The sequence below is a fragment of the Lotus japonicus genome, chromosome 5, assembly GCF_012489685.1.
Source record: "Lotus japonicus ecotype B-129 chromosome 5, LjGifu_v1.2".
NCBI lineage: Eukaryota > Viridiplantae > Streptophyta > Magnoliopsida > Fabales > Fabaceae > Lotus > Lotus japonicus.
The window spans coordinates 19,416,481-19,477,536 of record NC_080045.1 but is presented as its reverse complement, the minus strand read 5'-3'; the positions used below and the strand labels follow the sequence as shown (position 1 = coordinate 19,477,536).

The 61,056-nt window shown below is 42.3% G+C and overlaps 3 protein-coding genes across 3 annotated transcripts; all 3 read left to right on the top strand.

Annotated features, from left to right (window-relative positions):
• The first annotated feature begins 9,575 nt into the window (after window positions 1-9,575).
• LOC130719253 (uncharacterized) lies at window positions 9,576-10,415 on the top strand. Its single transcript, XM_057569886.1, has one exon. It carries the CDS (start codon window positions 9,576-9,578, stop codon window positions 10,413-10,415), a length of 840 nt encoding a protein of 279 aa, XP_057425869.1.
• Window positions 10,416-16,179: 5,764 nt separating this feature from the next.
• Window positions 16,180-16,818, top strand: LOC130719252 (uncharacterized). The gene has a single exon (XM_057569885.1). The coding sequence runs from the start codon at window positions 16,180-16,182 to the stop codon at window positions 16,816-16,818; it is 639 nt and encodes a 212-aa protein (XP_057425868.1).
• A 21,418-nt stretch (window positions 16,819-38,236) lies between these two features.
• Window positions 38,237-39,469, top strand: LOC130718523 (NDR1/HIN1-like protein 1). The gene has a single exon (XM_057569122.1). It carries the CDS (start codon window positions 38,574-38,576, stop codon window positions 39,204-39,206), a length of 633 nt encoding a protein of 210 aa, XP_057425105.1. The 5' UTR covers window positions 38,237-38,573; the 3' UTR covers window positions 39,207-39,469.
• The last annotated feature ends 21,587 nt before the right edge of the window (window positions 39,470-61,056 follow it).

Genomic DNA, 61,056 nt, shown 5'->3' with positions numbered 1-61,056 from the left:
TAGAAAAAGTATTCATCCATTGCTCGAAAATAGGGTTTCGAAGCAAAGAAATTAGCGTCGGCGGACATCCGAAAAGTGAAACCTATCGTGCGTACAGTCCAGAGTTCCGAAATGAAACGCTGGTCGATGGAAAAATAAAAAGAATCTTTAAATTTTCCGAGAGTTCGAAATCTCACTCAAAACGTTGCTTTAAGAGCGAAATAGCCTATTCTGGACACGCTTGCCATAAGGCAGGTGTGCAGACGACTCGCACTAACTCCGAAAACAGCTACGCAACATTCCTCAAGCAATTCCTGAACTTTCTTCTTCATTAATCTTTCTCAAATGTCAAACTCCTGTCACGCTTACACTATTTCTACGTGTGAGTCGGAAACTTAACTTGTTCTGAAAATCCAGGTCTTACAATACTCCCCTCCAAAAAGAAAGTTTCGTCCTCGAAACTCAGAGCTCTGCAAAAAGTTCGGAATACAGTTCCTTGATCTTATCTTCCAATTCCCATGTAGTAGTGCCTGTGTCATTGTTCCTCAAAATCTTTACTTAAGCAATCTGCCTTCCCCTTAACTGTTTCACTCTTCTATCCCCACTGCTAACTATCGGCGTCTCAAAAGACAAAACATCATTCAACCTCATGTCGTCTGACTCGATTACTTGCGTCGGACCTCTGCTTGAAATGATACCGGTTGGCATTCCGTGCAGTCGCACAACCTTAGCCACTTACTTCTTTACTTTCGGTCGTCCGGAATTCTTCTTAAACTCAGTGCCTCTCTGTCATCTCAAAGTAGATACTCAACTTGTCCTCGTGATCTTCATCTACAGTCCATCACTTGTTCGTTCGATAACTCTTAGACGAAACATTGCGTTGGAATCTAATAGTCCATTAACGTCACATCCAACTTCGTAACTATCATCACTCGCACAATGAAATCAATCTCCTACTTAGTCACCATTCGAATTAAAAATCGACTTATGTCCTTATTTCTTGTCCTTCACTAATCTTATCCCCTTCAACATCAAGTTACCAACAACTTATAAGATAATCCTCTTCTTAATATCTAACAATCCATTATTATCGTCTTCTTCCTTAGAACTTCCCTCACTCAAACCTATTTACACTTACTGAAATCCCTAACACTTCGCATAAATCGAGACTTATCCTCTAGTAGATTACATCATAACTATACCTCAAGGGACTTAACTAGCCATCTTATCATCCGATCCTTCAACATTCTGGGATTTAACTCTATCGTAACCGCTAACACCACTAAATCTCGTATGTGTACATGAATCTCAGCTCACTAGGTCAACCTTAGCCCTAGGATTCTCATTCAACCTTAGTAAAATTCACTTGTTAACCGTAATATGCATCATCAAAATCCATAACAAAGTTTCATCCACTCTTAAGCTCTAAGAAACTTGTCCAAACATAACAACTTCAAGTATTCATCTTAACACCAACACCCTCCTTTTGGGACTCAACCACCATCTCGTCAATCAACTTCTTAATCTCCCAATCAAATTCTGACAAACTTTGAGTCCTTCACACCTTAGACAGACATTCATAGATTTAAAACCTAAACCTTCTCCAAGTTTGGTCCTCTAATGTCCTTTAATCCTTCAATACTTCTTAAATGAATATCCGTTTCTTAAAAACTATAACTCCTTCACTTACCCAAACGACCTGACCAGTGTCGTCATGCTTTCACATCCACAACTTATTATGCTAACATCATTCAAATCATATCACATGGCTCATTATGTCTGCAACCTCATGATCAACATCAATCGATCACCAACTTATAACCAACCTTATGACCCTACACAACCCAAGATTCATTTACTTCAAGATCACTCTTATATTATACCTCAATGGTCTTAACCCGAAACCCATCTCCAGGTCTTCATTCTTCTAAGATTCAACTCCTATTGTCACAGCTACAACTGTAAGATCTCTTACTCGTATGCGATTCTCGACTCTCAAGATTCAATCTTAACCCTAAGATTTCAATCCAACTTAGTAAATCTCACTTAGTAATCTCAGCATATTTCCTTGGAATCCATATCACCAACCTCAAGTATTCAACTTATGCTAAAACTTTCTTTCTCCAACTTAATCATTAATTCAACACTTTTCAAGCGAAAATTCATCTCTTAAGACTATAATGTCTCCACATATTAATCCAACGCTTAGCAAAACTTATTCCTCGAACTCGACTATAACAATCTAGTTCAGAGTTAATTCTTCTCAATCTCGCTACCATCAAACAATCATCTATAACCGGATATTAAATCCAACCTATCTAATCTCTAATAATCCCACGTCAGAAATCACATAACCTATGACTTCATAACTTCCGAGAAAATACTTAAAGATTTTCCAACATCAATTCTATTGGCTTAGTCTACCTCTACTTGGAGTAATCACACGAACTAACCAATCAATGTCTATACGAAAATCATCAACTTCCAAAGGTTCAAATCTTAATCTTGTACAATCAAATGCTTAACACGAACTTTCCTCCCAAATCCGACTAATCCTCAATCAATTCAAATTCATCTTACACATCCTTCTATCAAGGTCCATTATCAGCTGTGATTCCGAATATCACCCCCTCAATATTAGGTTGATCAGGCCTAATACATCGAAGGTGGAAATTTAGAAAAACCCACTGGAACAGACAATGAGTTCCTGACATCCAGTAACCACAAATATCCTGATATCAAGTTCCTAACGATTCTGCTACGGAACCACACACCCTCAATCCATGTAAAAGATTAATCCTTCCTCGTCAATTGAGTCAAAGGTCCAACAATCTTGGCAAATCCCTCAATGAAGCGTCTATAATATCCAGCTAAATCCACAGAACTTCTGATCTCTGTCACCATCTTCGGTTGCTCCCAAGCCAAAACAGTCTCCACTTTCGCCGGATCCACAGCTATGCCCTCCTTCGAGATAGCATGGCCTAAGAAATTGACTTCCTCCAACCAGAATTCACACTTGGAAGGGTTCTCATACAGCTTTTTCTCTCTCAACAATTGTAAAACTTGGCGCAAATGTCCTTCATGTTTATTCGCGTCCTTCGAATAGATCAATATGTCCTCAATAAACACCACCACACGCCGATCTAAGAACTCCTGAAAGATGCGGTTCATGTAATCCATGAAAACAGCAGGTACATTCGTCACTCCAAACGGCATCACTAGGTACTCGTAGTGTCCTTAACGTGTCCTGAAAGCAGTCTTCGGTATATCCTCAATCTTCACTCTGATCCGACGATAGCCTGACCTCAAATCTATCCTGGAAAATACGGTAGCCCCTCGTAGTTGGTCCATCAAATCATCTATCCTTGGCAACGGGTATCTGTTCTTGATCGTCGCCTTGTTCAATTGTCGATAATCCACCCACGATCTCGACCTTCCGTCCTTCTTCTTGACTAACAACACTGGCGCTCCCCACGGTGAAACACTCGGTCGAATGAATCCCTTTTGCCGAAAGATCCTCTAACGACTCCGCTTCAAAACTAAACGCCCTAAAATCCTACGATTCGTACCCATAAGGAATTTCCCTGAGATCCTAGCTTCCTTATCAACGCCTCGGTAAAACAACTCCCTAGCTCCGCGTGCTATTCTAGATCTCGTGTAACCTCTATAGTTAAATCACGAGCAACTTCGAATAAGGTCCTACTAGGGATAATAATCATAGGATCATAGTCTAAGTAGTAAATACAAGTTAGGCGCGTCACACTCGCTTGAATATAAAAGAGTAAGTTATTCTAGAATACGAGAACAGTTAAAATATTACCATCGTTCCCACGTTCTTCCTCGTTCGACTCCTCAACTCTTGCTCCTCCCTTGATATGAATCCTTTCCTCTGTAGCAAGTTGTTTTCCTTTCCCAACATTCCCTGATGATTCGCCCCTGAGTGCCTTGCAATCTTGGGAGAAATGTCCCGGTTGGTTGCAATTGAAGCATAGACTTTCTTTGGTCTTGCAGTTCACAGCTAGATGCCCCTCTCGGTTACACTTGAAGCATCTCCGTCCAATCACTGAGCATTTGTTAGCAAAATGCCCAAACTTTCTGCAACGAGTACATGTCACTCCTTTGTCACCAACTGGCTTCCCCCCCAGTATCAGCAGTCGTCGGTTTGTACTCTCTTGAGATAAGATTTCTTCCCTCGGAACGCTGATATGGTCCCCACTTATGGTAACTCTTCCTTCCGTTGTAGCCTTGGGAACCTGACCTCATTGGTCCCCCAGCTCCAATTCGGTTCATTCCTCTTTATTGATACATTGTTGTCGCCATCAGTCGTTGATGATGCTCACATGTAGCCTCCGCCATCCGGTTAAGATCCACCATCCTATATCCCATCGAACGTCCGATTAGTACTAACCATACGGTAGCACTAGACAAACCACTCAATCCGATTGAGTAGTAACGCAAGCAATTAGAGCGAAAATCGCTCTGCAGACAATCAATTTTCACTCTTTGCAGAGTCACACAACCTAGCACAGAAGACCTATTCCCCAAAGACTCCCGAAAGACTCGACTAAGCTCTGATACCACAATGTAACACCCCGATTTCCAGGTGTCACTTTAGTAACCAAAAATAGACTTTACGCTGAAAACAGGTAATTTTTTTTTGTTTGATACCTTTTAAATCAAGCAATAGAAAATAAAGACAAAACCCAACCAACACACAAATATATACACATGTACAGCCTCAGCTGCACTCCCATGTCACGCGCACTCGCAGTGACTCCAAAGTAGTGTGCCCGTAGGCAAATAGTTACAGATCCAGAAGTGTGAGTGAAAAGGTTATAATTACAATCCACTGGGAGAAAGTCGGCCTCAAAATGGCCTAAGCAAAGACTCCTATAGTCCGACTGACTCACTGTGATCCCTCAATAAGAGAACCACACAAAAGCCATGCGTCGGGAACCTACCCCGTCCCAAAAGCAAAACGAATCAGAGCTCTACACAAATATGACGCCTGCCTAACTCTACCAACCCATAACTGCTCACACATCCGAGTCCTCGGCGAACTGAAGACGGCAAGTTGAAGCTCAGCTCCATGCGTCGTAGAACTTCTTTCGTCAGATGTTCACACTCGTCAGTCCGGTCCTCCATGACCCTTCCCCGGTACGTCGCTCGATGACCCACAACATCGATCACCCAAGCGGTGGGGGCATCCCGATCCACAAGCTCATATCTGATCCCCCCCGAGGGAGAGACCATCGAACACCAGTCGGCCATCGACATCTGGCAGCAGGCCGACCGCCCAAACACAAACATACAAACAAAGCCAAGGCGCTAGGGTCAACTCACAGCAATAAGTAGATATACACTCAACATGTGATATGGGGTATAGATATATGTTGATATATATACATATAAACAATCCTAGCATGTTATGGCTCTAACATTGCTTCAATAAACAAACAACACACAATCTCAGTCAGCATGAATGTATGCGTGAAATGCACAATATGTATCCGGATTTGTGACGCGTTCCCGTTCGCCACAAGTGAAGCATTTTCACTATGGATGGACCATTCCCGTTATCCATCCTGGATGAAATCCATCCTGGATGAACCATTCCCGTTATTCATCCTTGGTGAACCATTCCCGTTATTCACCGAATGATGAACCATTCCCGTTATTCATCATTAATGCAAGGTGAACCATTCCCGTTATTCACCATGATATGCACAGGTGAACCATTCCCGTTATTCACCCGATTGAATGCAACGTGGTTAGCCAAACAACGAATCGTCCTTACCACGAAAGTGTTTAGCTCACAACCCAATCTCAACAAACCCATGAGTTAGTGTCGGTCAATACAACACAACTCGGAGTAAGTGTCGGTCAATACAACACAACTCCATCCACAGAATACACAAGGGTCTAGTGTCGGTCAATACAACACAGCCCAAACAACAAGAGCACTAGGTGTCGGTCAATACAACACGGCTCCACAACAATCCCCAAGAGTACTAGAGTACTCAGTGACTTTCAATCATCACCATAGCTCACCTTAGTGGCTTCCCCCAATTCCGATAACTCTCCAAACCCACAACAAAGTCGACTTTTCCCCGTCTTTCGTAAATATTTTCCCCTTCAGTTCTCCTATGCTTAAACGTTAATAAAAATTGTTTCAATTCGAATTAGTCAAGTTATGAGTTTATTTCTCAAAGTCTAAGTTTCCCAAGTCTTTAGTTTTTCAAAGCTCTATCATTCTAAGTTTTCAAAGATCAACCACCCAAAATACATTTCCCGGGGAAAGTCTAAGAATTCCAACATATGGCTAAGTCTCAAACCCCACATTTGGACTTGCCTAGGGTTGTTCATCCAACCCGAAATATCAAAGATCACCAGATCAATGAATCTCCACTCCGAAATTGCGTCAAAACGCTCAATCCAACAAAAGCACAACATCACAAGTATGGAAAAGCATCATAACATCAACTCATCATCAAAAACAACATCAGATAAAACATAAGTCGAATTTATCGACGCCTATCATGCAGTCATAGCTAATATATAGTAAGTTGCCCTAACCTCGAGCTGATCCAGCTTCGCAAATCAAATCTCCTTCACAGGAATGCCTTGAAACTTCCAAAGTTCCTTCAACTGAACCTCGGAGGAAAAACAAAGCAGAATCCACACAAAATCGATTAGTTCGATCGCAATACAATACATAAACGATAGACAAAGCATCAAAGCTTCAGAATACGACAAACAGGTACGAAAGGACAAGTTTTCGAAAACGAAAAACTCCCCTCCCCTTAGGAAAAACCCACGGCCAAAAGGAGAAAAGGGCTTCGGCTCTTTTTCTTCGATCAAATCAGTTTACAAGGTAGTTTTAGGGTAAAACTAAGGCAAAGAAACTGTCAGAACAATTTTCGGACAATCGGGCCGAAATACGACTACGCAGGGGCATTTTGGTCCAAAATAAAGGCTCAAAACTTCAAAGTTATCAGTTCTGAAAACAAATTTGACAGCAACGATCCTCATGATATCCGTGACAACAAATCCTAAAGGCACGAAGTCATATTAAGTCTTTTCGACAATAAAGTTTCGAAATGTGAGACAAAAAGAGTTTTGAGTCAATTTTTCAGATCCTGGACAACTGAATCGCAATCAGAGTTTACTGACAGAGGTTTTAGACTCAGGGGAACATAAGGAACATAACCCAAGCGAGAAATCAGAGAAATCGGACAATTTTAGAAAAAGCTCAAAACTTAGAGCACAGAAACGACTTCAGAAACTCAGCAGAAACAGAAATCAGAGGCAGGATTCATGATAGTTACCTCGATACCTAGAAGTAGGGACGAACTGCACGAAGATTGGTCAAGTTTTCGCGGAAATCCCCTCCCCCCTTGCTCCCCACGAAATCAGCCACAAATGGAAAGAAAATGAGAGGATTTTGCTTTTTCGCGCTATTTATAGGCGGGTGAAATCGCGGGAAAATGAAAATTTCGCGATTCCGATTTTTGCAGCACGATCACCGAGAAATTCTAAGAGAGATTCTGGCGTCGGAATTCCAGAACTCAAAACAAATATCTAGGATTTGGGAAAAACGATATCGAAAAACTCAAAAGCGGTGTCGGTTAATCTGCCCCGAAAAACTACTTTTTGCTGTGATGCTCAAACGACAAAACTTCCAACTGAAGAAAGATTGGAAACGTCGAAACAAGTCTGGCAACGCGAACGGAATCTTCGTTAGAAGTCCCGAATAGAAAAAGTATTCATCCATTGCTCGAAAATAGGGTTTCGAAGCAAAGAAATTAGCGTCGGCGGACATCCGAAAAGTGAAACCTATCGTGCGTACAGTCCAGAGTTCCGAAATGAAACGCTGGTCGATGGAAAAATAAAAAGAATCTTTAAATTTTCCGAGAGTTCGAAATCTCACTCAAAACGTTGCTTTAAGAGCGAAATAGCCTATTCTGGACACGCTTGCCATAAGGCAGGTGTGCAGACGACTCGCACTAACTCCGAAAACAGCTACGCAACATTCCTCAAGCAATTCCTGAACTTTCTTCTTCATTAATCTTTCTCAAATGTCAAACTCCTGTCACGCTTACACTATTTCTACGTGTGAGTCGGAAACTTAACTTGTTCTGAAAATCCAGGTCTTACACTGGAGTTTCTTTGCGGAATAGTGATTGCATGAGGCACTCATTTGCCAATAGTCTACTAAATTTACCATTTTTTTCTTTATGCTTTCTTTGCATCTCCTAACTTATAACTTATAAATAGCCTTCGGCATTTACAGATACTCGCATTAGACATGGTGGCTCCAAAACAACTCATATTAAGATTAACTTCTTTAATATATATTGTTGGATGGTTATTTTTTGTGCCTTATATCTGGTGCTAAATGTATATATGCTTTCACTTTTTATTTAACTTTTTTAACTTTGTTTTACACGTTTACTGTTTCCAATTCCTCTTTTACCACAAAAAAAAATAAAAGGTATTAGTCAGTTAAAAAAATATTACAAAAAATTGTAATTGATATAAATTATTGTGCAAATTATTTCATTAAATTATAACGTAGGGAAGTTAGCAAAATCATGGAATCCCAATGGAATTTTAGTGAAGCTTACAATTGAACAATAAAGGTGCATAAATTACTAAATTAATTTTTTAAAGAAATATTGTTAGGAGAGTTAAAAAGTGATGGAATCCCAAGGGAATTTTAGTGAAGGTTGCAATTGAATATTAAACACTATTAAGCCTATTAAAAATGAAACTGATGTCAATTAACCACCCAGTACACAGCTAAGAAAAAACTAGAAGGAAAATAAGAATGATCCAGCTTCCTACGCGAAATAGATTGACAAAAAATTCTAATTTTAATCAACCACTTAACTCACGTTTTAAGTCCAATACTATACATTATGTGATAAATTAGTATTTACTAGTCTATTTAAAAATAATATTAATCTTTCATTCAAAACAACAAGTCAAAAGATAAAAACAAAGTAACAACACAAAAAAAAGAAAAAAATATTAAAAAGAAAACATAAGAATTCATAGTCTAATATTTTTTATAATTTTTTAATCAATAAAATATATTTAAATAAAAACATATTTAACAAAAAACACACAAAAAAACCCAAAAATGAATATCCCGTGCATCGCACGCGTAAAAAGTACTAGTAATATTTAAAATAGGTGAGCTAGAAATTTCACTTATCTTATTATTAATTCACTTAGGATTACAATAACTTAACCTTAATTTTTTCGTGAGGCATATTTAGATAAAGCTTCTCGAACATTTTTGTTACATATAGACACAACCAAACCTACGGTCATCATGCAAACCTGTCAATCTAATTTTGTTTCTTTCCTAACTTCCATCACCATGAAACGTCTTCCTCTCGTGTTTCTTTCTTGGGTGACAGATTTCAAATATCTCAATGAAACCAAACTAATATATACATATATACATTCACCTCATTACCTCCCTCCCTCTTTGTCTCGTTGTTCTCTCTCCCTATCCCAAGACTTCATCAACATCACCGGGAGAGAGAGGGAGAGATTGAGAGAGAGAGGGAAATATATATAAAATCATGAGTTCATCAAGCCAAGGAGGAAACTCACAACCACCACCACCGCCAAACAAACATCCTGACAGCCCATCACCCCCACCGCCAACAACCACCACTTACCCCACCTATCCTCCGCCGCACCCGGCGGCGTGTTACCCACCGTCAGGGTACCCACCTGTCCCCGGCGGCCACCCTTATTACCATTACCCTCACAACACCACCACCTACCCATACGTCTACCCTCCTCCAGCCACCTACCACCATGTCAATGACACCGCCACCGGGAGATTCTTCCGGAGCTTCATATTTTGCTCCTGCATGATTCTAACTGTTTTCTTCCTCATGAGCCTCGTGATGGCAATGATGCTACACCCTCAGCTCCCTATCTACAAGGTTGTCTCCATGTCGGTAACAAATCTCACAACAACCCCCGCACTTTCCGGCGAGTGGGGCACCAAGGTTTCCATTGAAAACCCCAACGAAAAGCTCGCCGCGCATTTCTCCGGCTTCCGGGTCGACGTCATGTACAAGGACGGCGTCATTGGGGTGAGCTACTCTCCCGGGTTCGTTCTCAGCGTGAAGGAGATGAAGGAGACAGAAGCGAGGGGCGCCGCCACCGGGAACGCAAACCTCGAAACGGCGACGTTGGAGGACATGGTGAAGGAGAAAAACGCCACGGGGAGCATCACGTTTGCTCTGAGGGTTTCTTCCGTGAATGGTTTCAAGTCTGGTTCGTTTTCCTCGAGGGAAGCGGGGGTGGTGGCGTTTTGTGAAGGGTTGAGGGTTGTGTTTCCGAATAACGGTGGCCATGGGGCGTTTGATAGCGGGGGGAAACCTGTTGAATGTCAGCTTTATGTGTGATTAATGTTTGTGTTTGTGTTTGGGTTTTGGAGGATTGTTGAACTTGATGATTTTTTCTTATTTGGTGTTTCAGGATCCAGATAAGAATAAGATTTGAGCCTTGTAGATACATAGAAAATTAATTTTTGTTTGTGACTTCATACTAGCTTTACATCTCTTTACTCATTTCTTATTCCAGATAGCCTTGTCCAAGGAGAAATACTTAATTTTTCTGACAGCTTCATAAACGAAAAGTAAGAACAAGTTCGTGGCCTCTAAATCTCTAATCATTACAATATACCAAGTACCAACCATCCTGTTAATCGTTATAAATCCTGAAAGCATGGAGAAAATTATCGTAAATATTCATATATAGTCTTCATATATAAGTAAGGATGGTTATAGAGTATTAGCATCTATGTGTGTACTAACCTCTTTGATGATTTTCTTGTAGATTGTTATTTTTTATGGAGAAACTCTTCTATCTCCTTCTTATTTCTTTTACGCTCATTTTTATTGATGACAAATATAGATACACACTTTTATGAAAAGAGGTAAGGACAATGTTCAAGTCCTTCAACATCATTATACTCTTTTTCAAGAGTCACATCATTTCACAAAAAAATATTGTCACATCCTTTTATTTAATAAGAATCATGTCTCTTTACTTAGCAATATATCACTTCATTAATTATTAGATCAATTATTTAATATATCACATGAGATTTTCTTACATTGTTTAACTTGGCTCATGAGATAAAACTAGGATAAGCAATCACAACATGGGAAATACATCTTTTCATAAACTTTCTTGTTGCATTTACATGCAGTATACCATCATTTATTTCCATTGAGAACTTGTTTAATGATAGCTAACACCACACCCACAAAATTTTGGGTATAGAATAGCTAGTTAAAATACGTGAAATTATATTCATAAATTAAATTAGGAAATCCTATAATTAAATGATTACCTCCTCGCATTCTTTTAGTTTCTTAATAGTCCTTCGAGGAGTTAAAACCAGAAAATCATCATCATTTGAAATATTTGACGTATCTTGCAATTGACAAGGAACTATTATCATAGTCCCACGAACCATCGGCTCTGATACTATTTGTTGGGAAACAACACAGCTGAAGAAAAATTAAAACACAATCACAACACAAGAAAATAACGTAGAAACTCCAAAACAGGAGAAAACAACCACGACCATTGCCTAAACCGACAACTGGAGAATTATCACTATGTGAAAATTGCTACAACACATAGACTACTATCACTTTCACCCCAATACCCCAGTATAACCAGACTCTTATAAAGTAAATATTTAAACTAAGTCAGATATAAGCTTAAAGTGTTACAGACTGGTACATATAAAAAAAAAGAACCTAGGTCCAATATATAGCCTTGGTCTCCCCCTTGCTTCACCACACTAAGCAATGTGAGATTTCTCCAATAGCTAATTTTTAACCTCCTTCTTTATTTTAGAAACTTGACAATCAACCCCAACAGCTAGATATCTTGATTGTAAGAGTTACACATCTTCCGCTTATATTATCTATATCGACAATCACACTCCACCATAAAGAGTACACTTCTCTTGGAAATAAACCATCCCAAGAATTTTTTTCACTTGGAACTAAACCATTCCAAGAATTTTCAGATGTCGAAACGTTGCTGAAATTGTATGGTGCAACTCCAATGTTGGCTTCCAGGAAGTTCTTCAGCCATAGACACCTCTGACCACACACCTTGCATCAATGTCAACCAATGCTCGTGTGCCGTTTTTGAATCCTCTAGCAATAACTTGTCATTTTCCATGGTATAGGAGAAATACCATAAGGACAAATCTTATCTTGTAGATGAGATCACAATCATCTCCCAGAAGAAGGGATACATTTCTAGCACTTACCTCGGAGTCTTTTTCAGATATTGCTCCACCTGGACATTTTCTCTTAACATGCCCAAACTTTCCACACTTTCAGCACACAAGATTCATTGCATGAATCTTCTTCCCATTAGCCTCACCTCTAGTTAGCAATATTGAGTTTGATGAAGTTCTTTCATCACTTTTCATTCTCCGTTCTTCAGAAATAATTTTAGTTGCAACTTCTTCATAATTCAAACTTTCCTTCCCATACATCAAAATAGGTTTCAGATGAACATAGGAATAAGGAAGGGACAAAATGAGCCTTAACACTTTATCTTTATCATCAATCTAAACTTTAATAGATTCCAGCTCGGAGATAATATTCATCAAAGTACTAAGATGATTCGAGATTTTTGTACCTTCATCCATGCGCAGATTGTGGAATTGCTCCTTTAGCAACAACCTATTTGAGATGCCCTTTGCCTGATATAACCCTTCAAGCTTCTCCCAAAGTTTCTTGGCTGATGACAACTTCTGCATATTTGCAAGAACATTCTTTTCTAAACACAGACGAATTGCACTTGCAACTCTCAAATCTAGTTCCTCCTACTTGTCGGCCTCCATATTGGAAGTGTTTCCTTTCAGTGCCTTGTGTAATCCTGATTGTATCAGCACATCCGATCCTTGACCTGTATGTTCCACAAGTCAAAGTTGATTCTTCGATCAAACTTCTCTATATCAAACTTCATAGCGCTTGAATAAGACATAGCAAAACTTCACAGTATCAACCTTCTTCAGCACCTTCACAATATCACAAAAGTGTGATATCTCCTCAAACTGAAGCTCTTGATACCACTTGTTCGGGGAGAAAAGGTAGCTCATGGGTCGAGGAGCTAGACACCAAGAGATATCGATGTCACATCTTAACCCAAACCCTTAAGGCATTAGGTTTATGAGTCACATCTTTTTATAAAGTATTGTCCTCATCCATACTTAACGAATGTGGGACTCCAAACTCACAACTTGAATTCTCAACAATCTTCCCCTCAAGTGCGAGTCATCACCAAATTATTATGGGCCCCCTCCGGATAAGCTATTCATCCTCGTACCGCCTTTCGTTAATGAAACACACCGCCTAGCAATATTGCTAGGAAGACTTTCAATACAAGGAGTTGTTACCATGGTCCCACGAACCATCGGCTCTGATACCACTTGTTGGTAAACAACACAGTTGAAGAAAAATTAAAACACTATCACAACACAAGAAAATAACGTGGAAACTCCAAAACCGGAGAAAAAACCACGACCGCTGCCTAAACTGACAACCAGAGAATTATCACTATATGAAATTTGTTACAACACATAGACTTCTCACACTCTCACTCCAATACCTAGTACAACCACACTCTCACAAAGCAAATATCTAACCTAAGTCAGATATAAGCTTAAAATGCTATTGACTGGTACATCTAAAATCAAAGAACCTAGGTCCAATATATTTAGCCTTGGTCTCCCCCTTGCTTCACCACACTAAGTAATATGGAACTTCTCCAATAACTAATTTTTAACCTCCTTCTTTATCTTAGAATCTTGACAATGTGGAACTTGACAATCTATCCCAACATATCTTAATCTGATAATCAAACATGAACTCTTCTAACTGTCATATTGCTTGATAGTTTAGTGTTTGTTGAATGTCAACCAAAACACATATTTTCTCTTCTTTCTCCACAAGTTCGAAGCATTAACCTATCATCCCTTCGACCTCTTTATAGGCCTTCTGAAAGTCTTGATCAGCTTCATTGAACTTCTGAATTTCATTAGATTAGGTCAAAATCCTACTTAAACATCTTGGCTTTAAGGACATTAAACCTTCAAACTTAATTAGAACCTCTAAAGGGTACTATTTAGCAAATTTTAGGATTGAACAGGCCTCGCGTTTCTTCCTAATTAATTTAGGACGAAGAATTCAACTAAGATAATTCAAGTTTGGATTTTATAAATGATACCAACTTATCAAATTACAGTCCGAATATTCCCTATATATTTAGAGTTCATGTCAAACTCTTTGATCTCAATTATAGCACTTTAAATTTCACTCTATGCGAAATTTTATATTAATAACGTGCTTGAATTCATTGTGATTAAGACTTAGGTTGATAACTTGATATACACATGTATAAATGTTGTTTTAATGAAGCATATATATATTGGTTATTGTTGGTTTATAAATAAGAGACTAGGGGATGTATAGACCGACGGATGAAAACGAATGTAACGATTTTTTAATCAAGTGATTATTTAAGAAAGGGACTCTATTTCTCAACGCAGGTTTCTAAGACACTTCAAAAATCTCTCAATGATCATTATTAAAGCAGAGCAGAAGCACTTCAGAATGTTGAGTCCACTATTCATGAGCTGAGCAAGGATTAATGAAAACATGGATGATACATTGGCAAACGTGGAGGGGGCACAAGGTGCTTTGTTGAAGTATCTGAACAGCATATCTTCTAATAGGTGGCTCATGATCAAGATTTTCTTTGTATTAATATTTTTCCTTATGGTTTTCTTATTTTTTGTGGCATAGTCATTCCAATGACAGAAATGAAAACGAGCTTTCTTACTTGTGTCAAACCTCTTCTTCCGTATTTCATTCATATTTAGTTTTCCAAAAAAAAATCGGTGACAAAGGTTATTGTTCCGGGAACCCTGACCGGGGACGGTCAGGGGACCTAGGACAGGGCCGGACCCACCAAAAGCCCCAGATAAGGGGCCGTTTGGGGGAAGTCGAGAACCCCCTACTTCCGAGCCCCACCACTAAGGGTGAGGACAAGGAACCCGGGGCCCACTACATAGGGGTTGACCTAGGCCAACTACCCTAGGAGTAGGTTGGCTGGTGCAGGTCCGTAGGGCCCCCCAGACCGTTGGATCACTGTTCCTCTGCAGGGGATCCAACGGTGATACATGCTCTCATGTACGAGCCATGCATGACGTTGCATGGCTCCAACCCTAATCCTGCCTCTCCTATATAAAGGGAACACTCCTTCTATCTAAAGGTAACGTATTCTTCCCGACTTCACCATTCTTACAACTTCCCTCACTAACTTTAGCATCGGAGTGTCTTGCAGGAGCCCCTCCCGGGACCTTGCCTACCGGAGCATCTCCAACCCGTCCAGATCCCTCTTCCCCTACCCCTTGTCAACGGGTAGCTTGATCTCTCCCAGATCAATTGGCGCCGTCTGTGGGGATCTGGTAAAACTCTTCCTTGCACCGCGTGCCTTCGCCTCAAGTCATCAACCAGCAAGCTATGGTAGAGACACGTCAGACATCACGCCGTCCTGCACCAACTCCTGAGGGCCATGTGGAGACCATCAACGAAACTACGGATCGCAGAACCCCCCTCCTCCTCCCCAACACCCTCCTCCCCCGACTCCTCAACCACAACCACCCCGCTCACCGGAACCCGCAGCCATTACCCCGCATGCGGCCCACGAGGCACTCTGCCGCTTGGAGGCTCGCATCCGGGCAATGGAAGAGGACAACGGGGCTGGGCGAGAGCAAGCCCGTAGTATGCGGATCCGAGACGCTCAGGAAGAGATTCACATGCTCCGCGCCCGCCTCCGACAACTGGAGGAGCAGGAAACTCGATCGCGCCCCCCGCCGGCGTTTTCACAAGAAGAGGAGACGACCGGGGGCCCGACCCAACCCCCTATTACCAGGAAGCCCGTCGCAGGGCACCCGCGGCCGAACGGGTGGCTAGCCATACACCACGGAGACGTTACTCTCCCCGCCGGAGCCCCTCTAGGCGCCGGAGCCCCACCCCGACCCGGGACCAGACGCACAACCGCCCCAGGTCCAGCAACGCGCTTGTCACTTACCCAGCGCCGATCGGAGGCCCCCTATCCCCTGAGATTATGGCGTTTCCTTTCCCTCAGGGGTGGGCACGACCCAAAGTGAAGCTCTACGAGGGAGACACCGACCCGCAGGAACACGTGAACTTCTTCGTGGGCGCGATGCAGTACGCTGGGGCCAGCGACCCTTTATACTGCCGCTGTTTCCCCATGAGCCTTGGAAAAGGACCCATGAACTGGTTCCAGAATTTACCGAGCAACTCACTGCACGACTGGAACGGAGTTGTGTCATGCTTTTTAGCCCAGTATTCCTCGGTGCGCAGCATACCGAAGACTGCGCAGACTTTGGCCTTGGTTAAGCAGAAGGAGAAGGAGTCTCTGAAGGCATTTCTCAATCGTTTCAACAAGGAGGCCGGTGATATCACCGGACTCCTCCCCGACACAAGGTTGGTCCTGGCTACCGCAGCCCTTGCGCCAGGACCGTTCCTGACCTCTCTGGACGGCAAGCCCGCCAACACTCTGGAGGAATTCCTAGCTCGAGTAGAAAAATTCATAAACATGGAAGATGCCGCGACCCTAAGAGCCGCGAGTCAGACGCTCGCGATCAAAGGACCGCCGAAGTTGAAGGAAAATAAGGACCAACCTTCGACCCGAGAGTCCCGACGGAAGGGTCAGGACGAACGGAAGTCGAAGCGAAAGTAGTACGATAGTTATACCCCACTGAATTCCTCCCTTTCACGCATCCTGAGGGAGAAAGCCTCCACCGACCTCAGAGACCGTCCCCCCCCCACTCCTGACGAGAGGGGACAAGCTGGATTCCAAGAGATTCTGTGAGTTCCACGATAGCCCGGGTCACAACACTGACGAGTGCCTGAACCTCAAGGACAAGGTGGAAGAACTAATCCGAGCAGGAAGACTGTCCAGGTATGTGGCTGTGTCGACGGGGGCCCTCCAGCGCCCACGCTCGCCACCCCCAAGACGGTCACCGACCCCTCCAAGACACCGAGACCGTTCCCCTCCCAAATGCTGATCGGTGGAACGTCGCGACAGGTCTCCTCCGCGTCGCCAGCCGGAGCCCCGAGCGTCGCGGACGCAGCCGGGAACGGCGAAGAAGCCCCGACCGCCACGGCCGGGATGAAGTCAGAAGACAACACGGGAACAATCTAGTCAGCGTCGGCTCGATAGCAGGAGGATGGGCCGCAGGCGGTCCCACCAACAACAGTCGGAAAAGGAGTACCCGCGTCATCATGTCAGCGGCTGGACGGCCCCGACCAGGGTCCCTCCACCCCCCAAGGCAGAAGGTGGCCATCACCTTCACGGAGGACGATTACGGCGCGGACACCGGTGAAGAAGATGACCCCATCGTCATTGAAGCTCTGATCGACAACGGTAAGATCCGAAGGACGCTTATCGATACAGGTAGTTCCGCGGACATTATGTTTTATGATGCTTATAAGAGCTTAGGGCTATCGGTGAAAGACCTGCTCCCCTACGACCATGATTTGGTTGGGTTCACAGGGGACAGAGTCCTACCCTTAGGATATTTTGATACTTGCCTTTCCTTGGGAGATTACAGAATTTGCAGGACTATAAAAGCCCTCTTTCTGGTGGTGGAGTGTCCGACGGCGTACAACGCCATTCTTGGCAGGCCAAGCCTCAACACTTTCAGGGCGATCATATCCACCCACCACCTGATGCTGAAGTACCCCTGGGCAGGAAGGGCGGTACCAGTACGCGGCAATCTAGAAATGGCGAGGAGCTGCTACAACTCCAGCTGCAGGCTGGCTAGGGAGGAAAGGAAGAAGAAGAAGTCCAAAGTGCACGACCAGCAGAACAACTTTCACGTTCAACACACCAGTTTCATGACCGACCTTGACCCCCGCGTGGACCAGTCTAGAGACAACCAACGCCTCAAACCCGACGGGGAGTACCACCCCATCCAGGTCGGTCCCCTTCCAGAGAACACCACCAACATAGCTCGGGGCCTTCCCCGAGACCTCTGCAAACGAATGGAAAATTTGCTACTTTCCAATGGGAAGCTGTTTGCCTGGTCGTCAGCCGACATGCCCGGCGTTGACCCCGCCTTCTGTAGCCACAGACTTTCCGTCGACCGGAAGTTCAAACCGGTTGCTCAGAAGAAGAGGCAGATGAGCTCTGAGAAGCAGCAGGTTATCCAGCAACAGACCACAGAGCTGCTTCAGGCCGGAATCATTCGGGAGGTCAAGTACACGACCTGGCTCTCCAATGTGGTCTTAGTCAAGAAGGCAAATGGGAAGTGGCGCATGTGCGTCGACTACACGGACCTCAACAAGGCTTGCCCCAAGGACCCGTTTCCCCTACCGAGCATTGATGCGCTGGTCGACAATTCCTCGGGATACGAATACCTCTCTCTTATGGATGCCTATTCAGGCTACAACCAGATCCCCATGCATAGGGACGATGAAGAGAAAACTGCCTTCATCACCGACCGGGGCACCTACTGTTACACGATGCTGCCCTTCGGCCTCAAGAACGCAGTGGCGACCTACCAACGGATGATGACCCGAATCTTCGGGGACCTAATGGGGAAATCGGTCGAAGTCTACATTGATGATATTATAGTCAAGACCCCAAAGGGAGGAGACCACGCGGCAGACCTCGCAGTCGTTTTCGAGCAGTTAAAGAAGCACAACATGCGCCTCAACCCCGACAAGTGTACTTTTGGCGTTCGAAGCGGGAAGTTTCTGGGGTACATGCTCACCAACCGCGACATTGAGTTGAACCCTGACAAATGTCAGGCAATCATGAATATGAAGAGCCCGCGCACAGTCAAGGAAGTCCAACAGCTGGCCGGTCGCATGGCCGCGATCGGCCGCTTTTTGCCAAAAGCTGCTCTCCGGGCCCTGCCTCTTTACACCCTCCTGAAGAAGGGAGCGACTTTTGAGTGGTCGGCGGAGGCCGACGCTGCTTTCACCCAGCTGAAGGAGACCCTGTCCTCCTCCCTATTCTGACTAGCCCAAAACCAGGGGAGACACTATACCTATACCTGGCCGTGCGGGAGAAAGCAGTTAGCTCTGTCCTAATCAGAGAAGAGGAAGGAAGGCAGCTACCAGTCTATTTCGTCAGCCGTTCATTGAAGGGTGCGGAGCTCAGATATAAGATGCTGGAAAAGGTGGCACTGACCCTACTAACCACGGCGCGACGCCTAAGGAGGTACTTTCAAGCTCATCGCATTGTGGTGCGAACCGATCAGCCGGTCCGACAGGTCCTTCATAAGCCTGATCTAGCCGGTCGAATGGTCAGCTGGTCCATCGAGCTCTCCGAGCATGACATCCGCTACGAGCCCAGGAGAGCCATTAAAGCACAAGTCCTAGCAGATTTCTTGGTCGAGCTCACCGATGAGGAAGAACCCCCTGCCGAGACCACCTGGGTGGTCAACGTAGATGGCTCGAGCAACAAGGAAGGTGGCGGAGCTGGGATCGTATTGCAAAGTAGCACCGGGATGGTGGTCGAACAATCCCTCCGCTTTAACTTCCCAACTACAAACAACCAGGCCGAGTATGAGGCCTGCATTGCGGGACTGGTCACAGCCCGAGACCTGGGAGCTAAGGAGATACTTGTCTGCTGCGATTCACTTCTAGTCGTCTCACAATCAAACGATGAAGCTCAAGCAAAAGATCCCATCCTGGAGCAGTACTTGGCCCATTTGAAACGACTGGCTTCAACCTTCAACAAAGTGGAATTCCGCCACGTCCCCAGAGCCCAGAATGACCGCGCAGATACCCTGGCCAAACTGGCCAGCACGGCCTGGCCTGAATGGAACGGTTATTCAGGGGACCCTAGCCCTCCCCTACGTAGCTGACCCCGATCGTCCGGTAGGACAAGTTATGATGCCGATCGGTACTGAAGACGATTAGAGGACCCCGATCATCAAGTATCTCAGATCTGGATGGCTGCCCGAGGAGAAAGCCGAAGCCAAGAAGTTGGTACGACGCGCCTCCTGGTACACCATCGTTAATGATGATCTCTTCAAGCGGGGATTCTCCACCCCCCTTCTAAAGTGCTTGGCTAAGGACTGAGCAGCCTACGTCCTAGCAGAAATCCACGAAGGCAGCCACCATCCGGGTGGGCGTTCCCTTGCCCGAAAGGTACTCAGAGCCGGCTATTACTGGCCCACCCTAGAGAAAGACGCCGCGGAGCATGTTAAGCAATGTGACCCCTGCCAGAGGCACGCCGATCTGCACAAAGCTCCCCCTGCCCGTCTTTCCTCTCTGGTCAGTCCTTGGCCCTTCCACCAGTGGGGCATGGATTTATTGGGCCCGTTCGACACTGCACCCGGCCAACTCAAGTACTTGGTAGTAGCAGTGGATTACTACACCAAGTGGATCGAAGCCGAGCCACTAGCAACAATCACTACAGCTCGAGTGCAACGCTTCTTTTACAAGAACGTTATAAGTAGGTTCGGAGTCCCCGGGGTCCTGGTCACAGACAATGGAACCCAGTTTACCTCTAAAGGGTTTAGGGACCTCTTGGACGGGCTACACATCAAGCAGCGATTCACTTCTGTCGAACACCCCCAGACGAACGGGCAGGCAGAGTCGGCCAACAGGGTCATTCTCCGAGGCCTCCGGAAGAGATTGGGGAGTGCCAAGGGCGACTGGGCCGAGCAGCTCGATCACGTCCTGTGGGCATACCGCACCACTCCGCACTCGACTACGGGGGAGAGCCCTTACCGCCTTACCTTTGGCACAGAAGCTGTGATTCCGGCTGAAATAGGAGAACCGAGCGCTCGGACAGCGGGTTTCGACCCAACCAGAACGATCAACTCATAGGGGAAGACCTCGACCTCCTAGCTGAAAGGAGAGCGGTAGCCAACTGCAGAGAGCTAATCGCAAAGCAGCAGGCAGCCATCCGCTACAACAAGAAAGCGGTTCTCCGCTCCTTTACCACAGGGGACTTGGTCCTCCGGAAGGCCAGCGTCGGGGCACGATCAACCGAGCGGGGAAAGCTAGCAGCCAACTGGGAAGGCCCTTATAGGGTGGTCGAAGCAACTGGCACGGGAGCATACAAGCTGGAAACCCTCGCAGGAAAAGAGATCCCTCGCACCTGGAACGCAACCAACCTGAGAAGATACTATAGTTAAGCCGCGACCGACCAAGCACCCGCTATCTTTCCAAGTGTTTTCTTTTACTTTAATCTTTTGTAATCAAGGGTACACACCCATCTCGTCCAAGCTGTAGACGACTAGAGCCACGAGCTCCAAGCGCAGAAATGAAGCAGTTTTTATGTTGAATTTGAATGATTCGAACTAGCAATATATACAACCGCATCGACAAACTATCTAAGACCCACCGGGCACGAAATTATCAAAGACCCATAGGGCACCAAGACCCGCCGGGCACCAAATAATAAAAGACCCATCGGGCACAAAATAATAAAAGACCCATCGGGCACCAAATAATAAAAGACCCATAGGGCACCAAGACCCGCCGGGCACAAAGTAATAAAAGACCCATAGGGCACAAAGACCCACTGGGAGCGTAACCATTAAGGTACCCTGTTCGGGGAACCGAGTAAAGAAGCAATAACACTACTTGAAATTCAAAATAGCAAACGGACAAGTTCTTACAAATACGATGAAGAATAGGAACAACACGTCTTTACAAACACATAACGAAAATTAAGACAAGAAAAACCACAAGTTTATACAAACGCAGGACGGTCATTAAACACATCAAATTACAATAAAAAGACAGGGACTTCAAGGAGCTGGCTCGGCTGGGAAGGTCGGAGTAAACTGCTTCTGGTCGTCCAGTGTCCCGATCTTTCCCCCCAACACAACCTTCCGGTAGTGAAGAGGGCCCACATCCAGTCCCGGATGGACCACCTCAAGCTGAGCCAAAGCATTATCAAAAGAAGCCTTGTGAATTTCCTTCAGATTCGACCTCAGCTTCTTTCTCTCAGCCCCCAGATCGGCAACTTTCTTCTTGAGCTCGGCATTGCTCGCTTTCAAGGCTTCCATCTCCTTGACTTCACTCTCTCGAACAACCTTCTCGTCTTTCAGGGCCTGCTCGGCTTTCTCTGCCCGGGAGCGCAACCACTCGTTATCCTTCTCGCTCAGCTCCAGCTTCTCCGCAAACTTCTTGGCCGCAGCCGTCACCTCGTGCACCTCCCCTTGTAACTTCGCCTTAGCAGCGGTCAGCTCTTGAACCGATTTCTTGGAGTCAGCCAACTCTTTGTCCGCCTTAGCGAACTTGTCCTCGGCGGCGTTCAACTGCTCCTTGACCTCTTCCACGTCGAGCACCGGCCCCTGCTGCACATGCCGAATGACGGAGGCGGTCTGAAGCACTGCTTTCAGAGCAAAGTTCAAGAGATTGTAAGGTTCCTTCGTGCTCAGGAACGACTGGTCGAGCTCATTGTACACCAGATCATCGATTTGGTTGTTGTGCTCGTCCGTGTCCACTGCATCTCGACCCCACACATAAATTGGCTCCGAGGGACCCACTTGAGAAATCGGAGTCGCTCGTTCAGGGGAACGGACCCCCTCGCCTGAGGAGCGGCGTGTCCTCTTGGCCGGGCGCTCTGAGCCGGCCCTATTCCCCTCAAGGGAACCCTCCTGCTGACGTTCGGGATTCCCTGAGCCCGACCCGGGGTCTGCGTTTCCTTCGCCACCGACCGGGCCACTATGCCCGGCCCCAACGGGGTTAGCCCCGGCTAAAGGCTGCTCCTGGTTGCCAAGCCCATCACCCTCGTCTCGGGGCACCTCCTGCTCCCCCTCACTGTCGGTCTCGACCTCATCAACTGGAACCTGTAGAGCAGCGACCAAGGCAGCATTGATCTCCATCTTAGCACCTGCAAACGGATTACAAGAAGAAAATTAGTAAGACAAAAGAGCACACAACACTTTGGACATAGTAACAGAAACACCCTACCTCTCTCGCGCAACAAGCAAGCGTTCTTACGAACGCTATAAGTGCAAAGATCGTAACAACGCAACGGCCGAATGCAGAATTCTTTGGGTGGATTACCCCTTACTTCCTTCCGTATGGCGGCCACCAAGAGGTTTTTGAAGGCCAAGTCCGCTTCCGACAAGGCCCCGGCCTCGTAACCAAAAGCACTGATCTTTACATCGTAGTGCTTGGCGTTCCAAGTCAGCGGGAACCGGGCGCGACTGCCGCCGTTCGGGGCCCTCTCGAACCACCAGTGAGGGGGCGGAGTAGTAGGCGCCACCCGGAAGAATTGATCCTTAAAGTCCCGGTAAGACTCTGCGAACGGGTGAAAGATCTGGAGGTCTTTACCCGACCTCAGGGTCACGATACCGTGCCCGCCATATCCTTGAGTGTGGGCCACCTCGAATAAATGGAAAAAGAGCGGAATCGACGGCTTCTGGCCAAACAAGACGCAAGCAACCTCGTACGCTCGTACGAAACACCAAGCGCCGGGATGGAGCTGCGACGGCGCGACCCCCATATGGCGAAGAACGTCACATTGAAAGTCCGTGAGTGGCATCCTCACCCTCACCTTCTTCATGGTGTAGATATGCATGTACACCCCGAACGGCGGGGTGTGAGGCAGCCGCTCCTCCTTGCCCGGCGAATACACCATGTGACCAGGGCCGACCTGAGTCTGCGACATAAAACGCTGACTCCAGAAATAATCCTCCTTCTCGTTTGCGTACTCCGACGGGAGAGCGAGAATGGTGCGGCACCACTTGTCATACACGGCCAAGTCCCCCTCCAGATGCGGGTACTTCTCCCGGTCGATCTTCTTATTCTTGGGGGCCCCCGACCGGGGCCTAGAAGTCAAGGCCCCGCCCGAAGCCTCGTCTACGGTCTTGCCTTTCTTCTTCTGGGTAGGCTTCCCCATAATGACACCTGCACAAGGGAAAACGCCGTATCAACTCCTAGGTCGTTGGAATCGGCTCAAAGAAGGACCCACCCGGAGTCCATCTTTGCCCTAGGCAGGAAAACGCGACCGTGCGGCGGCACAGACCCTCAGAGAGAATCTCCCCCGCCGCAAGAGGGGGCCACCGGGGGAGGGGAAACTCCCAACTCCCCCAGGAGCAAGCTACCCTCTATGCTAGAAGAAAGAAAAAATTAAAACCTTAAGAAGGAGAGTCAAGTGAAGCGAGGACTTACAAGTAGAAGCTAGAAAAACTTCCAAACGACCACCGCGCGAAAGAAGACACCACCGTGAAACGCCGGAACTTGGAGGAAGAAAAGGGAGAGGGCTTAGAGAATTCAGGGATGCAAAAGTGCAAATGAATCCCCCTCCCCTCTCTTTTATAGAAGATGAGGAGGGAGACGTGACGTTTCGACAGCCCTAGGTTCCCTAATCATGACGCTTGGGGAAACCAAGGGGCATCGTCCGATCAAACCCTGCCACGTCAGAAAGGGAGCAGTGACGGCGACGCGACACACGCCTCCAAAAGCACGTGGGAGGGGACTCGCGAAGCGACGCAACCCACTCGGAAACGACACGTACCATCCCAAGAGTCAGGTGCATTAAATGCAGTGGGCCCGAAACCTCACACCGTTCCATCCTCCCGCGTCTTTTTGACTTCTCAGATTCAAACCATGCAACAACCCACTCGGTACTAGACCCGATCGTCCTAACACCGAGCCCCACCCGGTCGGTCGAGGCTGTGTATACAACCTAAGGGGGGACGCCTTGACCACCGACCTCAGCATTTAATGCCCCTCTCATTTCCAAGAGAAACGCATGAGAAAACGCTAAGGGGCGTTACCTCCCACGAGCGTTTCGTTTATAAATAGTAACCACCCCCCTTGCAGGCTTCACACTCGCCCCAGAGACAAAATGATCTCCACGGAGACTTACCTGAAGGCACTCAGGGCCGAGGCTCTGGATTGTGACCTATACTACTCCTACCAAACGCAGGTCACCACCCCTGATAGGATCAGATCCCTGGTCAGCAGGCTTCTGGCAGAGGATCTGGACCCCCAACTGAAGGCGGGTTTACTGACCTTCTTGGAGCGGACGGAGGAGATGTGGGAATTGCACCGACGCCGCCTGGAGGTTAACATGCTAATTTGGGGCCTCGAGGTGTCCGCCAAACACAGGGGCGAAGAGACGGGGACGATGGGCGAGATCGAAGCCGAGCTGGCCTCCCTTCTGGCCATACGAGAGGGTCTCGACAGGGACCTAAGGGTCGTCCGCCCCCGCTACGACGCCATGCGAGTAACACCCCCTTTCTAGGGACACTAAATGTAATGGCCAAACGGCTCCACCGTTAATGAATAAATGAATGAAAGTTTACACGTTTGACCTCTACGTAACAACCCCGAGCACCTCTATGACACCACCAGCCCGGGACACGATTAGCCCACGCTCCGCTGGAACAGCCGACCAGGGCTAGGGGGCTACTGTTCCGGGAACCCTGACCGGGGACGGTCAGGGGACCTAGGACAGGGCCGGACCCACCAAAAGCCCCAGATAAGGGGCCGTTTGGGGGAAGTCGAGAACCCCCTACTTCCGAGCCCCACCACTAAGGGTGAGGACAAGGAACCCGGGGCCCACTACATAGGGGTTGACCTAGGCCAACTACCCTAGGAGTAGGTTGGCTGGTGCAGGTCCGTAGGGCCCCCCAGACCGTTGGATCACTGTTCCTCTGCAGGGGATCCAACGGTGATCCATGCCCTCATGTACGAGCCATGCATGACGTTGCATGGCTCCAACCCTAATCCTGCCTCTCCTATATAAAGGGAACACTCCTTCTATCTAAAGGTAACGTATTCTTCCCGACTTCACCATTCTTACAACTTCCCTCACTAACTTTAGCATCGGAGTGTCTTGCGGAGCCCCTCCCGGGACCTTGCCTACCGGAGCATCTCCAACCCGTCCAGATCCCTCTTCCCCTACCCTTGTCAACGGGTAGCTTGGTCTCTCCCAGATCAGTTACTGAACCAAGGTAAGCAAAAAATGGCTAAATAAAAACTTCAGTGGTAAAAGGTAAAAGGCAGAAAGGTGTATAAAAAAATTGCTGAAAGACTAAAGAAAAACTAAAAGGCTGAAAAATAAAAGCGTGAAAGTAAAAGACAAAGATAAATGCGGGAAATTTGTAGTTTTGATTGCTTGATTGCGTGTGTTTGTACAAATAACTCATTCTCTATTTATAGAGGCGAATTCAGCTAACTTAACAACCTTTGTCATACCCACGTTTCCAGAATTTTACAAGCATACAATCGTGGGCACTAGTAGTTGCTTCTTCGGATCACCCTGTGAGGTTTGTCTCGAGCCAAACTCTTTTGCATCGGCTGGTTCTTAAGCAATAACTTCCTCCTTATTTTGAAGGGATGAATCGCTCCCTCTTTCAAGCACATGTGGACCTTCTTGAACCTTGATGAATATCTTCGATGCGCACAGAGGTCCATGTACCTTGGCGTTTGGACGAATTTAAAAGATGTCAAAATGAAAAGAAAGCACGAGCTATTATATTTTCTTGCATTATCCTCTACTTGCTTTCCAACTTTAACAAGTTTGGAATTTTCTGTGCATGTTCAAGAATTCCCCATCACATACGCCATCACTAGCGCTGTTTTTGTCTGCTTAGCTTTCCATATTTTTGTCTCTTTTCCTCATCACTCATCACCATGTATCGGAACTTATTATGTGTATAAGAAAACTAGATGAGTTAATTATGAGCAGATATTTTCAAGAAGCAAACACTTGTGTGGATGTTCTAGCAAAACATGGGTGTAACAGGAAAAGAGCTCTAAATTTAATGTATGGGTTTTGTTGGGGGTGAAGACTATTTATTCAATAGTCCAAGCTTAATCTGATAGGTGTTTTAGCCTTTATTAAGTACTCACTTGAAATTAAATTGTTCTCAAAATTGAAGTATTTAATTAAAATTATTTTGCTGTTCGAACAAATTGTTAGAACATATTCTCTTAATGGTAAAATAAAAATTGACATATCAAATTTTATCATCAAACCCTTAATTTTGAATTTTGTTTTTCCCCCACCTGTCTAACCAGAAGGAAATGAATAATTTCTGGTGTAACAAAAAAAAAAAAGGAAATGAATTTAATCTATCGTATTGCTGGTATTTTAATACGCATATCCGAAGATGACATTTTAAAAAAACTAAACTGGAGAAGTTGGTGATAATAAATGGTGATGTTCATGTTATGGAATTTGAGAAGTTCGAAGAAGAACTTGTAGGGACCTTTTAACGACGATGTCTTCGGTGGATCAGCTTGTTTAGTGAAGCACCGTGGTTCATTCTATTTACTGTCTTAAAATACAAAAATAACCTTTTAACAAATAGATATTTCAAAAATACCATTTTCTCTTTTCCACCACACCTCCTCTGCCATGTATCTTCCGACCACCACACCACACCTTTTCCACCACACCATCTCCAAGCACAAGGTCTCCTCCATTTCACAACAAATCAACAAAGTCATAAGGTTCTTTTTCTTGATCCTGGGATCTATGCAAACAATAATATGGGCATAAAAAAAGAAAAGCTACAAGTCACAGAGCCAACACCCATCACCGATCAATACAATCGACACATTTTTTTCATCTGAAGCAACTAATTTGATAAGGGAAAATCACAAGATCTCATGAATTCAGTTTGGGAAAATCAAATTGTGAATGGAGATTTCATGAATTCAGTGTCAGATGAAGCTTGGGTGGTGGGGGAGAGTTGGTGGTGAATCTGGAAGTATTGGTGGTTGCAGATCTGTGCAGTGGTGGTCGATGGTCGGAGATGGTGGCGGATCTGAACAGGGAAATTGTAAACCCTCGGAATCCTTTCTCTGCGATGTTGGATCTCGGCGCCGAGTTCAAAAGCGGGTCGTAACTCGCCGACGACGGTGGCGGCGTCTCCGAGAACCCCATTTCTTCATCTTACTCTTTAGGGATTCTGCAATAGAGAAGACAGTAGGGAGGGAGAGATTGGAACAGGGGTATATTTGTCATTGTAGTTTTTTACAAAATTTAATCTGAATCACTTAATATTTTAGTATTATATCCAACGGTGACAGTTCAATTGTACCACCGTAGTTTACCTTTTAATTGTCACACTGAAGCCAACACCCCTTTTAACTATCACGAAATCAAGAGTACTGAAACGATATATGGATAAGAATAATATCATCGGATCATCCTCGATGTCAGTGCTCGTACGTGAAAGCAAAAAGAAACCTTTTAGAATATCTGCTGAAATAGGTGTTCATTTTGCATTGGCATTGCACTTAGACAAAGATTAATTGGTAATCACAGTTAAACCAACTTTCGATTATTGCAGAGAAGGTGGTCCGTCAATGGTGTTTATGTGGTCCTACAGCCACATGATTTCTTTTTTTCTTTTTTAAAGTCTTTTATTTTCTGTTTACACTGACTTATGTGTAATGTCGGTGGATACATTTTTTTTTTGAAAAAATAAAGTACTTTAGGCATAGGGGAAGAAAAATTCACACTAGGTTGGTGGGATAGCCTAATAAAGCAAGGTTATCATCATCTATATGTTTCCTCGTTCAAAAAATAGCTCTATCTAACACTAACCTTTTTTTTATAGAGTAATGATATATACACACCTCTTTTTTTAAACACTCCATCTCCACCTCTTTTTATTTATATCTCTCTCTTCTTATCATCTATCACATCTCATATTTTCTCTCTCTTACTTTTTCTTTTCTTCCTATCTCTCTCCTCATTCCACCTCTCCACCTCAAAAGAGAGGTGTGTATGAAACTTTATCCTTTTTTATATAAGTTTTGGGAGGGGTTTTTTTTTTTTTTTTTTTTTCAAAATTGATCGGTAGACCTTTAATTGTATCTTATGTTCTTACTACTAAGTTATTATTGAGAACATACATTGTGTTATATATGTAGTACTATTTACTTAAAGTGATTTAGGTATATTTACACCACCGCTTTTTTTTTTTTATCTCCTTTATATCTTTTTTAAGTTTTTTCTCTCATATCAATATCAATGATCATATCTTTAATCTTTGTTTTTCTCATAATAGTGGTCATTCCTTGTGTGATTTGACTCCCAATATTTAAAATGAGCGATATTAGTCTTTTAGTATTTAATTTGTGACAATTGGGTCATATCGTCAATCTGTCGTCCAAAATTAGACAGAGTACACCTATGCGGTGCTCATTTATAATGTGGATATGACGTTCTACCATAACATGTCACATATTTTCTTTTTCTTTTAAAAATAATAATTTTTCTTTGAATTTTTTCTTTTAAATTTTCATCTTCTTCTAAGTCTCTCTTCTTTTGCACAGCACCACCACCCCACCATTGTACCACCACCACCCCACTCTCGTCTTCGACCCACTTGTTCATTATCTCTTCCTTTCTCATGTTCTGCTCATCAGAAAAAGTGTTGTTCCTTTGTTGTCATCAATTTTGTTAAAAACAACCTGATGTCCTAGCCGATGTTGTGACATCTGCCTTGGTGAAGGCCAGGACATCCGCCCCTGCTGGCGTGCAATGTGGGTCCCTTTTGTTATTGGTTTGGAGGATGTGATTTGTTATTACTTGAGATTCAAGTAACTTATTAAAGGGAGATATACGCGGGTTGTTTATTGTTGGAACAAATCAGTGATTGGAGATTTGTTTCTATTCTTAAGTTGTTAATCACTCATATCATATCTTGGAAGATTCTGTGCTGATATGAGTTGGATCAGAGTTGTTCTTCAGCCCAAGAAACCCTAGTGCCGCCTCTGCTGAAGTATAAATAGAACAAAGACCTAAAACGTGAGCCACCTGAGCTAAGATTGAAGATCAAGTGTTTTAGGATTGTAAGTTGTGTTTTGTTCTTGTTATTTGTGAACTGTTCTTGCTCCCTGATTCTATAAAGCAAGTTTCAGTTCAGTGTTGTGTTTGACTGTCAAACAAACTCTGTGTTATTGTTGTTCACCAATCACTGTGGCAGTGATTGAGAGAAAGTGAGAGGGGCTCTCATACTTAGGTTGAGATTCTAAGTAGAAATACACTGGGTAGATTAGGAAGTGAACTATGAACTGAGTTGTTCATGAGTGTCTGTAATTCCTGAATCTTGAGATAGTGGATTTCCTTTCTTTGGGTGCATGCAAACCCTCCAGACGTAGGTGAAGTTTCACCGAACTGGGTTACCAATCTTCTGTGTTCTACTTTATTATTTTTCTGGTTTTGTTACTGTTAGTCAGTTGTCGAACCGGTTGTCCCAGCATCGCGTTCGACATCTGTCCTGTGCGAGAACCGTATTTTCAATTGGCATCAGAGCAGGCACCCTATTCTGTTTGGTGAGCTCCAGGGAATATATACTGTTCTCAAGGACAACATTATGGATGGAAGAAGATCAATCTATATGCCACCAATTTTGGATGGTACCAATTATGACTACTGGAAGGCTCGAATGGTGGTTTTTCTCAAATCTATGGACAGTATAACATGGAAGGCAATAGTCAAGGGGTGGAAACATCCTGTGATAGCATCCACAACTGAATTGAAGCCTGAAGATAAGTGGACAAAGAAAGAAGATGACGAAGCTCTTAGAAACTCCAAAGCCTTGAATGCTATTTTTAATGGAGTTGACAAAAATATGTTCAGGTTAATCAACACATGTACTGTGGCTAAAGAAGCATGGGAGATTCTCAAGACTGCCCATGAAGGAACATCAAGAGTTCGTATGTCAAAGCTTCAGCTTCTTACAACTCAGTTTGAGACTATGAAGATGAATGAGGATGAATCCATATATGAGTTTCACATGCGTATAAGGGATCTAGCCAACTCTTCTTTTGCCCTAGGGGAACCCATGTCTGAAGAAAAGTTAGCAAGAAAGATTCTCAGGTCTCTCCCCAAGAGGTTTGATATGAAGGTAACTGCCATTGAAGAAGCCCAAGACATCAGTAACATCAAGGTTGATGAACTCATTGGTTCCTTGCAAACCTTTGAGATGTCTCTTAATGGTAGATATGAGAAGAAGGCGAAGAGTATAACTTTTGTGTCCAACACTGAAGAAGATGAAGATCAGAGGGACAAGGATACTGATGCAAACATTGCAGAAGCTGTATCATTACTTAACAAAGCGTTGAAGAGTTTGGGCAGAATGTCAAATACAAATGTCCTGGACAATGTGTCGGACAATGTGAAGAATACTGAATTTCAACTCAAAGACAAACATGAGAATGATACAACCAAGGCTATTCATGTAAAGGCTCTCATTGGGAAGTGCTATTCTGATGCTGAGTCAAGTGATGGTGATGAGCAAGAACTAGTTGAAACCTACAAATTGTTGCTGGCTAAGTGGGAGGAATCATGTACGTATGGTGAGAAAATGAGAAAAGAAGTCAAAGATTTGATTGCTGAGAAGAAGCAACTTCAGAGTAATAACTCCAGTTTGCAAGAAGAAGTAAAGACCATCAGCAAGTTGCGTGAGGAGAATGAGAAACTTCAGATCACTAATGCAAAACTGCAGGAGGAGGTAACATTACTGAACTCAAAGCTTGAAGGTATGAAAAAGTCTATTCGTATGATGAATAAAAGTACTAATGTGTTAGAGGAGATTCTGGAAGTTGGGAAAACAGTTGGAGATATGGAGGGGATAGGCTTCAGCTACAAGAGTGCAAAGAAGTCTGCTTCATCTGAAAAGCAAACTAAGCAACCAATGTCAGACCCAATGTCGCATCATTCTGTACGACATGTGTACCCTCAGTTCAGAAAATCCAAGAAAGTTACTTGGAGATGTCATCACTGTGGCAAACTTGGTCATATAAGGCCCTACTGTTACAAGCTATATGGATATCCTCAGTCTCATGATCAACCAAGGACTAATCCACAAGTAGCTTCATCAAGGAAAGAGTGGAAACCTAAAGAAGGAGTTAGAGTCAAGTTCTTCGGCGAGGAAGAGATGTCTCCACAGCCATCTAGGGTGAATAGATCATATTCAAAGGATGTTGCTCTTCTTAAATCTCCGAGTTCTGGTGTAGATGTTATGAAGGAATGGGGGAAGAAATTTGTTGCTGCAAGTTCTCTTGAAGTCTCAAATGCACCAGCAACTGTTCATGCAAGCATAGGTGAATCTGTAAGTGCAGATCCTAATGATATTGTGCCTAATGTGATTCATGAGATATCAGTTGAATCTGTTTCTGTTCCCAATGTTGAACCTCATGTTGAGACATTAGTTGAGACTACTTCAGATGTGAATATGGAACCCTCTGCTGGAAATCCAAACCCCATTGTTGACACATCTGAACTTGATCTCCAAATCCATCAATCTGCCTTGGATTTTGAACCATCTACCGTTTGTAAGAAGTCAGTTATTGAAAGTGTTCATGAATTGTTGTCATTCTGGTCTTAGAAGTGATGGTTTGTTTATGATGTGCTACCTTTGCCAAATTTGTGTTAAAAAGGGGGAGTAGTTTGGTGAAGAATCTGTGTTGTTTCTGTTGCTGTGAAGACTATGTGTGATTTGCAAGTGTTAGCTTTGGTCTGTAATAAGTTGAAGACTCTTTCAAGACAAGGCTAGTAACTGGTTTATGTTCAAGCTGCTACTGTTCAAGTTGCTACTGGTTTTCTAGTTTACACTTATTGGATAGTTAGTGTGTGTGCTGCTATGCATATGGTATTTATACTTCAAGCAGTCTACATGGATGCATCATTTGAGGGGGAGTTTTTTTTTTCCGCTGCTGACTCTATGTGATTTACCCTCTCTGGTTGTGAAGTTGTTTTTAGACAAAATTTGACAAAGGGGGAGATTGTTGTTCCTTTGTTGTCATCAATTTTGTTAAAAACAACCTGATGTCCTAGCCGATGTTGTGACATCTGCCTTGGTGAAGGCCAGGACATCCGCCCCTGCTGGCGTACAATGTGGGTCCCTTTTGTTATTGGTTTGGAGGATGTGATTTGTTATTACTTGAGATTTAAGTAACTTATTAAAGGGAGATATACGCGGGTTGTTTATTGTTGGAACAAATCAGTGATTGGAGATTTGTTTCTATTCTTAAGTTGTTAATCACTCATATCATATCTTGGAAGATTCTGTGCTGATATGAGTTGGATCAGAGTTGTTCTTCAGCCCAAGAAACCCTAGTGCCGCCTCTGCTGAAGTATAAATAGAACAAAGACCTAAAACGTGAGCCACCTGAGCTAAGATTGAAGATCAAGTGTTTTAGGATTGTAAGTTGTGTTTTGTTCTTGTTATTTGTGAACTGTTCTTGCTCCCTGATTCTATAAAGCAAGTTTCAGTTCAGTGTTGTATTTGACTGTCAAACAAACTCTGTGTTATTGTTGTTCACCAATCACTGTGGCAGTGATTGAGAGAAAGTGAGAGGGGCTCTCATACTTAGGTTGAGATTCTAAGTAGAAATACACTGGGTAGATTAGGAAGTGAACTATGAACTGAGTTGTTCATGAGTGTCTGTAATTCCTGAATCTTGAGATAGTGGATTTCCTTTCTTTGGGTGCATGCAAACCCTCCAGACGTAGGTGAAGTTTCACCGAACTGGGTTACCAATCTTCTGTGTTCTACTTTATTATTTTTCTGGTTTTGTTACTGTTAGTCAGTTGTCGAACCGGTTGTCCCAGCATCGCGTTCGACATCTGTCCTGTGCGAGAACCGTATTTTCAAAAAGGAACAAAGGAAGTGCCAAAGAGTACGACGAAGGGAGGAGTGGGAGGAACATAGAAGAAGATATTGACAGATGGTGGAGGAAGACAGTACCACAACCCCACCACCATCGCCACAACACCACCGCTCTTGAAAGAACTCAATCTTGAAACAAACTCGTAAGAGCACTACATCTAAACCTTATCTTTCTATCTTCTCCATCTCTAAATCTAAACCTTATTCCCAAATCCCTGCCAAACACCACTGTGGGTCCTGGAAACTTCTCACCATCAGAACTCCCCCATGCACCACTAGTTGTTCTGACATCATCTTCACTCAAGTCACATTAGAATCTGGTTTTTGCTGCTTTTCTCTGGTCGCATTTGCTCAAGTATCTAGGTTTAACTTGATCTTTCCTAATTCGCAACTTTTTACCAAATCTACCCAACAAATTAACCTTAAATTCAAACAAGAAAACTTACGGAGTCCTTGAATCATAGATATTAGTGAAAGCCCAATTTCATGAAATTTATGACGAACCAAAACCAATTCGACCTATCTCCTTCTTCCAAACTTCTTTGCTACCATGTATCTTCTACTCGTAGGTGCACAACTTCAACTCAGCGGCAGTGCGGTGGTGCGCAAGGTGTGCGTCTTGCGCGCTTGACTATGATGATGGTAGAGTGAGAGAAATGATGTCACGACAATAATTCTCGTCGGAGTAACCATGCGCATCATTTTCACCGAACACGTTATCCCACGAAGGCATGGTAACATCCATGATCTCATTGAACAAAGCACTTGTCTCGCCATGGACTTAGCGATCTCTAAAATTGTTGAAACTTCCTCTGGTCAATTATGTGGTGCAGTGGCTTAAAACACTAGACTATGCCAACTTAAGAGGAAGTGATGAATTAGGTTTCAAAAAACAATCACAAATTAAATTTTCTAACTTTCCAATAGAAATTTCATGTATCTCGTTACTGTTCATGGTAAACTATTACTGAGAGTGATAATTTGCTATCGTTCTCCGTGACCTGTTGAAACACAAATTTCAAGTAAAAACTTAGATTTTCACAACATATATGAAATTAATACCTAATTCAGATATTTATATTCTTCAACTCTTCTAGCTTAAGGCCTTCAATTCTTTTTCTATTTTGTATAGTGTAGTTTTAATCATCAAAATCATCCCAAAAATTGTAAGAGCAAGACTTCTTCTTCACATGACTTTGTGATGGGGACTTGGGGTCTGTTGATAGATGGCTTTTCAATTTCCTAGGTTTTGGGCATTTGGGTTTTCGGATTTTGAAGCTGTTAGCCATTTGAAGCTTTTGGCCATGGATCTTTTAGCCAATTGCAGCTTCAGTCACAATATTTGGAGCCGCATCCTCCCCACATCTCTTCATTATAACTTCTTCAGACTTCCTCTTGATGACTGGATCCAAAATAACATCAAACACACGTCTCTCGTACTGCTGGTAGTGCCCCATGGGAGATTCTTTTTGCTGTTATATGTTGGCGCTTATGGCACTGGAGGAACATGCTAGTTTTCCAAAACAAAACTATTCCTGTTGCCCGCTTATCCTCTTAGTTACAAGATTTTGCTGCTGCTGAATATGATGCCTGGATAAAGCTTCGCTCCCTGCAATTTCCCAGTCATCATCGTATTTCCAAAGGCTTAAGATGGCTGCCCCCGCCTCCTGGCATCACGAAAATTAACACTGATGGCAGTATTGTTACAAACTTCGGCTTGATTTCTGCAGGTGGTGTGGCTAGAGACCATACGGGTAAGTGGCTTTTAGGTTTTTCACCAAATGTTGGCAGGGGAAGTATTATCTGTGTTGAGCTTTGGGGTGCGCTTCATGGCCTCCAATCAACAATAAATTGGGGTCTAAAGCGGATCATTCTCTCTTGTGACTCTAAGGTTGTCGTTGAACTTTTGAATGGGCGGGATATGCCTTTCCATCCTCAACACCACTTGATCTCTGCTTGCAAGAGATCTATGTCTATGTTGGATTATTGTTGTGTATGTCATGACTACAGAGAAACTAACAAGGTGGAAGACGCTCTAGCTCTTCATGGTCAAGCTGACAGTCTTGGGCTTATCAAAAAAAAAAAAAGCTGACAGTCTTGGAGTTCACTTCCATTCTTCTCCCCCTCTAGAGGTTACAAATGCTATGCTCTTTGATAGAGCTGGTGGTACCACTTGGCGCATGATAGTTGCGCCTTTTTAGGCTTTGTTTCTCTAGCTTTCTTTGGGTCTACCCCTTCCTGTTTAATCAAAAAAAAGTTTGAGAGGGTATGAGATAAAGGTTAATTAATTCATTCAATCTAATTAAATTATATTAAATTTTGTTAACAAAAATTGACTTAGCACCCTAGTGGTCCAGTGGCATAATCTACATCATAAATGAGTACCATATTGGACTACTCCGTAAAAAATTGGACGGAAATCTGACAGCGGGACTCAATTGTCACATGAAAAAATTTGGGACTAAAATTGTTCGTTTTGAAAATTGGAAGTTAAATCATACAAGGGTCATCAGGGACAAATACAAGTAGAGGGCCATGAGAGCAAGTCCCTCACTTGAATTTGGAAAAATACATTAGAAAAACTTTGAGTAGTAAAAGATGTGGTTTTTTATGACTCGTTTGATAAAAATTGCCCTCACTAAATTTGAGTAGTAAAAGTATGTGATTTTTTATGATTCCTTTAATAAAAATTACCCTCACTTATGTCTCACATCACTTAACATTAAAACTTTTATACACAAATTGAGTATCTTTTAATTTGGTGTTTCTTGAGTAATGTCCATCAGATATTACACTATTCTTTCACTCACATTTCTTTTGTCCAATGGTTATATATACCATGGATCACAAAATAACCCCAAATCCCCAACCATTTTCCTTCTTTCATCATACATAAAAGATAGAGAAAGAAGGAACCCCAACATTTTTGTTTTTTTTCACCCATCCAGCAAGCAGAGTCAGATGTATTGAGCTTTTACTTCGGTTTATGTTTGATGAATAACTGGATTGATTCTTGTTTCTTCTGATTTCATTGATATGCTGTTGTCTCCATTTCCTTTTTCCCAGTTCAGTTCGAGTTTGTGGCTATCAGTGGGATATTGGGAGTGTGTTTGAGAAATCTTGTTTGTCGTGTTGATTAACTTGGGTTTTGGAGTTGGGTTGTATTATGGGAGATGAATGGCTAAATGATTGTTTAGTTATTTATATAGAGAAAGATATATTTGATAGTGTTGAGAATGAATTATGCAAAGTTTTCAAAATATGAAAACTCGTAGAGAATAATTATGAGCTTTAAAACTTCTAATAGTATATATTAATTTTTCTTTTATGTATATATTTCTCTCACAAGATCAAATTTCTGGATCTGTCACTAAGGGTCATAGATCAGAAAATAAAAAATACAATTAAGCCTATTTCTTTTTATGCATATCTCTTATTGGGATGGAGGACAAATGGGTCTTAACTTTTAACCCATTTCATCTTTTCTCAACAAAAATAGGATAAAAAAGAGGAAAACAGTGTTGGCAAAAAAGGTGAAGAAAAATAATCTTTTTGAGCATACGACCGACCAACCGCTTTTTAGCGGGGTTCTACCGCTGCAAATTGCAATGTTTAAAAAATAAGCAAGAGAAACATGGTAATGAGGGTTTGCAATCGCCACAAATTATCGTGTGTGATTTTCCAGTACCCAAATTGTAATGGTTTTAAATATTTTTTTTTGGTACATCGAAAGATAAATTGTACCCACCAGGAATCGATCACTGGACCACCCTTTACCCAACTCATATGTCCCTCAACTCCTACCACTTGAACTATCCTCTAGAGACAAACTATTAATATCGCATTTTTCTTATTCTTTTCACTTTTCCTTGTAAAAAATTGCCGCAAACTGTGTAGGCCGATATATAATATTAAAAAAAAAGGGTTAAATAAGTTTTTTGTCTTTGTAAGATAGGTGCTAATTAGATTTAATCCCTAGAAAACATAGCTTTTAATCCTGGATATTAATTAAAATAGGTGAAATTAGCCACTGAAGTGTATTTTGTAGCGGTTTAAACGTCCACTAGCTTATATTGTGGCAATTAAATAATATACAAAAACCGTTACAAAATAAATGGCAGGTATTAAATTCATATATTTCATTATTAATGTCTGGATTAAAAGTTTAAAAAAATTGGATTAAATCCAATTCCCCCTAATTTTTTTTTTGTCTTGACCAAGGTTCTCCACTTCCGATAGCTATGAGAACAATCCCTGCTGAACCACTACACCAATCTACTTGCTTCAATTCCCCCTAATTTACAAGCACTAAAAACATATTTAAGTCAAAAAGAAAATATGAAGAGATATATATATTTTTTTTGAAACTGAAGAGAGAGATCATTACTGGAGAGAAAAATGAATGCTCAAATAACAAACATTTAGGTTGGACTCTTAGTAGGCACTAAAGCTTTCAAAAGACAATAATGCATTTTGTTTTGCATAAGTAGGAGAAGACATACGAAATGACCAAAATCACAGTTCACAAATTCCACAAACAGTTATACCAAATACCAATACCAAATTAGTAACTAAAAATGTAAATTTCCAATTTCACCGATCATCGACATACTATATGTCTTTATCTATCAGTCCAGCAAAGCAGCCTCCACCATTCAAATTCATTCACACATAACCTGTAACACCATCTTATCATCATCCCATCCCCTTCAATAAAACAGTTCATCATGTGAACAAAATTCACACCAATTAGCATCAACCACACGGAACCTCCTCATAATAATTCTCCTCCAAACTCTTACTTCACTTCACTCTCCATACTTGACTTGAATAACTTCACAACCACCACCACCAACACCACCACAACATGTCGATGAAGGAGTGCGATCATCACAAGGGAGCGAAGAGGAGGGCCTTCCGCCGCGTATTCTGCTGCATCGTGGTCTTCCTCTTCATCGTCCTTGTGACAATCCTCCTCATATGGGCAATCTTACGGCCAACAAAACCCACCTTCATCCTCCAAGACGTAACCGTCTACGCCTTCAACGCCACCGTACCGAACTTCCTAACCACCAACTTCCAAGTCACGTTAACCTCACGCAACCCCAACGAACACATCGGAGTCTACTACGACCGCCTCAGCACCTACGTCACTTACCGGAGCCAGCAGGTGACCTACCGGACCGCCATCCCGCCGTCGTACCAGGGCCACAAAGAGTTCGACGTTTGGTCGCCGTTTGTGTCCGGTAACAGCGTCCCCGTCGCGCCGTTTAATTTTGTTGGGCTTGGGCAGGACCAGGCTAACGGCAATGTTTTCATCACCGTTAAAGTTGACGGCAGGGTCCGGTGGAAGGTTGGTGCGTTTGTTTCCGGCCGTTATCATCTCTATGTGCGGTGTCCGGCGTATATCTCACTTGGGTCGCGCGGTAACGGCGTCTTTGTCGGAGAAAATAACGCCGTTAAGTATCAGGTGGTCCAGCGCTGCTCCGTTAGCGTTTGAATATTCTTGATCTGATTTCACTTCAGTGATTTACTATTCTCTCTCTCTCTCTCTCTCTCTCTATTTAATTGTATTTTATACGTACGTATTTTGATTTTCCACTGTAATTCTACGTGTAACTTGTGTATTTCTAAATTTTACATCTTTGCTATAGAAAAATGTGAAATAGATGTCAGCAAAATTACACGTTGTAACATGCCAATGTAATTGAGCCACGATGGTAATAAATTTTAGCAAAAAGCAATTTATAACTATACAAAGAATGTGATATCTTGATTAGTTAAATGGAATTTTTTGACTGACCCTTTTTCTCATTTTAGGTGGGTTAACAACGACAGTATATTTTATGGAAATTTATGTAATTTGTTCAGGTATGATAAGGTTTATTGGTAATCTTATCCTAAATAGATCAATATTATCAAATTAAGTATATATTTGGGGTAAGTTTTTTATAACCCCATTTTTCCTTCACTTATGTACTATTTTAATTTTTTTCTTTTCATGCTCTCTTTCGTATAAGTATATTAATTGTTCATATATCGCCCTGTATATAATTTTTTTTTGGGTACTGCTCTGGTGCCTTTGTAAAAAAAGGCACAAAAAAAGGGTATGGTATTTTTAGTCTATTTTGTAGAATATTTATGCCTAGATTACAAATTATAAAAATTTATTTCAGTCTTCCGTATAATAATTATGAAATATCTAGCCAGCTAAGGTAAAAAGGTATGAAACCTTAAATTAAAGGAGTACCAAATTAAATAAATCATCTTTTTTCTTTACATAACTTTTGTGATAATTTAATATATTTTCTCCGATGAAGTTGTGGTTGTTTAATTCGCTCATACTTTTATATATTTCGTTATTTTAAAAAAATATTTCGGGTTTTTATAAATTTTATGTGTCACTGTTCAAAAAATAAAATTTAATTTATGTCTCAATTAGGATAACAAATGAGCGTATGATGAAGCATTCCGTGTCATTTTCTTTCGTTTTCTCAATAATACTCTGACGTGATGATTCGCGGTTTTTTGGTTTGTGTCTCCTATTTTCTATTCTATGTCCTTTTTCATTGTGTTGGTATATACTATTTATGTATATGTATATTCATGTACCGAAAAAAAATGTATATGTATATTCACATGCCTTTATACATGCCTTTCTATGACCACTTTAATTAATTATTTATGTTTGTTATTATATTGCTTTTTTCTCTTGCTTTGCTTTGAGAGATTTATATTCAGCTGGGAGATATACCTACCTGCACCCTGAGTTCCAGGTTCCATTTGATGTATATATACTTTTGGATAAAAAGGTTGTATTGTGGGATGTTATTACGTTGGAAGAAATTAAAGTGGATGAAGCTTCGAGAAAAAGTTAACCAGCACTATAGCAACTTAAATTAATTTTCTGAAATATGAGAATAGGTATAGGGGTAATGGCACATTATAGAAGGGGTTGTAGCCTAGCCTTGTAGGCGTCTTTCGGTAGAGTGCGGTTCTATATGTAGCTCCACATGGCATGGTGGTGGTGGTCCTTATCAAAATCGATCACTCACCAACTTTGGCAACTATAGGAAAGAAAATAAGCTTTCCTTCCATTAAGTGCATTGACGAGTAGTCCTTATCTTCATCTCTTTTCTCTAATCAAATCAATGCTATAATGAGGCAAGCTAGCACCATATAGTTGGCATTTGAGCACCATCATGATTGTGCATATCAATATTTTCAAAGCCAGATCGGAGAGTAAATTAATGGTCCAAATTTTCAACTACATGGAGTGTTTATTATGAATAAATATACACATATTTGTGATGACGGATATGTTAGTTATTCATATTATTTGAGACTATCCTACTGTAATTTCTAGGGAATATTTTGGTATTATTCCTTACTTTCCTCTTTTTATTATAATTTGATTGTTATATATAAAATCTTTCAGTCTCGCCTACGGTTGTCGTGAGATCGCAATCTCTTACATGATATCAGATTAAGGTTGCAAACCCTAGTCATTAAACTCTCTGCGTAGTCCCTCTCTTTCCTGTCTCCCTCATGGCCGACAACAAAACGGCTCCAGTACAATCCATTTTGTTTACGACCATCATTCACATGATCACACAATTCGTCAATCTTATAACAATTTCCTCCTTTGGAAAAAGAAAGTTGCCTCTTTTCTCTGCTCCCAAAACCTGTTCCACCTGATTGACGGGTTTGTTGCATCGCCAACACCCTTCTTGAAGCAAAAGTTTTCTTCTGCTACCTCTCCAGGTGTTATGTGTCCGGGTGTGTCCTCATTCCAAATTCTTGATTTTCTCAATGGAAAACTCAGAATCACAATGTTCTCAACCTTCTCATTTATTCCTTAACTAAGGAAGCCTTCTCTCAGACTCTTAATTCTGAAACTGCCAAAAATGTCTAGGGCGTCACTTTGCCAATGCTTCACGTAATAAGGCACGTGAACTTCGCTTCTGTGACGAGCTACAACTCATGTGTCGTGGTTCCGACTTCGTGACTGATTATAGCAAGAAACTTTGTACTATGTGTAATTAGTTGACAACAATTGGTTCTCTTGTTGCCAATGACAATAAGGTTCACTAGTTCCTTCGTGGCCTAGGCTCCTCATGTGCGAAATTATCCACAAGACAGCTTGATCAAGTTCCTTTGCCTCTGTTCAGTGACGTCCTCTCCAAATCTAATGATCAAGTTCTTTTTCCTCTGTTCAACTACAACTTTTCTTGCCCAAAATAAGTCACACTCGTCTTCTGAAAATCTGCAGCCACGTAATGGCCCTCAAGGTAAAATTTCCACCGTAGCTCTCATGGAGGTCCGCATAACTGCAACCACAGCGGAGGTTGTAAAATCTTGATCTAACGAATGGCCTTACAGTAACAACATGAGTGTTTCCAGTACATTTTGTCCTCACTGACGTGCTTCCTGATAAAAATTCCCAGTATGTCATCCATCCTCCAAGGTAAGTACACTTAACATTGAAGTTTTTATAAGTTGAGCTCCCGAAAAGAAGATGCATCTTGTTGTCATGAGTAGTACCAATCAAATATTTTATGTCATCCTTGACTGTATAGTCTTACACCTATACAGTCTTGAAATAACTCTTGTTCGGATGCGGGATTATTCATTCATATGTCCTTACGCCTAGAAGCCTTGTCAGGAGCCTCTCATTTTACGTTCCTCATAGCATCGACGATCACTCCCCGTCCTCGTCGGCCCCAGTGTCACAAAGGTTCTGGTCGTCGTTCTTCTTATGTTCCCCGCTGCCAAATTCGCCGTGACCAAGGCCATTATGCCGACAAACGTCCTCTCTAGTGGACTAAGCATTCTGAGTCTGCTAACTTGGATCAATCTATTGTTGTTGGTGTTCTTTGGATGAGTCTGGCCAATCACGTTGGTATTTGGATACGCGTGCTACCTTCATATCAGTTTATCCTTGTCTCAACTGACTAATTCACATGAATATATATAATGTTAATGAAGGTGTTAGTTCTCATTCTTTTTATAATATTGTTCCCATAACGAATGTTTTGGTTGTGCCTCATATTACTAAAACCCTTGTCTCTGTTAGAAAGCTCACTAAAAATCGTGATGCTATAGGTGTTTTGTTCAATGCCTCATTTCTTTTTCAGAAACAAAAGACAAGAGCCATAATGACACAGGGAAGATGTGAGCAAGGGTTATATGTGTTGGATTGTGGACCTCAGGTTTCTCTTTCTACACACTCTACGTCAAAACTTGGGTCTTTTGAGCTTTGGAAATCACGGTTGGCCGGTTGGGTCACATTAATTTTGAGGTTATTAGTTTTTTAGTAGACAATGTCTTTTCTCATTTTTTCAATTTTTCCTAAGCCAGTCAGTTGTATTGCTTGTCAGATGGCTAAAAGTAAGCGATTTAATTGTCATGTAAATACTGAATGAGTTTCTGTTTTATTGATCTCATTCGTTGTGATTTATGGGGCTCATATCTAGTTACTTTGGTTACTGGTTCACATTTTTTTGTTGTGGGTGACTTCTCTCATTTTTTTGTTGTGATTTATTTTATGACATAAGTCAAATTTTTATGATTTGCTTCTTCAATTTAGGACCTTTATGGAAAATCAATCTGACAACACATTAAAGATTTTTCAAAGTGATAATAACACTGAATACACAAATAAGAAAGTGCAAGCCTTATTTGCTTCTTCTAGTGTGCTTCATTGCTGATAAGTGTCGAATTTACGTGATTTTCCATATTAGAATCGTCACTTATTTGTTCTTAACATGTGATTTATTCCTCAAACTATCCCTCATTTTCATAAGTTGTAAATATTTAGATTTTATAATTAGTATTTTGTCTTAAATATAATCTTAATCATAATTAAACTTTACTTTTTGATTTTAGGAGAAATATTGATGAAGATCCAAGCAATTAAGTGAAAGTTGAAGATCTAGAAAGAGGGGTGGCGCTTAGCACCATTTGAACAGGGGAAACCCCACCTTTGAAGGAAGCTTGGCGCTTAGCGCCATTTAAGGCGGTTCCAGACTATTTTAAAGTGGCGCTTAGCACCAAATGCTTGATCTGCTTCATTTAAAAGCTCGAATTGAACAGAGAAAATGGGGCTTTTTGCAACTTCTTCAGATTTTGAGAGAGAGAGCTCGACCAGAATAGAGAGGACACTTGGGTGCACGGATTCTTGATCATCCGATGAGCTGGGAACGGTTCTAGGACGTCACGGGTCGCCGCTTTCACCTTAGTTTTCTCTTGTAAGCTTTGTAAGCAATCCATGGATATGTGTTGCTAAGTTTCTTTCTTGGATTTGGATGTAGCCTTTAACTATGATGTGTTTCTCATGATTTCTATATGTATTGGCTTCCATGTCAGATTTAATATTGTTGTTCCTTTGTTATGATTGTCTGCATTTTAGCTAATGTTTGTGTGTGCCAAGATGTCGGACAAGATGTTGTACCAACGTGCTATGACATTTGTCCCTGGAAGATGTTCTGTTACTTGGCAGTTTTTGTGAAGTTTTGTGTTGATTACTTGGTGATCAAGTTAGGTTATTGTTGGAAGCTTCTGTGCGCCGTCAAAGGAGATATTAAGTGTAGTCAAACCCGATTCACAAGGGTTTGATTTGGAGTTAATTGTGGAAGTTTGCAGCTGCACCTTAAATCTTGGTTTTTGTAAGATTTTGTGCAGATTTTGTTAAGTGTTTGTTTCTGAAGCAACTTTCTGATATCGTGTATGTGGACTCTGTGCTCTTTCAAGCCCAACGAAGACAAGGCCTGGAAGACTATTACTTATGAAGATCCAAGACCTAGTTTCTAGGTATCGAGTGAGTGTTTTGTATTAGGTTTTTCATTGAGTTCATACTGGGTGTACTCTTAGTAGCTTTGTGCCATTGTTGTAAGCTAAGAGCTGAGTTGTTATGTGTGATCTTGAGATCTGTCTTTGTAACTCTTGTGAGAGTTCAATCACTGTGGCAGCGATTGTGTGGTAGTTGAACTCGGGCAGTTCTTGTGAGACATTTTGTGTACAATTTCTCTATAATAGTGGATTATCTTTCTTGGGTGAAAATCCTCCAGACGTAGGTGATATTGCACTGAACTGGGTTAACAATCTCTCGTGTGATTTTAGTTTTTCTGTCATTTAACTTGCTGCACTGTTTGCTGTATTGTGTGTAATGTTGTACAAGATGTGTTAGACATCTGGTAAAACATATGTCCTACGGTTGCCAGAATTTCAATTGGCACCAGAGCAGGCACCCTTGTTCTACTATTGTGTGAAATCTAGGGAAAAACTTATGGTATTATGGACAACAACAAGGAAGGAGGATTTGTTCATAGGCCACCAATCTTGGATGGTACTAACTATGACTACTGGAAAGCACGCATGATTACATTTCTTAGATCCATTGATAGAAATACTTGGAAATCTATTGTCAAAGGCTGGAAGCACCCGGTGAAGAGTGACAAAGAAGGAACTTCAACCACTGAATTGAAGTCAGAGGAAGAATGGACCAAGGAAGAAGATGATGAAGTTCTAGCAAACTCAAATGCACTGAATGCCATCTTCAATGGAGTGGACAAGAACATGTTCAGATTGATCAACACCTGTACTATGGCTAAGGATTCATGGGAAATGTAACACCCCGATTTCCAGGTGTCACTTAAGTAACTAAAAATAAACTTTACGCGGAAAACCAGGTATATTTTTTTCGATTCCTTTTTAATTAAAGCGATAGAAAATAAAGACAAAACCCATCAACTAAACTAACCGATGTACAAACATATATACATGTACAGCCTCAGCTGCACGTCAACGTCATGCGCACTCGCAGTGACCTCAAAGTAGTGTGCCCGTAGGCAAATATGTACAGAACCAGTAATGTAAGTAAGAAAGTTTTAAGTACAGTCATCCAAGAGAAAGTCGGCTCCAAAAATGGCCTCAACAAAAGACCCCTATATTCCGACAGACTCTCTGTGATTCCTCATCAAGAGAACCACACAAAAATCCATGTATCGAGAACCTACCCTGTCCCAAAAGTAAGACGAATCAGAGCTCTACACAAAATATGACGCTGCCTAACCTACCCTCCCAGTACCGCTCATAGCTCCTCCTTCTCCCCCTCGTCGCTCGGCGAGTAGCTGTCCACATCACTGTCGGAGTCAGAGTCGGAATCCACCGTGATCATCTCGGTGTCCAAGTCCACGACCTCCCTCCTAACTGTCCTGCGCACCGTCCTAGTCAAGCCCGTCTCAACATCCACCTCTCCAGTAAGAACATCCTCCTCCACCACCCGAACCAGGGGATCCACACGGTAGCCGCGCGGTGGAGTAAAAGGAAAACGACGTGAGGCAGATGGAACAACGGACTCCCTCTTCGGCTGCACGAGCCTCGAGGACGACGCCACGTCGGTAGGATCGATAGCAGTAGCAGGAGGTGGCGCAACAGGAGTAGCAACATCAACCTCAATCTCGGCTGGGTCCTCGTCATCGGAAGAAGATGAAGTCGGAGGTGGTGCAGGTGGTCCTCGACCAGTACCTGGTCCACAGCGAACTGAAGGCGGCAAGTCAAAGCTCAGCTCCATGCGTCGTAGCACTCCCCTCATCAAACGTCCACGCTCGTCTGTCCGGTCCTCCATGACCCTTCCCCGGTATGTCGCTCGATGACCCGCAACATCGATCACCCAAGCGGTGGGGGCATGACGGTCCACCAACTCATACCTGATCCCCCCCGAGGGAGAGACCATCGAAAACCAGTCCGCCATCGACATCTGGCAGCAGGCCGACCGCCCAAACACAAACATGAAACCAAAGCCAAGGCGCTAGGGTCAACTCACGGAAATAAGTAATTATACACTCAACATGTGATTGGGGTATAGATATATATATGTTTATGTATATATATTAATAATCCTAGCATGTTATTGGCTCTAACAATGCTTCAATAATTCAAACAGCATACAATTCCAGTTAGAGTGAATGTATGCGTGAAATGCAATTCAATATGATCCGGATAGTTGTTTGGGATGGGCACCTCGAGACCGCACGACACAGGCCTAGTGTCGCCAACTCTGCTCGGATGTCGCTTACAAACCCATGCATAGTCGGATCAGCCCCAACCATCAATGGTCGTGCCACTCTGCCCGCTATGCCGAAGATACACCCAGGTGTTCTTCGATGAAGGCAATTCCCCAACCTTCGTGAAGCATTCCCGTTCTTCACCGAGGCCTAATCTTTCGATCGTACAAACCTCGAATGATGCATGATGCAATATGGTTAGCCAATCATCGATTCGTCCTCACAACGCAAGTGTTTAGCTCAAAACCCAAGAGTTTAGTGTCGGTCAATACAACACAACTCCAACAACAAGAGTACTAAAGTACTCGGTGACTTTCAATCATCACCGTGGCTCACCCCCCTGGTGTCCAGCAATTCTCCAGAACCCACAACAAAAGTCGACTTTTCCCCGTCTTTCGCAATTATTTTCCCCTTTAGCTTTCCTATGTTTATTCGTTAATAAAAATGTTTCGAATTGAATTAGTCAAGTTATGAGTTTAGTTCTTGAATACTAAATTCTCTAGTTTTCGAAATTCTATTCATTCTAAGTTTTCCAAAAAAATCCACCAAAAGCAATTCCCGGGGAAAGTCTAAGTATACCAACGAATAGCTAAGTCTCAAACCCCACGTTTGAACTTGCCTAGGGTTGTTTCCCCAACCCGAAATATCAAAGATAACCAATTCAATGATTCTCCACTCCGAAGTCGCGTCAAAACGCACAATTCAATAACATCTCAATATCATAAGTTATGGAAAACATCACAACATTAATTCATCATCATAATCAATATCAAAGTAAAGCATAAGTCGAATTTATCGACGCCTATCATGCAATCTTAGCTAATAGGTAAGTTGCCCTAACCTCGAGTTGCTCCAGCCTCGTGGTCTAAGTTTTCTTCACACAATTGCTCTGAGAAACCCAAAGTTCCTTCAACTGAACCTCGGAGAAAACAAAGCAGAAATCCAACAAAATCGATTAGCTCGATCACAATACAACTCATTAACGATAGACAAAGCATCGAAGCTTCAGAATACAACAATCGAGTACGAAAGAACAAGTTTTCGAAAACGAAAAACTCTACCCCATCCACACAACCATGCTCTCGGCCAAAAGAGGAAAAGAGCTCCGGCTCTTTTTCTTCGATCTAATCTGATTACAAGGTAGTTTTAGGGTAAAACTAGGGTAAAGAAACTGTCGGAAAAATTTTCGGACGATCGGATCGAAATACGGCTATTCAGGGGCGTTTTGGTCCAAAATAAAAGCTCAAAACCTCAAAGTTAAAACTTCAGAAAACAAATTTGACAGCGATGTTCCTAACGACATTCGTAGCAACTAATCCTAAAGGCACGAAGTCGGATTGCGACTTTTCGACATTAAAGTTTCGATATGTGCACAAAAAGGGTTTTGAATCAGTTTTTCAGATCCTTGACAACTCGATCAAAATCGGCGAATATCGGCGAGTGTTCTATGCTCTTGGGCAAGTACAGAAGATACCCCAAGCGAAAAATCAAGAAAAACGGATAGTTTTACGAAAAGCTCGAAACTTTGAGCACAGAAACGACTAAAGAAACGCAGTAGAAACAATGATCAGAGGTAAGAATCAAGCTAGTTACCTCGATACCTTGAAGTAGGGACAAACAGCTCGAAGATCGGTCGAGTTTTGGCGAAAATCTCCTCTCCTCCTTTCTCTCCTCAACTCGCGGCCTCAAGAGTAGAAAATGTGAAGATATTTTGATTTTTCAACTATTTATAGGAAGGTGAAATCGCGGGAAAATGAATATTTCGCGATTCCGATTTTTGCAGCACGTTCATCGGTGAATTCTAAGAGAGATTCTGGCGACAGAATTCCAGAACTCAAAACAAATCTCTATAATCAGGGAAAAACGATCCAAAATGATCCAAAAGCGGTGTAAGTTAATCTGTCCCGAAAAACAACTTTTTGCTGTGATGGTCAGACGACAAAACTTTGTTCTGAAGAAAGATTGGAAACATCGAAACAAATCTGGCCAGGCGGACGGAAACTTCGTTAAAAGCTCCGAATAGAAAAAGTCTTCATTCAGCGATTGAATTTAGGGTTTTGAAGAAAAGAAATAAGCGTCGTCGGACTTCCGAGAATTGAAACCTATCGTGCGTACAGTCCAGGGTTCCGAAATGAAACACTGGTCGAAGGAAAAATAAAGAGAACTTCTTATTTTTCCAAGGATTTGAAATCTCACTTAAACATTGCTTTAAGAGCGAAATTAGCCTATTCTGGACACTCTCACCATAAGGCAGGTGTGCAGACGACTCGTACTAACTCCGAAAACGACTATGAAGCAATCCTCAAGCAATTCCTGAACTTTCTTCTTCATTAATCTTTCTCAAATAGCTAACTCCTGTCACGCTTACACTGATCCTACGCGTGAGTCGGAAAGGTAACTAGTTCTACAAATCCAGGTCTTACAGGAAATCCTCAGGGTGGCTCATGAAGGCACTACATGAGTGAGAGTGTCAAAGCTTCAACTTCTCACCACTCAATTTGAGAATCTGAAGATGAAGGAGGATGAAACTGTTTCTGAATTTCACATGAGGGTGCGAGACATGGAAAATCCATCATTTGCTCTTAGAGAACAGATGTATGAGGAAAAGCTTGTCAGAAAAATACTTAGGTCCTTACCTAAGAGATTTGATATGAAGGTTACAACTATTGAGGAAGCTCAGGATATTGGCAATATAAAGGTTGATGAACTGATTGACTCTTTGCAAACCTTTGAGATGTCACTTAATGATAGATCATATAAGAAGAATAAAAGCATAGCATTTGTATCAAATACTGAAGATATTGATCTAAGTGATAAAGAGTCTGATGAAAATATGTCTGAGACAATAGCTATTCTTGGAAGAAAATTCAACAAAGTTATGAGGAGGTTTGAAAGAAGGCATAGACCAAATGTGCCAGACAAGCGGTCTAATATTGGGAAGAACTCTGATTTTGTTCGCAGAAACAAGGAAGAGGACAAACCTAACAAAAGCAAAGGAGTTCAATGTCATGAATGCGAAGGATATGGGCATATTAAAGCAGAATTTGCAACTTATCTAAAGAAGCTAGGAAAAGGAATGGTGGCGACTTGGTCAGATGATGATACAAGAGGAAGATGAACCCGGTTCATAAGGGTTTGGTTTGGAGTTAATTGTGGAAGTTTGCAGCTGCACCTTAAATCACGGTTTTGAAGATTTTGTGCAGATTTTGTTAAGTGTTTGTTTCTGAAGCAACTTCCTGATATCGTATGTGTGGACTATGTGCTCTTTCAAGCCCAACGAAGACAAGGTCTGGAAGACTATTACTTATGAAGATCCAAGATCTAGTTTCTAGGTATCGAGTGAGTGTTTTCTATTAGGTTTTTCATTGAGTTCATACTAAGTGTGCTCTTAGCAGCTTTATGCCATTGTTGTAAGCTAAGAGCTGAGTTGTTCTGTGTGACCTTGAGATCTGTCTTTGTAACTCTTGTGAGAGTTCAATCACTGTGGCAGTGATTGTGTGTGAGAAAGTGAGAGGGGGCTCTCATACTTAGGGGGAGACCTAAGTAATAAGCCACGGGTAGAGATAGATAGAAAAGGTAGTTTAACTGGGGCAGTTCTTGTGAGACCTTTTGTGTACAATTTCTATATAATAGTGGATTATCTTTCTCGGGTGAAAACCCTCCAGACGTAGGTGATATTGCACCCAACTGGGTTAACAATCTCTCGTTTGATTTTAGTTTTTCTGTCATTTAACTTGCTCCATTGTTTGTTGTATTGTGTGTAATGTTGTATAAGATGTCTTAGACATCTGGTAAAACATCTGTCCTACGGTTGCCAAAATTTCAAATATATGATAATATCGTTTTTATTACATGATCCAATGATTTTCTCTTGTTCTTAATTCTATGTTTTAGTTTGCGCACCTAGAACATATCGATTGATTCGGCATAAGAGCAGAAGCTACTAGGGGTGTAAGCGGGTACAGTCCAATCCGCGAATCCGATCAAACTGATCCGAACCGAACACATTATGGTGGGTTGGATTGGATCATCGGTTCGGTTCGGATTTTTTTTACCGCATCCGATCACTAATGTTCGGGTATCGGATTTGAGAATTGAAAAACTGATCGATCCGAACCAACCCAATGAATTGAGAATTGTTATTTACAATCATCCCAAACATTCTATTCCATTTCATTGTCTATTTATATTTGTATTGGAGATGTTGGTTTTATTTGGATTATATGAATTATGTCATTATTGAATGTTTTGTTCTTTGGAAATGTTGAATTTTTCTATTTTTTATATATTTTTTCACGTTTTTAGAATAATTTTCATACAAATTTTTAAATAATATTTTTTTATTCCAAATCCGACCATCCGATCCGAACCAATCCAATTGAGATCGGGTTGGTTTGGTTCGGATTAAGAAGCAAAAATTAGGATATTCGAACCAATCCAAACCGAACCTATTTAGTTGGTTCGGACATTTAAACACCCTAAATCCGAACCAATCCGGTCCGATTACACCCCTAGAAGCTACGACGTCTCGAGTCCGACCTTGAGTTAATCATATAATAAATCTAATTGCTAGAAATAGAGTTAGGTTTGTTAGTCCCTTAAACATCTGAGCTTAAAGATAACTTAGCTTTTCTATGCATGTGAGGAATCAGTGTTTAGGAAAGTGAGTTATAGATATCCACTCATGTGAGGAATCAATGAAGTAGGGTAGAAATGGTGTAGATGAATCATAGATTGGAATGAATTTGCATACAGAATCACATGACACTAGTAGTTAAACGTTGAACTCCAAGTCCAACAGTTTTCTCTCTTGATATCTACCTTTTTTATTCTCGCTTTGTTTAAATGTGCTTTTAGTTACCGAAACAATCATAAATCTTTTGGAAATTCAATGCTTGAGTAGTCTAACTAGAGAACGAAATTTGTGTTAGAAATTCCCTGCGGATACGACAAAACCCTATGTTATACTACAATTGAATCTTGAGGATTTTGAAAGTAGTATCGGTGTAGAAAAAATATCTCAACAATTGCTTCTCATATCCCTACACTAAGGCACAAAATAGTCGAGTTGAATGGAATCATCAACATATACTGGAGCTTGGTCTTTCTATGCACCACTCTCATGTTCTAACTTTTTATTGGTTGAAGCTTTCAGCACAACAGTTTATATTATCAATCACATCCCTACAAAGGATCTTTTGATCAGACACTAGTTTCACTTCTGTTATGTCTCACCTGTGTGCGAAAATTTTCATCCTTTTGAATGTTGGGGATTTCCTAGCCATCAACCCTATGTGAAACAAAAATTCCTTCCTCGGAGCTCACCATCTATATTTTTGGGCTATAATAGTCAACAGAAAGGCTTCAAGTGCTTGGATCTGGAAACCTCTCGGATTTATGCCACCCATCATGCTAACTTTGATGACTTTATATTCCCTTTTGTAGGTTCTTCTTCATTGCCTGACTTTAATGTTCCAGTCTCCGGCCTCTTTTAATGAACCATCTCCTGGTCTGAAGCCTTCCATAGCCTCTTCTCCTTCAATCGCTGCGCACGACTCACCAAGATCGGTTTCGCTTCCTTGCCTGTCTTGTAGTGTATTTGAGTCATCAGCTATTACCTCAGCTTCTACTCCAACTTCCTCGGTCCATGCATCACTGACACTAGCTGTCGTTACACCATATCCTATTGAGATCTCTAAATCCTCTTCCTTAGTTGCATCACCTACTCCTTCATCTACCTCTGCATCACCTCCACGATGTATGCAGACATGAGCTCAGAAAGGTATTTCCTGTCTTAATCCTCAGTATGCTCTTGTGCACTAGAAGCTCATTGCTCTTCCTGCTGCCTTGAATGCCAACGTTGATCGCAAAGTTTTTGAATCATCTTTGAAGAATCCCCACTAGCTAGCTATTATGGAGGATAAACTCTCGGCTATACACAAAAAAAATACATGTACCATAGTTTCTCAACCTTCAGCAGTTAATGTCGTTGGAAGTAAGTGGGTGTTTTGTACCAAATACAACTGCGATGACACTTTTATGCACTTAAAGGCACGTTTGGTGGCTCAAGGTTTCATGCAAGTTCCAAGGTGTTAAAACAACTATTGTTTGTCTTTATATCTTGAATTGTTGCATTACTAGCAGCTCCATCAGTTGTCACCAAAAATTCTTTCCTTCATGGGACTCTTACTGAGATAGTATATATGGAGCATCCCCCGGGAGTTGTAGATCCATGTTTTCCTACGCATATATGTAAGCTAAATAAGGCCTTTATGAAGCGATCAAAAAATGCCAATCTGAAATCCTCCCATGTCATAGGAGGTAACTCAACATCTCTTCCTCTAACCAGATTGTCAAACCATATCTTCGCCATATCCTTCAGTCGGAAAGAAGCCAACTCCACTGTTTTCTGACTTGAACATCCCAAAGCTATGCAACGTCTATCTATATCATCAATAAATTGGTTAGGATCCTCTGACGCATTTGAACCAGAAAATGTTGGTGGCTCAAGCCGAAGAAAGTCTCTTAAGATCGTAGTATCCCTAACCTCTCCTTGGACAGCTGGGTTTCCCCTCTGCCCTAACACTGCACCAGCCAATAACTCATTGGACTGATGAGTCTTTGCTAACCCAGCAACTACATCAGCCATCCCCACGACTTGCCCAGTTGATGGTGAGGAAGCGGGGTCCCAATGGGCCTCTATTCGGGGTCCCCATGGGCCTCTATTCGGGGTCCTCCAACACGTCCATGACGACCATGTCCTCTCTGAAAAACAGGTACATGACCCCTCCAACCATGACCTCTGAGGCTTTACGATACAGTACTCTCATCACTCGATTCATCAAGAGGGACTCCTCTACCACGCATTCGAGGTGGCATATTTGTTTCTATAATTGCAAGGTAAGACAAAGTCAAGTTAAATTAGGAAAGTATTAATCAACTCACAACATAAACAAGAAGCATTTGTTTAAAGTGTCTAGAAGAAACTAAACGACCCTAGAAGATCTTTAATAGGGTCCTGAGCATGATTATGCTCAACTACGTATCACATTCATAACTCTTTCAAAGATAACCTAGCTTTGATACCAATTTTGTCATGACCCTACCTGGATGGTGACCGGCGCATAGGTTAATCATCCTAACCTAACAAGCCTTAACTAATTGCGCATAGAGATGGAAAGACTTTATAATATCTATATATGACATATTTATGCTTAAAGGAATTTTCTATAGAAAATTTGGCAGAGTCCCCCCTAAAATATGAACTATCCAAAATATTATAAGAGCATGTAATAACAAAATAATAGCAGCAAGTTAAAACAAAGCCTCCCAAAGCTATATAGGACCAAGGCTATATAATAAAGGTTCTAGTAGACCACATATTAAAGCCACTACGTAGATACAACGTACAAGTTAAAGTGACAATAACAAAACAAGTTTCAACTCAAACAGCATGGGTCAGACACAACAACACTAGTAGCCCTTTAGCAGAAGGGCCTCATGAAGGGTCCTAAGTCGACTGTCTAGAGGATGTGGTTGGTTCTGAAGGTATGAAAAACGGTAGAAAGGGGGGGTTTGAATAACGTTTTCAGTATAAAACTTCCACCTTAAAGATTTTGACAAATCTTTCGAGAACTTAAGTGCTAAAGATAAGAGATAGAAAAGCACACAAGGATTTTATCCTGGTTCACTTGATAAATCACTCAAGCTACTCCAGTCCACCCGTTAAGGTGATTTCTTCCTTCTTAGAATGAAGGCAATCCACTAATCAGGTAAGAGTTACAACTGCACTTGAAACCTACAAGTGACTAACAATTACACTGACTTAGCTCACACTAAGATTCACTCTCTTAGTCTTCTCTAGGATCCGATCAACCTTGATCTCCTAAAGGAACTAAACAAACTGTTTATCAAAGAATCGTTTACAAAAGATTTGCTTCTAAAAAGCTAATAGTAAACTCAATGAATTTCAGATGAAAGAAAACTTAGAAGATTTTCGAATATGTCTTGCGTATGTGAATGCTTCTTGCTTCTAACCGTTTCTTTCAGTCTTCAGCCTCTTTATATACTCCAAGGATTAGGGTTGAGCGATGCATGGGAAATGCTACCGTTGGAGGGCAGTTCTGGAAAATCCAGCTTCTGCAGTGGCTGAGAACGTTAGGTAGGTCGTCAGGAAGGTACAGTTGCTTTTGTACTTGGATAGCGACGCGACCTTTAAACCTAGGAGACTTCTGATCAGAGGAATGCTTCGTATTGGAACTTGTGAAGCCGGTTGATCAGAGTCAGAGGGAAAGCACAGATCCTCTGACCATTGTATCTTCTGATTCTGAACTCAGAGGGAAGAACATGGCCTTCAGAGTTTCTTGCTTCTGGACTTCAGAGTTTCCACTATTCAGCTTCTGGATCTTCAGAGTCTTCTACACCATCAGAACATCTGAACCTTCAGTGTTTCTTGGTTATCAGAACTTCTGGATCTTCAGAGCTTCAAGCGACTGAGTCCACATCAGAGTTTGTATAGCTTCAGAACTTCTGAAGCTTTTCCACTGTTCATACTGAACATGGTGAATGCGAAAGCGTTGCTTGGGTCACTCTTTATACACAGTGCTTCTGATTAGTGTGAGATTGAGTTGAGGTCAGAACCTGCAAATAGCACACTCAGAAAAACACGTTAGAGTACCACAATTGTTCATATCAAAAGGTTAACTTGTAATCATCAAAACATAGAGTTGTACTACTAGATCAAAACTTGATCTTACAATCTCCCCCTTTTTGATGATGACAAAACTAAAATTTTTGATGAACAATTCTTAAACATTAAACTGAATTCACTCAGAGTTTAGAGATATAGAATAAGACTTATCCTGATGTGAATAGTTTATCTTGCTCATTCTGAATTCAAGTCACTGCTTGATTCTGAGCTTAGCTCCCCCTGAATCTAATACTTGATGAAAACGTTAGTAAAGTCTAGATTCTGAGCTAAATAATATAAGAGTTCAGAGTGAAAAACTTATGACATAGATGAAAATCGAGTAATCAGAGCGCATAAGTAATCAGAGTCTTGGGTATCAGAGTCAACTTATAATCACTTCAGAAGAAGTGAAATGTATTCCTTGTATTTGCCCAGTGACACATCTATGGTCATGAAGGTGGAACTCTTAAAATCTCCAAAAGAAAAATAAATCACACTAACACATCTTACACATCAAAAACTGGGTTTACTCCCCCTTTTTGTCATAAGCAAAAAGCTTGGGGTGTGAAAAACTTAGCTTGAAGTACAAGGTACTCCCCCTTAGAGAAGGTCTAAGTTTAAAGAAAAAGAAAATGATGCAAGAATCAGAGTTAGGCGAAATAAATGGAAGAGTTAATGCAAGAGAAGAACGTTTACCACCGGTCAAGTGAGTAAAGAGAAGGGTCAGTTACCAAGAACTTAACCTCGAGAAACCGTAGGAGCATTAACTTTCAGAGAGAAAGTGAAGCCTATATAAAGCGTTGGAGAGAAAGGTAAGCTTCACACCTCGAACAATTTCAGTAAAAAAAAAATGGCATCATACATCGTAGCACTAGAAGAGCTGAGGAAGAAGGCCTTTGAAGAGGACTTGTTCCTGAACATCAGGCATCCAGAGGGTACAACTACCATCGCGGAGCTGACACGGACACTGCTGGAAGAGGACCTGCGTCCAGAGTTGGAGAGAGACCTGAAGGAATTTCTTGCCTTCGTGGAGGAGGTGCAAGAACTCAGCCGGCTTGAACTCAAGCTGCTGGAAGAAAAAGAAAGTTTGGAAGAGGAGCTCAATACTGCAGAAGAGATTCTGGAGAGGGATGAGCTAAAGGACAGGCTCAACAACATCCAGCATGTACTGGAGCGTCTGGAGAAAGATAGGTCAGAGCAGCGCCAGGAGTGCAGAAGAATAAGGAGGGATCCTCCATTCTAGATTTTAGGATGTAAAGAAATATGATGTAAACATAGAAATATGATGAATAAAAAAGATTTTTGCAAACATATGTGACACAAAGATATATATAGATATGCATATAGAATCACAAACGAATAAAATAGAATAAGTAAATAAAAAGAAACAGAGTTTAAATAAAACAACGTTAAATAAAAAGAAAGAAAATGAAGAGATCCTAAAAACTAAGGTTTGTCAGATCGTCGCAGAAGTTCCATCATCATGTGCTTCATCTCAATCAGCATGGATTCATGAATGTCAAGACGCTGTTCCATGATGTCGAGTCTGGATGAGCTTGTCTGAGTAGAACTGGAAGGAACATTCTGAGCAGCTTGAGGATCTGGAATGGAAGCAGAAGCAGCAGGAGTAAACACAGCTGGTGCAAGTGCTTGGCATCTAAGAGCTTCAGCCTCAGCTTCAAGTCGCTCTGCCTCAAGTCTGGCTTGTTCAGCTGCTAGACGTGCAGCTTCTTCTGCTTGAGCCTTCTTTCTCTTGGCTTCTTCAATAGCTTCAAGAAGCTTATTTCTCTGTTCTTGTTCATGAAGAGCCACCCTTCGAGCAAACCTTTGCTTTGCAGCCTCAATGCTCTGACTTCCCTCTGCATGCAGGAGCTGCATCATAATTGGAACTTGAGCCACTAGCCAAGTGCCCAGATTGTTCCACTCATCAGCCACACATTCAGCATTCTCACTGAGGTCAGTCTGACCGTGCACATTGCGGAGCCTCAAAGAGGCTTCATGATAGAAAATATTGATGCACTCAGAGAGAGATGTGGGTTGGAGGTGAGTATAGGGAATTATGGAGAGGTTGGGTTCAGGAGAGGCTGGGTGATTGCTGCTATGAGCTTCAGAGGCACCTTGTGGAGAACCAATGTTAATCATTTGATCATTGGGGTCAGAGGTTCCAAGGTGAGGGTCTGAAGTTTCAACCAGAGGATGGGGTGATCTAACCGAGGATTGGTTAGACACTGAATGTTCGGGTTCAGGTTCTGGTTGAATAGGCTCTTGTTGGTCAGGGACAGGGTGAGCTTGTTGAGCCAAAGGGTCTGCCTCTTGTAAAGGATTAGCCAAGATAGGTTCATCTGGGTCTACTAGACGTTCAGGTCTAGGGCCATGATATCTCCTAGGGCTTGGACAAGTTAGGTAATATTCCTCTAAGGTAGACACCTTTTCTTTTCTAACCTCCATGAATTTTCTAATGGATTCAGAGTTATTGGAGGGAGAAGAATCAGCAACGTTGGTTGGGAAGGATACAGGTGTAAAGGCTGTTGAAGAGTCTGTATCCGTGGTTCTGGCAGCAGGACGTTCTGATGCTCTGGGAACAGAGTGATCAGACGTTCTGGGTTGTGGTTCTGTTTGGTTTGGCTCTTGTTGTTCATGGATGATTGGCTCAGAAGATAATGGGTCGTACGGAATGGTAAGGAGAGAGGTTGGTTCATCTGACCTAGAGGGTTGGTTCTGAAGCAAATTCCAGAGAGGTGCTTCAGTAGGGGAAGGTTGAAAGAAGGAAGATCTTGGGGAATGTGGTGGAGTGGTGGTTTGTGCGGCTGGTTGGGATTCAGGAATAGGAGTGAGGGGATTTGAGGAGTGTTGGAGCAAGACAGAAATAGGGAGTGCATCAAATAAATTCAAATCATCATCAGAAGCAAGTGCAGGCTTACTTGAATGTGCTGATGATCGAGTCACTCTGGCAGGAGGTTCAGTCCTTCTGACCACTTCAGCAGCTGGTTCCACCCGAGTAGGCTTCACCACGATTCTGACCTTCTTCTTCTTCTTCTTTGGAGGACCATCCTCGTTGTCACTATCATCACCATCATCAGGCTTTCTCTTCTTCTTTTGGACCAGAGGGACATCGGATTCCTCAGAAGATTCGTCCAGTAGCATCTTCCTCTGAGCTTTCTTCTTGGGAGGAGAAGGAAACTCTGGAGCTGGCGGTAGTCTGCTGACGAAATCATCAAGGTCAATTTCGAATCCTTGAGCCCTGAGGTCTTCAACATAGCATCTGATGGCGTCAGGATTGTCTGCCTGAGTCCACAGAGGGTAGTCATTCAGAGGCATCCTTCTACCTCTGATCTCAGAAGATGTGTCTTCATGAGCAGGAGCAATCTTCTTCTGGACCAAACCCATCTTCTTCAGAGAGTTTGCAGTGAAGACATCACTGACAATTGTGCTCAGATCCTCTACACATCCAGCATTAACCAGATCTTGCACCAGGTTGCTTTCAATGAGAAAGTCTGAGAGCAGCCTCCCAAAAGGGATATATTTGATTGCAGACTTGATGGAGGCGGTGGTGCGAGACTTCCGGATGCATTCCTTCAAGTAGGAGAACAGGAAGTAGGGAAGGCAGATCTTCTTCTGATCTTGGATGAAGAACAACATCACCTTCTGGTTGAAGTTGATGTAGTCTGGAGAACTGCCCTTCGGTCTCTGGTTTATGCAGTGAAGCAGGATCTTGTGCCAGATCCTGAGTTTGGGGTGAAGATCCATCACCTTGTAACTCGTCTTGCCCGGTTTGAAAGTGGTGTACAGGGCCTGGTTGATTGTGTCCTTGGTGCTGGGTTTCAGCTTCGATTCCGTCAGTTGGAAACGATACCCATAAGCAGTATCTGCACCCAGCAAGTTCACGAAGGACTTCTCCGTGATGATGATCTTTCTGCCAAGAATATGAGATACCACCTGAGTATCATCGCAGTCGGCGTGCTTCCAGAATTCCTTGACCAATTTATCATATACCGGTCCTCGAAGTCTGTTGAAGTAATTTCCCCAACCTTGTGCTTGGACTTCAGGACGAAGATCATACCCATTTGTAGCCAAGTTGTCGAGGTTGAATCTCCATTCTGCCAGGACTTGGAGTTCCTCAGGAGGATATACACAGTGAACGGCACAGCCCCGTTCTGCAATTGGAATACTCTGTTCTTGAGCTTGAACTTGATCTTGAGTTGGATTCTCAGGGCCCCTTTGACCCGTTGTCAGACCAACTACCATGTGAGGGAACTGAGGTGCATCTGCAGTAGATCTTCTGGTTTGTCTCACCATTTTTGAAGAGGTTGAAGGTTTGAGGTAGAAGATGAAGGTTGGAAGATGAAGAAAGATCGAGAGAGAAATCGAGAAGAGCGGTTTTGAAAAGCAAAGAGAGCGAGAGTAAAAACCGGAAGTGAAAGAGAACGTGTGTGTATAGTGGGTTTTATCAAATAACCATTGTTGATTCAAAAAGCACTTTAAGATCAACGGTTGAAAATTAAAGATAGATAGTAACAGTAAAATACACAATCACACACAGGAGAGAAGCACATCTACACGCAATCATAACAGACTGTCACACGGGCACAAGGAACTATGCATCAGAAAAACTGACACACGCGTTGTTGTCTCAGCTTCAGAGTCAGTACCAGTGGGCACACACACTCTGATTGAGTTACCTTATGGACTAGACATCTTCTGATCAAGAAGTATCATAGTCAGAGGTTCTGATCCATCTTCACTCTGGACAAAAGTCCATGTTTAGATTTTTTAGAATAAAATTAAATCTATCCTCAGCTAAGGGCTTTGTAAAGATATCTGCCCATTGATGGTCAGTATCAACAAACTTCAGAAGAAGTACGCCCTTCTGTACATAATCTCTAATAAAGTGATACTTTACCTCAATGTGCTTTGCCCTTGAATGCAAGATAGGGTTCTTACTCAATGAGATTGCAGCAGTGTTATCATAATAGATTGGAATATTGCTCTCAAGGATCTGATAATCCTCCAGCTGATGTTTCATCCAGAGCATCTGAGTGCTGCATATTGCTGCTGAGATATATTCTGCCTCTGCAGTTGATAGTGCAATGGTTGATTGCCTCTTGCTTGCCCATGAGACTAGATTGCTTCCCAGAAATTGACAATTTCCAGAAGTACTTTTTCTCTCTGTTCTATCTCCAGCATAATCAGCATCACAGTAACCTGAAAGCTTATACTCTGATGTTTTCTTATACATCAAGCCAAGGTTAGTGGTGCCTTTCAGATACCTTAGGATCCTCTTAACAGCAGTTAAGTGGGTTTCCCTTGGATCTGATTGGAAACGAGCACATAAGTGAACACTAAATAATATGTCTGGCCTAGATGCAGTTAAGTATAGAAGTGAACCTATCATGCCACGATAGAGCTTCTGACATACTTTACCACTTTTATCTTCTTTCTCCAAATTGCATGTAGGATGCATTGGAGTCTTGGCCACTGTAGATTCCAGCATATTGAACTTCTTCAGAAGTTCTTTAGTGTACTTGCTCTGATGGATATATGTTCCTTCTGGTGTTTGATCAACTTGTATTCCCAGAAAGTACTTTAATTCTCCC

Bases quoted from the DNA above. Each gene is read 5' to 3' on its own strand.
- LOC130719253 (XM_057569886.1), top strand. From the start codon at position 9,576: ATGAGTTCATCAAGCCAAGGAGGAAACTCACAACCACCACCACCGCCA.
- LOC130719252 (XM_057569885.1), top strand. From the start codon at position 16,180: ATGGCGTTTCCTTTCCCTCAGGGGTGGGCACGACCCAAAGTGAAGCTC.
- LOC130718523 (XM_057569122.1), top strand. From the start codon at position 38,574: ATGTCGATGAAGGAGTGCGATCATCACAAGGGAGCGAAGAGGAGGGCC.